This window comes from Cupressus sempervirens, chromosome 9, assembly GCF_028749045.1.
Source record: "Cupressus sempervirens isolate cs-2001-9-10 chromosome 9, ASM2874904v1, whole genome shotgun sequence".
NCBI lineage: Eukaryota > Viridiplantae > Streptophyta > Pinopsida > Cupressales > Cupressaceae > Cupressus > Cupressus sempervirens.
The window spans coordinates 754425116-754497204 of record NC_143126.1 but is presented as its reverse complement, the minus strand read 5'-3'; the positions used below and the strand labels follow the sequence as shown (position 1 = coordinate 754497204).

Genomic DNA, 72089 nt, shown 5'->3' with positions numbered 1-72089 from the left:
ACAACCTAATTGAATTGCATTCAATTGCATAAGCCTTTACTCATACAACATCAAGATAACCAAGTAATCAAAAGGAGACAAAGTTCAAAAAGAACTGATATGGGGATATCTCATAATTTTTATTCATTTTCCTTGAAAATTATATACAATTTACAGTAAACTTACAATGAGCTTCAGAAGAAACACAGATCATTCTATATTCATGTATTCTCAAGATCTGACAGAGAAAATACACCACCAATTTGCTCAAAACAATGGACCAAAAATAGACTAAGTATATCACTTAGAAAAATAGAATTTGGACCCTTACATTGCCTTGAAAACTCACTTATGTAAGCGTGAGTTGCAACAAGCAAAGGAAAAATGTGACTGATAGGTGTCTTTTACAAGAGGAAGATGCATACATCTACCAAAAAATAAAATGATTAACAAGATGTTATGCAAATCATATATTCTCTTGCGGGCTTCTGTCTATCACCTCCTTTTTCTGATTTAGCTCCAACTGTGATTTTGTCGTATATGTAACTACTAAGCTTGCCCCTGACAAAATCTATTCTGATGATTGCAAATTGACTTGAACCCATGGGTTTTACCATTATCATGGTACTAGGAGAAACATCCTTACTTCTCACTCTTCACTGATTAATACAACTCCTTAAGATAATGGGATCAACCCTTATGAAACAACACTCGAGCATGGAAGCAATGTGGCTATCAAATGTAACAAAATGAGTAGTTTCTGCTTAGCCAACCATAGCTGCATCAAAAACTAGCTTTTAACCAAAATTTGTCACCTACTGACACAAAAAGACATGCACTAACAAAAAGTCAGAGGGACTATTCACATGAAACCCATGGATATAAAATCTTCTTCACCTTCTCCAAAAACTCTACACAAGGTCCTACATACTTCTACTGCCATGGCATTGAAGTGTGCCATCTTGAAAATTTCCTTAGAGAAAGGTGTTACTGCTGACAGGGTTTTTATTTTATCAGGTTCACTCTTTGCTCCCCTCATTAACTTAATAACTTGATCACAACCCATAGAAACACCTAGGATTACTAGTCTTCCTCGATCAAAACTCCACATATTCACATGCGAGACAAACAACTTCCTCTCTCTAGACCACCTTTAAAAAAAACTTAAACCATTTCCAAAGGAAGAAACACTAGGAATCCAATTACTCTTGTCAAGTAATCCCTCTGCTATCCATAGTCTAAGAGTTAGTGAATTCTTTGGAGCCATTTTTGCTACACCATGCAAGACTACAACACTTCAAAGACTACAGTAAAATACACTCTTGGAAATCTCTTATCTGTAGTTCTTTTATGTTGTTTGGCACTCATGCCAAAATCTACACAATCCTCTTAGTAAATGATCCTATTCAGAAAAGACTTCAAAATCTTTATTCGCATAAGGTGCAACTGAGAAAATCTTATAAGTTACACTCTCTTTTTTCTTTTCACACACAAAAATTTTCATATCTCATTAATATGCAAAGTGCCACTACCTTCAATATTTAAACCTACGCCATCGATGTTTAAAATCATATGATCATGGGGAATAGAGAAAGACAACTTGGCATTCCACCTAACAAGTTGGCCAGTCAATCCAATAAAAATTGACCACGTATACATCACCGTCCTTGATGGCATTTCTGCCTAGACCCATTTGTGACTGGGGACATGTGTCAACAGCTTGCTACTTCGCCATACATAAAGAATGAGCACCTTGACATAGTGAAGCAGTAATAGCCATCGATTCATTCTCAATCTTGTGGATGATATATTACTTGTACTGCTTAGAAGATAGTGGTGGGCCCTTGTTCGCTATCTAGCTATACGTATTTTTTGAGCAACTCTTTATGGTGAGACAGTGATAGTCATTGATCTGAGATTAAATCAAAGGTGGAGAAACTGCACAAAGTTCCCTGCAAGGTGGTGGGCTTGATACTCACTATGTCACATAGCTTAAACAACTTGCAACTTTCCATAGCAAAATAGCAAGGACTGTTGATTCTATTTTGATTTGACGATCAAGATCCCTTATGTGATTTTTGAATGGGGCATGGATCTGGAGCATTGATGACATAGGAAGCTCTGTATTGCTAGCACCCAAAAAAATCTTTACTTTAGTCTTACTCACCATCCACGTCACTTGAAGTCCCAATGGATGTTCTTTTGTGGCACCTCGCTACTTTGCTAATGGCGAGATGTTAAAATTTTTTGATGGCAAGATAGTGAAACATCAAAAAAACCATCATTCTGGCACCAACTTCTGACTGCTTCTACTGGGTCCCATTTCTTGTTTTGACAGTACTTGCAATGTGTACATGACTGATAAGTCAATCAAAAGATAAATCTCTGATTATTGTATCTTCATTTTGCGGTCTCATTTTGTAAACTTTTCAGCACTCGCTACCTCGCTATACATAAAAAATGCCCATGTTTTCATAGCGAGGTGACAACAATGGTGGATCTACTTAGATCAGATGGTTGGGAAATCTAAGAAGAAAGGTAGCTTGAGGGCACAAAAATAGAATATTCACCTTATTTGAAAATTTCAAATATTTCACACCTAAGAATTTATGAAAGGAATGAAATGTAGGGTTTTCAAAAAAAAATTTCAAAGGCTTAACAGAAGGATGACTTAGCTAGGAACCCTACTCACCATTAATGGAGACAATCTAAATTTTCTATTCTTGGACAAAGGACTTCTATCATGTAAAAATTTAGACCAACATAACCAATTGGATGATAATTGCAAAGAAGATTTTTTTGATATGGACATCTCTGATTGGTACAAAGATGTAATCTATTATTTGCAAACAATGAAATCCCCACCAAAGTTAACTAATAATCAAAAGAGATCCCTTAAGTTGCATGCTATAAGATATGTTATAGTCCAAGGATAGTTATGGTGGATGAGCATGGAAGGAGTACTTTTGAAGTGTGTAGATGAAATTGAGGCTGCAAGGATTTTGAAAGATATGCATGAAGGTGTGTGCGGAGGTCATTACATGGCTAAAACCACAACCCACAAAGTCCTTAGATCTGGGTTTTGGTGGGAAACACTTTTCAAAGATGCTCATGAACTTGTCAAAGATTCAATGGAAAGTTGAATTTTTTTGAGAATTTACCATTAAGACCTGTAGAAGTATAGACACCATTTCAGAAGTGGGGAATTGATTTCATAGGGGAAATCTTGAACAAATCTAGTGGTGGACATTCTTGGATTCTGGTGGCAACTAATTACTTCACTAAATGGGTTGAAGCAATCCCTACCAAGAATGCTACAAGAAAAGTGGTCATCAATTTCATCTTGAACAACATTATAACTAGATTTGGTTTCCCATAGAAGATAATAACTAATAATGCTATGTGTTTCAGATCTGATGAATATAAAGAGTTTTGTAGAAAATATGGCATTGCAAAGTATACATCCTCACCTTATCATCCTCAAGGGAATGGTCAAGAAAAATCTAGCAATAAGAACATACTAAAGATTATCAAGAGGATTTTGGGGTAAAATAAGAAGGCATGGGATTCAAAATTGCCATTAGCCCTGTGGGCTGACAAGGTTATTATGAAAAAGGCCATTGGTTGTGCCCCATTTGACTTGGTTTATGGTATACAGGCTAGACTTTCCTAGAATAATCTAAGGGAAATGTATAAATTCATTCAGCTATATGAAGATGATATCATTGATGAGATGCAACTTAGAATGAATGACATTAAATAGTTAGAAGAGACAAGAAGAGATTCCTCTGTTCAAAATGCTAAGCTCCAATCACAGATGAATCATTTATATGATAAAAAGGCCATTGAGAGAAAATTTGAAATAGGAGATATGGTACTATTGTGGAATGCTAGAATTAAAGATAAGGGAAAGCATGGTAAATTTAACCCAATCTGGCTTGGCCCTTATAACATTTGTGATAAAAATGGAGAAGACTCATATTTTCTGAAGGATCTAACTGGAGATATTCTTGAATTGCCAGTTCATTGACAATTCTTGAAGAGGTACTTATCTTGAAGTTTTTTTTTTTCCACGAATAGTAGTTTTAGAGTTTCTGGTGTTTTTGTACATTCTATATATTTTGTAAATCCCTATAATTAGTCTCTCTGTATAGTTTGGTTTCTTGTTACTGTGTGTGCCTTTTCCTCTCTGAAGAAATTGTCATTTTTGCACCAAGTATGTGGTCTGCCCTCCCAAAGATTCTAAATTCTTGCATACACTTAGGTAGTCTATCATCCCCAAACAGAGCCACTGTTGGTCTAATTTTTCACAATGCAGAAATTATGGGAAAATTTGGTGAAAAATCATTTGAGCCTTAAAACTTGAAAATTAGGGTTTTGTTCCTTATATTTTTCAAACCCTTAGATTGCCCTAGTTTTAAAAACCCTCAAAATATTTTCAAATTTTTTTTTTAAATGGTACATTATTTTAACCAAGGAAGGGCTTGCGCAAGCATGATTTTATTATAATTGTTGGTTTAAACCTTATGTGCCCATGCTTGACTTGCAAATATTTTAAGTCATTAGGAAATACCTCTAATCACATGATGTTTTATAATTGTTGATCTTGTTCATATCAATGGGTATCACATGCCTGCAATTTTGAGATGCAAGGTTTATTAAATAATGTGGGCATGCGACTTGGTGACACATAGCCCTTGCCTTTATAAAATTCTAGTGAACCGTAAAAGGAGTTAGAAGTTGTCAAAATTTTTTTTAGGTTTTTTAGTACCTTTCGTGCACGTTCTATATTTCTTGTGATATCATTGGTTGAGTTACCAACAGATATATGCCTTTATCACCAAGAAGTGTCAACCATTGATTTTGTTTGAATCAAAGGCTAGCACTTTCCCATAAGAAGGAGATGCTCGTTAGATAAATAATGCGACGAAGCAAAAATTAGACAAGTGGCACAGTCTGATAAGATGGGCCCATCATTCTCAAGGATGATGTTGAGGTGTCCTTTGTGGAAAGTGTCAGACAAGTTGGAATGGATGGAGATATTTTATTCATCACTTCAGCCAGTGTGGTATTTGAAACTCATGATTTTATAACCATTGATCTATCAAGGATCAAAGGCCAATGCATGCTTGCAATTTGAAGCTACACGAGAGATAAATAATGTGGGTAAGCAATTTTTAGACGTGTGGCAAGGTGGGGTCGATAAGTTTTAACTGTATGCTATTGTGTGCCACACTATAAGCTAATCATTGACATATACTACTAGGTGTGCCACTGAGGAATTTTTTCTACCAAGTGAAAGTGAAGCCTCATTAGCCATAGATTGTTCAAAGATCTATGATTAGTGCAATCCCACATTATGAAGCTGCAAGTCAGATAAGAAAAGTGGGTATGTGCCTTTGTGACACGTGTCACAGTAGGGCAAAATTATGGAAGAATGCTAAGTCATGCCATGTGGTCTACCACTTGTTCTTAGCTGGAAATACTTATGATGTGGGCGCGAAAAGTGTCAAAAATTAATGCAATAGTCAGATGAGTCAGAACATGGGGATTGAATGTAGTCATTTCATTGGCCCAAGTGGAGGATGCGAGGATAGAATGAAAAGTTTTTTTTGATCGTTGATCCTATCTTGATCAACGAATGACACTTTCCCACATTAAGAACTTGAGTGAAGTTTAAAAAAAGCGAGAATGTACCATGTGGACACGTGTCCATGGTGACGTCTAAAAATTTTAACTTAGAAGTTTTGTAGGGTATAAGTACTACCACCATTGATCTTTTGAAGATCAACGACTGACGCAAGCCCACAATTTGAAGATGCTCAACAAATAAGAAAAGTGGGAATACACTAGCATGACATGTGGAATGAATGATTTCAAGCACTTGCTCGCTCAGAGGAAGATATGGGACCCGCTGGTGTGGAAGTTGTTAGAAGCTTAGTTCTCTAGAAAGGTTTCCTATTGGTCAGTATAGCTGACTAGATTTTCTTCAAACATGAATTGATCTGATCATTGATATCATTTTGATCAATGAGTGGTGCTTCCCCACAATTCTAAGTGCAAGAAGTTTGAACAATGTGATCAAGCAGTATTACGACACGTAGTCTTTTTTTTTAAAGCCAAAAAGCTAGTTGTCTTTTAAATCAAAGCCATCAAATCTGGTGAAAATCTACAAATAGGATTTAAATTTGGTTTCAATTTGGAGGTAAGGCTTACTGAGAGTAAATATGATTCAAATTTCATTCGTGCAATTTCAATGTATGAAAAGAATCCACAATCTCACCATTAATGAATCAACAAAGCACAGAAAGAACATCGGGGCAAACAAAATTTTCAGAGCTAGGGCATGAAAATTCTTAGTTAGCAATCTAGTAAAATTGTAGAAGAAATAAAATAGTGAAGAAGTGTGAGTTCTAGTGGGTAAGTACTCTATGATTCTTTAAGAAATTCAAGTATCTGTTGTTTTAAAATTTCTAGAGTTTTATTCAAAATACCTCCCTAAAAAGAATTCATCAGGCTAACGAATTATTTGAAACGTTCTGTGCAAGATGATTTTCTTAAAAAATTCCCTTTATCAGTACATCAAATAACTAAGGGAAGGGAACTCATTCCAAAACATCCAAGAGTAGTTGTAGCAAAAGGTTTTTACGACAAAGCTAATTGGGTAAGAGATGCCCAAGTTTCCATGCGGTGTCTGGAGTTGTTTGAGAAATGGTTTTCAGAGTGAAAACTAGACACTCCTATGAGAAATGTATGGGAGTTCGATATTGGTAAATAAATGGTCCCCACAATTTTCTTTGATACTAATTTATTGATGGATCTGACAAAGAAATATGATCCAAGTACAGGGTGGGTAAAAAGCCATGCTGGAGTGAATCTATTTAGGGTTTGTCCTGAATTATTTAGTGAGGTTTTCAACCTTAATCCTAACCATGTTGTACATGAAACTATTGACATAGATGACCTTCAAGATGTAATACCCCAAAATTGGCTCATTGCCATGATACCAACTCTGGTCTATTTCTAACCAATCCTAAAGTCATATTCCATTAGGCAAATTCTTATTCGACTACTCGCTACTTGACTTAATTGTTAGATGCAAAAAACCCTAATCTGCATTCATCATGCTTATTATTTAATTCTTATAGTATTTACTCATATTAGTCACATTAAACCTATTGATTAATATTTAATTTAATTACTAAGTATTTATACTTTAATTAAATTAAATTATATCCTAAGGCTAATGTACTATGGAATTAAATTTATTTAATTTAATAAATGTGCCTAAAAAAAGTTATTTAATTAAATGGGAAGTCATTCCTAATTAATTAAATGAAGTTATTTAATTAAATAAGAAAAGTGTCTCTAATTAATTAAATAGAAATATTTAATTAAATAGAAAAGGTAATTATGAGAGCATATCTCATTTTATTAAATTAAATATCTCACCAAAATCTCTCTTCAGTTCAAAAAAGAAAATTTCCAGTTGACTGTTGATCAAATTAGAAGTGACACATATCACTTGCTTTTACACTAAAGTCTATCTAAGTTGACTGACTCTTACTCTCAGATCTGAGTTAGTTAACTCCCTTTGATTTGAGAATCTTCCTTTATGATTGAACTCCATCTTCAATCTTGACTGTTGATTGAAATCAATCTCGACCGTTGATGGATTCTAGGAAAGTCTATTTAAGAGACCTTCATCTCTTCATTTTTGAGGAGGTTGGATGAGAATTTGCATTGAATTGCTACTGGATTGTGCATTCATTTGAGCTCATTACTTTCATAAGATATTCATTTTCTAGTTTAATCTCATTTAGCATAATATGCATACATTTTAGCATAATCTTCTTTTACATGTTCTTAGATTAAACGTGCATACTCCATTCTAGATTAATCTGCATTATCATATAGATTAGTCACATTTTCTTTTAAATCCATCATTTGTAGAGGGTCTGGTTGCTTAACACCTCAAATTTAAGGATATCTAACAAGTAATTCCCTTTAGATAGAAGGCAATAGGTTGCCTTGCCGACTAATTTTTGGATGACCAATTCAATGTTCATTCTGGGATGAATCCAAGAATAAGGACCATTTTGAAGTGTGTGTGTGTTAGCATAGGCCACATTTTGACATATACATTTTTGGCATCCACCGTGGGGTAGGGAAAATCAATTTTTCTGGCCTCTTTCTACATTTTTTAAATCATTTTTTTAATTCTCTGTCTGTATTGTTCCATACATATTCAAGAATTTTTGCACAAGACTATTCATTTTCACGTGAGGATCCAGAATCTTCGCGCAAAGATTCTTTCTGTATCATGCGAGAAAGTTCCTAAGCATGCAAATCTTCACGTAGGCTATATTAGAAATTCGCACAAGTCAAAAAACTTCTTTGCGCGAGATGTCAAGAATTTCGCGCGAGACTCTACTGACTAAGGCTATTTTTTTCATTGATTTTCGTGTTTTTTGGTTTTTTAGCTAACTACTCACTGTTTCTAGTTTTTCTATTTTTTTGATTTCTTGGAATAGCATAACAGTGGTTTGCAGGACAATTGAAAAAGTTTGATAAAGTTGCTAAAAATAGGTAAAACATATACTAAGCACGTTGCGAGGATTACTAGGTAATTCTCTTTGACTGATAACACTTCATTTAGACCTAAAATGAACATCTCTCATGTCAAGCTTGTGTGTGTTTCTTTCCATGTTCTCATTTTACAACACATGCATAAATACTAGGTTGTGATCTCCATTAGTTTTCATCTAGTAGGCTTAGTTACTAGTGATAGATCTAATTAGCTATCTTGGGTTATTGGATTCACTAATCCACCGGCTCCTCGTTTCACCCTGTGGTTGCAAGATCAACACCATGTTAAAGGGGAGGGGTCTACAAGAAAGAAGCATTAAATGCTCCACTAGGCAACCCTTTTATGCTTTCTAAAACTCACTAGTTTCTAGGTTGTGGACTCATGTTGGCTTGTGTGAGGGGTTAAATGTTCCACATCTTTGGACTCACCTCACATTAGTTAAAGTGTTAAGTGTACCACTTTTTGCTCTTTGATTTCTTTTGGATAGATTTGCTTTCGAGAATTAACATCTGTACACACATAGTAATTAGGCCCCATGAACACTATTCATGGATCTTGAGAGAGTGGGTTCCTAGTGAAACTCCTCTCTATGATGGATTCCTTGTAGGTGGGGAGGATACTTTGAGCATCTCACAGATAGATGAATCTTCAACTTGTTGATTGAGGCATCCTTTCTCTGGAGAGGTTGATAGATCATTGGGAGTTGATATCATAGATCTTTAAGAGATACTCTTAGTTTAGTATGTCAGATTAATCTATCTTCTTTGATTGGGATAAAAGTGAAAAGGTGTCAAAACCTTAAATCTAGAAGCTAAGTCCCCTTGTGGTACACTATTGTGAGTCGGTCACCTTTAGAGAGGGTTAACTGTAGCAGACAATCCCTCTATAGGGAAAACTACGTGGCTGGAACCTCAAGCGGTAATAGCCATTTTTGACGTGGTAGTGACAACCACTATATAAATGTCCTTGTGGAAGAAATCTCCATGATTGTGGTCCATTGTGGGTTGTTAGATCTCCCCACCATCTCTTGAAGATTAAGTTCTTGAACTATGTTGAAACCTTAGTGCGTCAAGATTGGAGGTCACCCTTGTGAGTCATAAAAGTTGCAGAGTCAAAATATTACTAAAAGCCTTAGAGAGGCCAACTTTTAGTTTCTAAGGATGTATGCATGATTTCAAAACTTTTTGAAAACATACACAATTAGCTCTCTTAGGAATCAACGCATACTAAGTCACTTGATTGTTCATGTGCAAGGTTGCTTTTGCCCTTGCTCATTGTTTTCAAACATGCTTGATATCACCTGCTTGAGGTTCTACGTGCTTGTTTATTTGCTTACTTACTAAAATGATAAAATTTGCCAAAACAACGAGTTAATTTTGACTATGTACTTGTCATTTAAATCAAACTAAAAAATTGTGAACTGAAAGCACTATCCAAACATCTTGCGACCACCTCACTATCTGTTAAATTGAACTTGTCTCGATAATCTGCCCAATTTATCTAAGAAGTCTAGAAACCTTATCAAAATTAGTTTCTATTGTAAAACTAGTCTACCTTCTCATGTGAAATCATTTGGGTCTCATGCGAAATCATCTAGTCCTCATGTGAAATCATTTTGTTCCCACACAAAATTAAACCTCTATTGTCAGTCTTCATGCGACCCTGTGAACTTCTTTGCACAAAATTAAAACATTGTCATTGACCTTTGTGTGATCCAAGAAACTTCTTCGTGCGGCCTGTAAAAGTTTCTTGCGCAAGTCTTTGTGTCAACATTACCAATTTGTGTCTATTTTAGCTATCTATGGCCTACATGCTATCTTTTTTCTACATCCTTTTATCGATCTTTGTCTGCAAATAGTCCTAAAATAGTGACACTTTGCTTAGCTGAAGACTTGTGTCTTGTACTTTGACTAGTCTCATCTCATAAGTAATTTTTGGTCCTTGTCTTAATGCTTGTCATACTTTGTGTCGCATTGGTCATAATCTCTAGCTGTTTTAGCCTTTAAATTAGACCATTTGTGCCTTAGTGAAGAATATTCTTAATATTATCTTGTCCTTTTTGAGACTCAATCTTAGTGTAGTCCTTGTATAGGTTCTAGCTTCTTGTCCTTGCCTATGACTGTCGCAACCAGAAGCGGCAACATGTTTTATCCCTATAACCTTAGATATGGTTGTACTAGGGGTCGTAATCACAGCAAAGGTCACTTATCTTTTGTTATGCAATCTATATCTAGTTTGGCTAGTGAGGCATCTTCACGATCTCCCTCACCTGCTAGGTCATCTCAAGTTCAGCAAACATTTTTCCTAAATTTGCAACAAATTAGGAATCCTTTGTACCAAGAGGATACTAAGACAAGTAGAGGTCCTACATTTCTAAACATGATGTATGATCCTTTCTCCAGAGAACCTTTTGAAACACAAGATACAGAAATTGAACAAATTCCTATAATGACTAACCATGAACCTGAACATAGTAGTCATAGTCAACATCAAGAACCACCTAGGAATGACAAAGAGAAAGAGAAAGACTATGACATCAATTAGGAACAGGAAGAGGTGGAAATCTTCCCTAAACACATAGAAAAATTTTGAAGAGACAAAAACTTTCAGAAGGTCATGGGAATCCTAATCAACAAAGAGAAAGAAAAATACTTTCTCAAACTTGCCCAAGAGGGAGAAAAGTTACCTTCTCATTTCATTGTAGAAACCATTGTCAAAACTGAAGAAGAAACTGAGACCTCTAAACTCCAAAAACAATTGAAAATTATGCAAGACCAATTGGCTTAAATGATGCATAAGAAAGAGAAACCCGCAAAGACATACACATTGGATGCTCCTTGTTCATTTCAATTTGACAAAAACATAAACATGCCACCTTACCCATGAGGTATAGAGCTACCCAAATATGATAAGTACTTTGGTAGTATTGATCCCCAAGATCACTTGTGGGAATTTGGTGCTTTGTCTATGGAGTTTATAAACAATTAAACCTACCTCATGCATTTATTCCCTAGAAGCCAAGGTGGTCAGGCTTTGGAGTGGTTCTCACATTTACCTCCTAGTATCAAAATGTTTGACAAAATTGCCAATCTCTTTGTTCAACAATATTTTCATAAAATTCAACATCCTATCAATATTCGAGATCTATGCAACCTTAAATAGAAAGTTGGTGAGCCTTTTCTCACATTCCTCCAATGGTGGAGACAACTATACACTAAGTATTCTTGCAAAATTCTAGAAATAGAGAAGCTTGACATTTTCACTAATAACATCCTACCTGATTTTGGATATAGAGTCCAACTTCAAGGTCTACGTACCTTTGAAGACATGATTACACAGGCTATCCATATCGAGGAATTTATGGTTAAGAAAGGTGAACTCACTCTTCAGAGAGACACAAAACAAGGTTCCACTTCCAACAGGGATAAAACCAAACATGTCAACAAGAACCAAGAAATTGTACATAATGGAGTTGTTGACGATGTCACACCCAAACCTGCTAAAGTGGAGTTTAATCTCACAAATTTCCTCAAAGTAGCCAAAAATGTTGAGAAACCTCCCCCTAACAATAATACGTCTAGGAAAAAACTGAGAAACTCATGGACAACACGCCCCAAGTGAGAGTATATGCCTTTGGGAGAACCTTTGGATGTGGTTTACAAAAAATTGCTACAACATAAGCATATTTCACCAATGGATAACCCTCATCCCTATGATCCACAACCATGTCCACCATGGTGGAATGAGACCTCATTTTGTGAGTATCACCAAAACAAGGGAAACAAAACCAACAACTGTATAAACTTGTGTCATAAAGTCAAGGACATGATTGATGCTAGTGATCTTGTGGTAGATGGACATAACAAAAACTTAGACAATAGGGCGTTCAAAGAACCTTTCCTAGCTTATGAAAAAAGAGACTTTGAAACCAGAACCCTACAACAAGGTCAACTATACATATTCCAATGATGACAATGTCATTCATATGGTTGAACCTATAGATTTTGAATACTATGACATTATTACCATAAAGGGCAAGCAAGATAATGACAAACCCAAGACACCATTTGTCTTGAGGGACCCTACTTCCAATGAGATAGATAATATGCCTTTGCAACACTATGTTGATGCTATTACTCGCTCTTGTGCCAAGTTGGTGCTCAAAGGCCCTGTGCCTCCTACTTCAAATCCTGAACAACACAAAGACAAAGCCCTTATTGGTCCATCAATAAAGGTACAAAACCACAACAAACTTGACCGCAACCAGTTATAGGGTTCTCGATCAGTTGAAATGAACTAATGCTCAGATTTCCATCTTTGAGCTGCTTAAAATCTTGCTTGCTCATAGGAAAATTTTGGACAAAGCCCTCACTAAGGCAAATGTTCCTCAAGATCTTGATCTTGAGTGATTTTAGTCCATGGTAGGTCACCTGACCTCACCTTATCTTATGACCTTCTCTGAGGAGGATGATAACTTGCTAAATCACCCACACAATTAGCCTCTACACATTGAGGTTATGATCCACCAAACACATGTTCGTCGGGTACCCATTGATAATGACACTGGCCTAAATATTGTCTTTGCTACTCTGCTTAGAAAATTGAATTATTCTAAGGACTCCGTTGATCCTCGAAAAAAGATCACTATCAAAGTGTATGATGAAGTGGAATGAAAGTCTATAGGTCTTGTGGTTTTACCAATTCACATTGGTCCTTTCAAAAGGGATGTCACCTGTGAGGTGCTTGACATTCCCTTGGCCTACAACATTTTTTTGGGATGGCCATGGATACATCAGATGCGCGATGTGCCATCCACATACCATCAATGCATCAAGTTCCCATTTCATGGTTCTGAAGTTACTATTCCTACCACTACTAGCTACACTTGCAATATGCTCAAAGCTGCTAAAACTTTCATCCCTACTAACCGTAAGTCTACTGATTATCATGACAATAAACTAAAAAAAATTGAGTAGTCTTTCAAACTAAAATAAGTTGGTATGGGAGAGTACCACATTGAACTAGTATTGTCATTGACATCTCTCCCAAAGTCTCCTCAACATTATGGGAGACCCTTAGAAGAAAAGAAGCCATTTGTGCTAACACTCCAGACCAAGTATAATGGCACATTTGTTAAGGCTAAAATTTTCTTAGAAGATAAAAGTGAAAATAGAGCCATTTTTGCATGGCTTTACAGAGAAGAGGCTCCAGTGGACCTAATAGAACAAGCTCAAGAAATCACTCCTAAGAAATATGGACCTGGTCTTAGGCTTATGAAGCATTTTGGTTACAAGGGAATTGGCCCTATTAGGTGCAATAATAATGGCCTAATTAATCCTATCAAAGAAAAAGCTCGAAGCAATAGTGATACAACTGGCCTAGGGTTTAAGAAGGTCCCTTTCCATTTGGGATCAAATCAATTCATCCCCAAACTTGAGAGTTCATCTGAAAATGAGTCACAAGCTGAGTCAGATACTCAAGAGGAAGAATCTGATGATGAGGATTCCTACCCTCATCCTATTCCTTATGATCTCGCTAAATTCTTTATTGAGCTAGATGACTTTGTGCCACATGTTAGCACTATGGATGATACTACTGATTCTTCTGAGGAAAATACTAAGCAACTCAAATATCATTCAAAAAAGGGAGAATCTAGTCAGTCATGCTATATTGAGTATTCGTGTCAGAATCTAGAGGCTAAAGGAGAGTATGTCCCTATCACTGTTGGGGAGTTCTATAGTCTCTCACCATGTAGCACCAATTCTCATGAATATGAATATGACTCTCTTTCAGAAGCAACTATTGATAAAGACATTGACCAAGTGCATGTCTATTGAAACTAAATCAAAGTGGGTGAAACATCTAGGGTTAGGTCACGGGGGTCTGATCCAACTAGTGTCCTAGAGTCATCAATTAATAAAAATTTTACTTCAAGCCATTTGAACATACTTGTGGATGAAGTTTTCGTAGGTCTCAAATTTCTGGTCCACACACTTAATGACTATACTGTGAATGTAATTGAACCAGCCACTACTCTCACTCACATGTCTTGAGCTTATAGACTGGAACCCCAATGCATCTAACAAAGTCCCCATGTTCCAGAATGACTATGCTCTCACCTATTACCTAAACTCTATCGAACCTATAACATCTTCCACCAATGAGCAGAGCATCAACATGACTAAGGCTGACATCAAATATCTCAGTCACACAATTAAAAGAAAAAAATACAAGAGGTCCGATGGTGAAAACCACATTGTGGCAGTGTCAGATCCCAAAAAAGTAAAAACAAAAGACATATCCAAGGGTGAAAACCTCTCTGAGGCACCCACAGATGAGATATTTGATGTCCTTCCCAGTCACTATGTAGACACCTAAATTTGTCCAAAACCCATTTCCTAGTCAATTAAATAGATATTTATTATCTATTTAATTACCCTATATTTAATTAAATAAATTTGCATTTATTTAATTATACTCGCCTTACCTTGATTTAAATAAACTAAGGTTTATTTAAATCCTAACCTATTCCCCTTGCATGCTAATCCCTTTCACTTTAATTAAGTATGTCATTTACTTAATTAATTCCCTCCTAATCCCACTAGGAATTAACTATCGCATTTAATCCTATTTGAGCACATGGCTCCTACATTTAACCCTCACCTAACCTCACTAGCCTACCTAACCCATCTTACTTAACCTACCCACTTCCTAATCATGCTTTCTTTTCCTAATCATCCTAGCTAAATCACCTCTTAATCCTAAGTGTGTTCTCACACATGTGTGAGGAGTCCTCACACATGTGTGAGAGATGTTCACACTTTCCTTATCCCTCATGTCTTGAATGTCTCTTGCACACTTGTCCTCTTGCATGAGAGTCAAGGTGTCTCACACATGTGTGAGAAGCCATCCTTCTCACACCTCTTGCACACTTGTCCTCTTGCATGAGAATCAAGTTGTCTCACACATGTGTGAGAAGCCATGCTTCTCACACCTCATTGATCATGTCACCATCAAAGGTTGCTCACACATGTGTGAGCATATTGCCCCCTTTGAATGGTCAAAACCCTAATCCATGTGGTCTATTTTTCCTCCACCTCATTGACACCTCATCAATCCTGAGGGATCTTAGCCCTCCATCTTGCATTCGATCTTAGCCATCCGTTGCATCCATTTTCCTATAAATGGAGAGCCCTCTCCTCATTTTCAAGAAGCACTATCTACCTTATTGTTATGCTACTAGACTTGTGAGCAACCACATCCCACAACAATGTGAAAACATCAATCACTTGATGGTTTCTTGAGGTTTGCATAGTGCTATTTTGTTTTTCATTCACATGTCTTCTTTCATATTTTGAGGTTTTGCATAATAATGTAGGAATGTGCATTAGTTTTTTAATGTGTCTTCCTTATTTACATTTTTATGCAACACATTTTGGCACACCCGATGGGACCCACTTCACGGGTTTAAACTAATGATCTAATGTGTTTTTGAGTGTTTTGTGAGTTTTCAAGCTTGTAGGTCAAAAGCATGCATTTGGAGATCAAGTTTCATGAGGAGCCTCTAATCAAGTCAAGGAGCCCATCATTGCATTTGGAGGACCTAAGGGAAGTTTTTTGACATAAAACACTTTATATTTTGTCTATTGCTCTATTTTCAAGTTTTAGGGTACATATGCATTGAATATCCTCTTTGTTATTAGGAAAATTTAGAAGAAAAAAAAACTCCCCTTTTGTTAATATATAAATTGTTTGAAAAAAAAATGGATAGATTTTTTGTTTCATTTCATTTCATTTTTCATATAAGTAGAAAACATTAAAAAATCCAAAAAAAAAAAAAAAAAAAAAGAGTAAAGTTAGTTTAATCAAAAATCTAAAAAATAAAAAATCTAAAAAAAAAAAAAGAGGAAAAAGGAAGGTTTAGTTTAACTCTAAAATCTAAAAATCAAAAACAAAAAAAAAATTAAAAATTTTAAAAATCTAAATCCAAAAAAAAATTTTAAAAATAAAAAAAATTAAAGAAAACATTTTTTTTTAACAACTATTATATTTCACAGGGCGGCCACTGTTGCGGCTCCCCTCGCTTCCCCCTGCACTTACCGCTGCGGCCGAACCACCCATGCTCCCTCTTCTCCCCAACGGCACCCCTCTGGTTGAAACCTGCTGCCGCTCATCTCCCCCCGACCTCAGCCCACGGCCTCCCTTCCGCCTGCAGCCCTTTCTCCTCCTACCTCCTGTCGCCCTCACTGCCCGTGGCATCGCTACAACCACCAGCGCACCTTCTGTTGCGACCCCTACACTCCCTCAGTGACCCCCTTGCACTCACAACCGCACCTCCTCTATGCCAGCCACCCATAACACATCCGCTTTCGCTCCCCGAAAACCCTGTCGTAGCTCCAACACCAGCTGTTGTTTTTGAAACTGCTCCCCCATCACCATCAATTCTCCACTGCGCCCTTCGCTATGACCCCCGATCCTGCACAAACGCCACCCCTGTAACCCCGCTTCAACCTCCTTCAGCCTCTCCATCGCTCCGTAGTCCAACCCTTGTTCTCCTTGCCTTCTACTGCTCCTCCCTTCGTGCAATCGCCGTAGCCACCAACCCTCCTCCCGTGGCCCTGCGTCCGCTAAATGAAAAGCAAAAATTAAAAATTAAAAAAAAAAACATTTTGACATTTTGTTTAATAATCAGATAAAATAAGTTTTTAATATTTTATTTTCTTTTAGAAAAACAAATTTATCTTTTTTTAATGAATCATATAGATCTCTTTTTTTCCGAAACATTCAATAACAAAAAAAAATTTCTTGACTTTCTCCTAACCGTCAAATTTAACCTCTCAAGTTGCTGACATCAGCACTACATCAGCAGTCCATATGCCCTTTTAGACCATAAAGAGCAGCTTTCACATGTTTGCTCATAACTTGAGCATACGAACTTCATTTTTGCAAAATAAAATATCTTCGGAAAGCTGATTCCAAGCCCGTTGCGTTGATATTGGTTTCATTAGATTTTGATGCTATTTAGATCTCTGTTTTTCTATCAAAGTCCAAACTTTGTGCTAACCTTCTCATTGCAGGGTTGTTTCACATTTCCTCTACATTTTTGATGCACTAACTTATGTTTTTGCAAGTATATCTTATTACTAGTCATATTTCTTGCAGATTTTGCGTTAATTTTATTTTGGGAATGAACTTGTATGCCTAAACACTTGTCTTTGAATGCATGGTTAAATGCTAAAACAATCAAATTCAATCTTGAATTCCTTAACGGAATGGACATGTATGCCTAGGTTAGCAAACATTTGGAATTGGTGCTTAAAATGAACTCACATAATCTTTAATGTCTTAAGGGAAATTGATTTCATTTTCAACAATTTTTCTTATGTACATGCTCGATTTACTTTCTTCTTGACGAATCCACGCTTTTCATTTTTGTTGACCATGATTTCAAATTGGAAAGAACATTATATGCTTTAAACATGTGTGTCTTCAAGTAGATTACATAACCTAAAGTTTCATTGGCAACGAACACGTGTCTTTTTGAACCCCAAGGCCACTCACATATTCTCTCCCCTCGTGCCTTCGGGTGATCTTGGGTGTATAAGAAATAAGTGGTCTTGTTTTTCTTTTTTAGGAGGCCTGCTTGGGGATTTCATCACCCCTTGGGACGACCTCAACTCTAGCATTCTGGCAAAGTATAAAAATTGGGAGGTGAATTGAAAGACACCTCTCTTGGAAGCATAATATTGTCACTCTTGGCTAAGCCCCAAAGAAATTTATACCTTTGGGAAGTGAAGGAGGAGATTTGGGTTACCATCTCCCCCCGGCTATGTGGCAGTATTTTCTGTCATCTACAAATTTGGGCCTCACGTACCTTGCATATATCGAGGATGCCCTCTAGTTGATCCTTGTACATCCTAGTAAAAACCTTATAGGTTTGTTGGTGTGTTCTACTTGCTTGAATGTTCAAAAACCTCCCCATTTGAAGGGGACAAACGCCATCTAAACTTTCCTTGTACATATTTTCTTGTTTGCTTTTGCATCTTAAAACTTTAAAAATCCAAAAAAATCATAAAACATAAAAAAAACCCAAAAAAATCATAAAACTTCAAAAATCCAAAAAAATAAAAAATCTCACAAAAACAACAAAAACAAGTCTTGGTTTAGGTCCTCTTAGTCAAGTTGTCCACATCACTTCCACGTCACATCTTCTTTCCATCCAATTCATCACACTCATACATCTCTTGTCATCATCATTCACAACATTCCTTGACAGCTTCATCATCTCCATTTTTCTAAATCATTTGCTCATCATTCAATCTCATTCATAATCTTCATCCTAGTCATGCTTCATCATCATCCAGCTTCAATTTCCTCCACCAATCTCATAAAGCATTCTTAATTCAATCCTTCACATCATCCTTCTTCTAATCCAATCCCTTGTCAAATTCATTCCTTTCTAATCAATTCTTAATTCAATTCATTTACACATTCCTCCATAATCAATTTTTCTAATTTCATTCAAGTCTTCTTCTACTTCAACTTTGCATCACATCTTTATACTTTGGACATAGGAGCACTGTCATCAACATTGGACTTTAATTCAAATCTCACATTCACTTGTTCACAATCTAATAGGGTTTTTATCAAATCAAATCAAACCCTCATCAAATCCAATCAAATTCAAATAAAATAAAATCAAAATCAAATCCAACAAATATCAAGTCAAATCCAATTCAAATCAAATCAACGCAAAGTCCAAACTTGCTCCTAGTCCCAAGTTCATATTCCCATCCTTCATCAAATCTTTCATCCCTCTTGCTCTAACATCTATGGATCCAAATTTTCTTAATCAAATGGTTGACAATCTTCAAAGACAATATGGAGTTATACCTCCTGCTCAACCTGCATATCAAATCCATCCTCCACCTTTCATATCCAACTCACATCCATCTCATGTTCATTATTCTTCTACCTTTGACAAGGGAAATCCACCTCAATATCCTTCATCCACATATGCTTCCATTCCTAGCTCACACACTTCCTCCAACACAAATTCCCTTGCCATGGAAATGGAACAATTAAAGAATTATCTCCTAGCCAGTCAACAAAAAGAGTCAAACTTCCATGCCATGTGTCCTCTTCCCCCATGTTTCAAAGATCCTAGTCCTCATTTCCCATCCAACCCCAACCCTCCATGCAATCCCCCACCCATAGTTCAACCTTCACATGATCCTTATCCTCCACACACATCATCCCCACCTCGTAAGGGGTTGTTCACATCACTCTCTGCTAAGTGCAAAATACAAAATGAAGTGAGCCAATCACCCAAAGTCATATCCCTAGTGCCATCTCATGACCTTCCTCCAAAGCATGTCACTATATATTCCTCTTCTCTAGATTTGAGCATTTCTCCATCCCAAGATCCTATTATCCCTCGTTATCCCCCTTGTGATCCTACTCCTCCACATGATCCTATCATACCTATCCAATCCACTCATGTATCCCATCTACCTAGACTCGCATCTTGTGTTGAAAATGATAAGCATGCCCTTGAACCAATAATATCTCAAGATGTTGGTACACCTTCCACAATTCCTCCATACAAACCCAAATGTGCCCATCCTCCATCTTCCAAGTCCATTCTAGGTCCTTATCTTCCATCCATTCTAGGTCCCTATGTTCCATCATCCAACCATTCATCCCTTCCATCCATTTTGGGTCCTTACGTACATCCATCCACCATATCCATTTTTTTCCCTTCATCCCCTCATGGCCCTAGTCAAGATCAACAAAGGCACACATCCTTGACTTCCTTCCAATGTTCACCATCCATACGCTCTCCATCTGACTTACCTTCATGCACCCCTACCATGGCTAATGGAAGCACATTGGATGCCACAGAAAATATGAATAATGCCAAAAATCCACAAAAGCACAAGGATCAACATATCCCCTCTAAACGACATGTTCAAGAAAAGAAAAATCTGATCCAAAGAAAAATCAAAAGGCCACAAAGGCTGAAAATCAAAAATGCAAAAATTTTGTGGATACCAAAGCTACTTAATGTAGCAATGAATCTCAAAGAAAGATTAAAAATGACATCCAATTTGGCTAATCCAAAGGCTTCCACATCCATTTTGGGTCCTTATATACCCAAATCCACCATCCCAAATCCATTGTCTCCTTCCTCCATTTTGGGTGCCTATATCCCAAAATCCAAATTTTCTCCTAACTATCCCCCAAAATTTCTTCCTTTCCATCACCCTTCAAGGTGTGTGCCGATGATGATCTTTCCACTTCCTTCATCCACTCATTCATAATTCTTCCAACCTAGCACCTGTCACCCATGTCTTTCTCCCACCCCCTCCACCCTCTTAATCCAACCCTTTTGATAAGTCATTTTCCTCCATTCACTATCCTACCAACATCTATGAGAAAATAGTAAAAATTCCTTGAAAATTAAAAAGAACAATATCAATGGATACCATCCATGTAAATAGATGCTTGAGTCCTCCCTTCATTTTCCTATTATGTATCCATTGCCTTCCACTTCCACTTATCCTTCCATCTATTCACTTTTCCTCTTCCACTTGCACTCTACACTGGGGGCAAGCTCCATCCATACCATTCTTCCATAATTCCATCTACCATTCATCCATTTCCATCTCTGATCTTGACTTTCACTTTCCTTCCATCCATCTATGCACTTTCCATGTCCCTTTCTCGTTATCCATACATTTTCCTACATGCTTCCATAATACTTCCATATTTTGATCTTGACATGTTATCCATATCTTGCATTCCATAGTCCTTCTCATGTTCATCCATTTTCCATCCATACTCCTACATACTTCCATCCTTTTTTCATATGTACTTGATCTTGGTCATCCCTTCCATCCCATCCCCTTCATATTGCACACTTCATCCATACCCTTCATATCATTACCCCTTTTCAATACCCTCCCTCCCATATCCCTTATTCATTCCATTTTCATACCCATGCTCGTGATCACTATTAGAGGCACAATAAAAAAATGTTCATACATGCTTTGGAAGAGCGCATGCCTCCTCTTCCTCCACACTCTAGACTTCATTCTATCCTCCCATTTTCATGCCTCCTTTCCCACCATATCTCCTTCCATTTTCATGCCTCCTTTCCCACCATATCTCCTTCCATTTTCATGCCTCCTTTCACACCATATTTCCCTCTATTTTCATATCCTTGGTATGGGGCATTTGGACTCCTTCGAAACATGATCCTTGGCTCCACATTTTTCGATACCATATCATTTGGCCCCTCATATCCTTTCACTATTCCTTGCATCCACCACCTCACGTGGCTTTTCCTCCATTTACCATACCTTGAACCTCCCTTGTCGTTGGTTCCATTCTATTCATTCTCTCACACATTCATCTAATCAATTCATTTCTATCCATTCTATTCATTCATATCACATTCAATCTAATTCTTCCAATCGCTTCATTCAAATTCATTATTCCTCCAATTCAATTAACTTTCCCTTCTTCCAATTCTTCCACATCAAATCAATATCAATTCTCTTCTCATCATTCTTCATCCTATCAACATCATTCTTCCAATTTCATCCATGTTCATTCTTCTATCCGCCATAAAAGCAAAAAATCAAAAAAATCGCAATCAACTATGCAATCAATACTAATCCAATCAATCTAATCTTGCAATCTTGTACCATCAATCCTTAATCGATTCATCAATTTGACCCAATCAGCTGATAATTCATTTATCATATTCAAACATCATTATCATGGGATGAATCCTTCCCAGACTTTGGATGTGCATTATGCTTAGCATTAGCTTTGCCATCCTTAATCAATCACTATCAATCAATCCATTAATGGGTTTTCAGCTTGACTAGGGGCAAAATGGTGGTTTTCTTTTGGTCTTTCATGCATGATTGCTTGACTACTTGTATGCATTAGCATTTTTTGCATGTATCATGGTCTTTGCATCGTATTGTCCTAGGAATCATGGTCTTCCATATCATGGTTTCCTAAGACATATGGTTGTATTAGACCCTTTTTATCACGTACTAGACACATTGTCATCTTGGTTCCTCATACCTTGGTGCATAGTGTTAATTACAATATCAAACTTAGGTTGTTCACAAAATTTCAGCATAGCTTTCTCACTCTTTTCATTTTCCCCTCCATTCCATTTCGAGAGAACATTCGTGTTCTCCTAACCCGCATGTCCTCTCGAGGGGGCATACCTTTCCACCCTCGTCATCCTTCCTCATCTTTCCATGACTGGGGCATCATGCTACTAGTCTTATCCTCCTAGCCACAATATTTTATTCTTCTTTGATATAACATTACTAATGCTATATCAAAGAGGGGCAAAATGTAGACACCTAAATTTGTCCAAAACCCATTTCCTAGTCAATTAAATAGATATTTATTATCTATTTAATTACCCTATGTTTAATTAAATAAATTTTCATTTATTTAATTATACTCACCTTACCTTGATTTAAATAAACTAGGGTTTATTTAAATCCTAACCTATTCCCCTTGCATGCTAACCCCTTTCACTTTAATTATGTCATTTACTTAATCAATTCCCTCCTAATCCCACTAGGAATTAAATATCTCATTTAATCCTATTTGAGCACATGGCTCCTACATTTAATCCTCACCTAACCTCACTAGCCTACCTAACCCATATCATGCTTTCTTTTCCTAATCATCCTAACTAAATCACCTCTTAATCCTAAGTGTGTTCTCACACGTGTGAGGAATCCTCACACATGTGTGAGAGATGTTCACACTTTCCTTATTCCTCATGTCTTGCTTGTCTCTTGTACACTTGTCCTCTTGCATGAGAGTCAAGGTGTCTCACACATGTGTGAGAAGCCATCCTTCTCAAACCTCTTGCACACTTGTCCTCTTGCATGAGAATCAAGTTGTCTCACACATGTGTGAGAAGCCATGCTTCTCACACCTCATTGATCATGTCACCATTAGAGGTTTCTCACACATGTGTGAGCATATTGCCCCCTTTGAATGGTCAAAACCCTAATCCATGTGGAGTCTACTTGTCCTCCACCTAATTGACACCTCATCATTCCTGAGGGATCTTAGCCCTCCATCTTGCATTCGATCTTAATCGTCTGTTGCATCTATTTTCCTATAAATGGAGAGCCCTCTCCTCATTTTCAAGAAGCACTATCTACTTTATTGTTATGCTGGTGGACTTGTGAGCAACCACATCCCACAACAATGTTAAATCATCAATCACTTGATGGTTTCTTGAGGTTTGCATAGTGCTATTTTGTTGTTCATTCACATGTCTTCTTTCATATTTTGAGGTTTTGCATGATAATGTAGGAATGTGCATTAGTTGCTTAATGTGTTTTTCTTAGTTACATTTTTATGCAACACACACTATCAGGAGAGATCATTAGTGTTAATAGAGTCGATGTAGCCAATTAACCTAGGCACAAAAGAACATCCTCATATGATACATCTGGCACAGTCACTGTCACCTGAAGAGAAGGAACAATTCATTTCCTTTTTCAAGGAAAAGAAAATAAATTTTGCTTGGACATACTCTGACATACTAGGATTGGATCTTGATCTTATGATGCATCATTTGTCCATAGCACCAGACATTGAACCAGTTAAATAAGCTTCAAAAAATGCACCCTCACGTTGCATTTCTCATCAAAGTAGAATTGGAGAAACTTCTAAAGGTTGGTTTCATCCGTGCAATTGATTATGCTGAATGGATATCCAATAAATTTCCAGTTTCCAAGCACGATAAATCTATCAGGGTTTGTATAGACTTCTGTGATCTTAATTTGGCATGTCCTAAAGACAACTTTCCACTCCCCAATATTGATATGATCATGGACATGACAGCTGGCTATGAGATGTACTCACTTATGGATGGTTTTTTTGGATACAATTAGATAGAAATTGTGCCAGAAGACTAGGAGAAAATGGCTTTCACATGTGCATGGGGAACCTTTTGTTGGAATGTGATGCCATTTGGTTTGAAGAATGCTGGTGCTACATATCAACAGGCTATTACTACAATTTTCCATGACATGATGCATAGAACCATGGAGGACTATGTTGATGATACCTTGGTCAAAAGCGCTAAACACAATACTCATTTGCAAGATTTGAGACCCATCCTAGATTGTATGGAAAAATTTAGTCTTCAACTCAATCCTAAGAAATGTGCATTTGGTGTCACATCAGGGAAGTTGTTGGGATGCATTGTTTCTACAAAAGGAATTAAAGTATATTTGAAGAAAGTACAAGCAATAATGGACATGCCACCACCTCGAAACATTAGTCAGATGAGAGGACTACAGGGAAGGCTTCAATCTATTTGCAGGTTTATTTCACAATTGGTGAATAGATCACAACCCTTCACAAAGACCTTACATAAGGGTGTGAAATTCAATTGGAGCTAGGATTGTGAGCAAATTTTAACATAGATCAAATAATATCTTGTCAATCCACCAATCCTGATGCCTCCTATGCATGTGAAGCCTTTGCTTTTATACATTTCAGCCACTAAAACATCTCTTGAAATCCTGTTGGCTTAGGAAGACAATGATAACAAAGAAAGAGCTATTTATTACTTGAGCCGAACATTGGTCTCTTATGAGAAGAACTACAACATTATTGAAAAAGCTTTCTTGGCAGTTGTTTTTGCTTCCCAGAAGTTGAGACACTACATTCTTGCCCACACTACATGGCTTGTGGCTAAAATAGATCCATTAAAGCACTTGCTCAGTAAGGCATCTCTCATAGGAAGATTGGCTAAATAGGTCATGATACTTAGTGAGTTTGACATCCAATATGTTGAACACAAGGCTATAAAGGGATAGGCAATTACAGACTAGCTAGCCAAGGGACCATACAAAGTCTTCTACCAATGAACATTGATTTCCTAGATGAGTCAATTCTAACACTCACACACTATACATGGGTTATGTTCTTTGATGGGTCCTTTACACAACAAGGATCAGGTGCAAGATTACTCTTTATTACACCACAAAGATACTCATTTCCCAAAGTGTACAAGATTATGTTTCCTTGTACAAATAACATTGCTGAATATGAGGCTTTAATCAATGGTATGAAAATTGTAGCTGAATGGAGAGTGGATCAGTTAGACATCTTTGGTGACTCTTAGCTTGTTATCAACCAAGTAAATGATGTGTATCAAACAAAGGATGAGAAACTAATTCCTTACAAGTGCATGGTTGATGACTTGAAGAAGTAATTTGCACACACCACCTTCCAGCAAGTTCCACGAGCAGATAATAAAGTGGTTGATGCCATGGCCACTCTGGCCTCCCTGCTACAAATGCCAAAAAATGATCTCTGACATGAGTTCTTTGTGGAAGCATTACACTACCCAGCCTATGACACCCCTGATTCCAGGATAATCTGTTCTATTATAGGACAAGAATCATCCTGCTACCATCACATTTATTCCTACCTTTGTAATCAAACCATTTTGGAAGGTCTGACCTGGAATGAGAAACATTACGTAATCTGTAACACTTCACATTATGTCATTATTGCTGACGATCTATATAGGAGAGGTCTCAACAGAACACTCCTTAGGTGTTTAGAACTTGACAAGTCCAAATGCGCACTAATTGACATTCATGAAGGCATTTGCGGATCTCATTCTAATGGCCTTACAATAGCTCACAAACTCCTTCGTTCTAGTTACTACTGGCCTAAAATGGAGCAAGAAGCCATCAAGTATGCTAGATCCTACAAGTAGTGATAGTTATATGGGAATCTCATCCATGCTCCAACCAAGAGCTGATTCTCTCTACTACAACATGGCCATTTCAACAATGGGCCTTCGACTTGGTGGGGTAGATTCACCCAATCTCTTCTAATGGATATAAGTTCATCATCACATCTACAGAATATTTCATGAAATGGGTAGAGACAGTCCCTCTCACAGTTGCTAATGGAAAAACTGTAGCACTTTTCATCACAAACTACATCATTTGTAGATATGGTGTACCATCCTCAATCATTACTAAAAATGGAGGATAGTTCAAGAATAAAGACCTCAAGGAACTGTGCAAGAAATTCAAGATCATGCAACATTAGTCTTCCATTTATTACCCCTAGGGTAATGGCCAAGCAAAGGCATCTAATAATGCAATCCTCAAAATTCTTCATCACATAGTCAGCAAATCAGGGAGAGACTAGCATCTTCAGATCAATCCAGCTCTGTGGGCATATAGGACAAGCATCAGAACTCCAATAGGGTTTGTGCCCTTTGCATTAGTTTATGGAGTGAATGTTGTGCTACCAATTGAGGTCAAGATTCCTACTCTGCAAATCTCCATGAAGGGCCTGATTACAGATGATGATTACAGAATATCTCAGCTACAAGAGCTAGTACTGCTGGATGAACATTGACAAGTGGCGTGTGATCAACTGTGAGCATATCAACAATGAATGGCAAGGAGCTACAATTGGAAGGTCAGGCCATGTGACTTCCAGCTGGGTGACCTCATCTTGAGAGAGAACCCTAAGAATCAATAATAGTGAGTGCAAAAGGGAAAGTTTGAACCAAACTAGCTAGGTCCTTACATCATTACTGTAGTATATGGATCTGGCACCTATCAACTTTCCACAACTGAAGGAGAAGTGCTTAAAGAGCCTATCAACACTCTCAACCTAAAGTGGTTTTATAGTTGATTTAATCTTAGCAAGCTCTCTGTACATATCTATATGTCCGTAAAAAATCAAAAAAATCAGAAAAAAGTCCAAAAAAAAATTGTTACCCTAGTTGAAAACCTAGCAATAGGCACCTTCGTAACACAAAAAAAAAAAAAAAAGAAGTGTCATTGGTGAAAACCTAGAAATAGGCATCATGGTAGCAAAAATAGAGAATCTTGCCGAGAAGGTGAAAACCTGGTAAACAAGCACCTCTTATTCCCAATGCTCCATTCTACAACACACCTTCAGGTTTTTTGTACAGTCACTTTCATGCTTTCGCTTTCTTGCTTTTCCTACTTTCTGCTCATGTATCCATGGATTGAGTCTTCTCACAGCTCGAGGGCATTCCCCCTTAGTGTCACTCCTTTTGAGATTCTCCTCATAGAATCTCCTTTGCAACAGTCAGCATTGGTCCTCACTGCATCTACCTACTGTCGCTAGTGTCACTCCTTTTGAGATTCTCCTCATAGAATCTCCTTTATGACAGTCACCAATGGTCCTCACTATGTCTGCCTACTATCGCTAGTGTCACTATTTTTGATATTCTCCTCATAGAATCTCCTTTGCGATAGTCACCAGTGGTTCTCACTACGTCTGCCTACTATCGCTAGTGACACTCTTTTCAAGATTCTCCTCATAGAATCTCTTTTGCAATAGTCACTAGTTGTTTTAGCTGTGTCTACCTACTATTGCTAAGGTCATGTCTGCAGATTCCTTTATGGAACATCTCTCTTGCGTTAGTCACTAGTCATCCTGGTTATGTCTGTCTACTATCACTCAGTCTTTCTTAGGTTCTTCATCGTGAAGATTCCTCTTTGACCTCAGTCACCAGTTGTTCTGACTATGTCTGCCTACTATTGTCACCTTACTAAAGAGATTTATTTCAAACATGATCTGGACACTGACACTTGACATTAATCCCAAAACATTGAACTCAAAAATGATATATTTGTTTGGATATTTTGAGCATTTTCTTTGTTTGCTTTATTTTTCTTATCATATCCCCTCAAGAAACTTGATGATGTCATCTTCAACTAGAGAAGTAATGACTGAGGCATGATCTTTTCTTTTCTTTCTATTTGTAGTTTAGTTCCAATAAGTTGATTTATTCCTATAAGAGGGGTGTCCACTATAAGAGCCTCCATCTCATATTGGATGTTCATGTGTACCTCAACTCCTTTTATATGAATATGCCAATAACGTTGGTTTTCTCCTTGTTTTTTGGAGTGAACTCTTCATGCTACAGTAAATACTGATACTCGTCCTACTAAGTGAACATATGAGTCACTGCGAGTATATCTAGCACACCTCTGTCTCAAGTTATGAACACAAAGGTCATTGTTGACATAATAAATACTAAATGCTTAGCATAAGATGGATCTCCCGTGTGTTTGGTGTGTCTGTTATTCAAGCAACATTTAGGTCATCCTAGCATTTATGCTTTGATGCTTATGTTAACTTGCTATATTAAAAGGGACAAATGTTCTAGTCATTCTGGCTTCTTGTGCCTCAAATTATTACATTTAATCCTGACAAACCAATAACGTATGTTATATTCATATTTCCATGATTGCAATGTCAGTGAGAATTGTATGACCTATGAGCTTTTTTCTATATCTAGTGATGATTAAATATCAAGGCTTGGTAATCAGACATAGGGTTGCATTTAACATAGTCTTGCATTACATACTTCATTTGCATAAGCACACAATTCGATGGTCATTATGTTCCTACCCTTTGTAATGAAGGATTGGGGGGCATCTCCACATGTATCCGATTCCTCCATGATTGCACAAGCATTTGGTTCGTCAATTCACACTCCTCAATGGAATCTCTATCACTGTCAAGCAAAAATATGGAACACTACGTGAGATGTTAGTCCATACATATACATTCTATCCAAGTACAACATACATCTCATGTACATCAAAGTAAAGAAAAACAGATAATGACATGTACATAGGAATACTCGGCTCAAGATCTCATGTATATATATATATATATATATATCAAAAGAATGGGTCAGTACAAAAATGGGCACTACTCGAGCGTAATCGATCAAAAAAAGATATATTTGGTGCTGGCACACCAATCAATACATAGCCAGGGATCAAAATTAGAGATCAAGCACAGAGCATCTAACTCTATCCTGCACCCTCACCTCTTGGAGGAGCAGGAGTAGAAGGTGATGGAGGCGGCAGTGGCATATCTGGTCAGGAAAGAGGTTATGCGCCCCCAGACTATCGCACATATTGAGAAAAGTGTTGCACCTAGAGTGTCTCATCTACACCGCACTAGTATATGCAGCATAGTAATATGTTGCCTGAGCTGACTAAAACTAGATCTCATCTTGTGCCAGCTCCAATCGTCTCTTTATAGTCTCGGTGCACTTTCTCCAAAGATCTGTATCCCATTATCACTCCACCAACTGTGCATCCTAGACTGCGACTGCAATTTGTAAATCTCCCAAATGTCAAGAGGCCACGCGAATCCACTCTCGATACCACCATACTACGTCCTACACCCCAACTACAAGCTAATTTGGTATGTCCTCATCAAGCATCTCAGGTGCCTGCTGCTATGGTGGTGCCTGCAGTTGTGGTGGTACCTGCTGCTGTGGATGTGCCTCCTGCTGAGGGGCCTCCTCCTCTGTCCTCTGCATGCGGTGCCGACTCTGTCCAGTCCCACTATCCTCGACACTTGGGTCTGATCCCATCTGACATAGGGGAATTTGTATCTACTGAACTTAGTGCTGGACTCGTGACTACTGCTATGGCTAAACTGGTGGTTGTGGCTATGCCTGCTGCTACAGGGGCACCTATCTCTCTACCTACCCTACCATCCTCACTAGATCTGTAAAACATGGGAATAGATGGCTGATAAAAAATGCCTGATATTCAAGCATCATCCCAGTATCTACTACCTCTAGTAGGTAGTCCCATTGAACTGCAACTAAGCTATGAATGTCTATCATGGATCACCCTAGATCCATCCATGCTTGCCATCCTCACTTAATGTCCTTTTGCAACCTGGCATAGGTGCAGTACTCAGCAAAAATGTCTTGTGGTTGGCCATACTGCTGCCACACTCATGAGATCATGAATCTCTCAATAATAGATGTCGTCCTGCATGCCAAAGGTCAAGAACTGAACATCCATGGTAACTCTCTAGGAGCATCATCTGATTCCTCCGTCTCTCACTAGGGTCGCCATACAATAGACACCAGGTCATCAAGATGTATCCTCCACTGCTCTGTCTTACCCAGGTGGGCATGGGTAATGTGCCCTCGATATCTACATATATAGGGCTCCATGGGCTCTCTAGCATCCTTAAAAATTGGTCTACATATAGGAAGATGCTCCTAAGCCCAGATCTGCAAAACATATACTTTGACTACCGTGATCTTCTTCTCATGGAAGATGACCTCGTTCATCTCATGGAAAAGGTGAGCCAGCATGCACTGACCCCACCCAAAGATCTCAGGTGCCTCTAGCATCTTGTGGAGCATGACTCCCCACTCACACTCCAAATCATGTTATCCTTTGTCAGGACATAAGAAACAACTCAAAAATATAGCCAACATAGCTGCTAGCCTATGTGTCAGTCCATAAGTGTGCATAAGCTCATCCCAGCTGATGGCCCTGCCCCTCAGTAGCTCTCACCCAAATACAATAGACAATTCCTCTATCCCTACTCAGGGCACTGTATCATAGACAACTCGAGCGTCATGGAAAGGAATCCACAAAATCCTCCATATATCCTTTGGTGTGATGGTCATCTCACCCATCGACAAGTGGAAGGCATTCATCTCTGAATGGAAACACTCAACCAATGCAGTGAGAAGGCCATGATTCACCATCACAGCTAGAATTTGGCATAATGAAAACAAACCTAATTGGGCAATGTGTGGCCGATCAGCATCATCGAAACTTCACAATAGCTCCCCATATGGTGGAAAATGAGAATTGAATGCGACATCACCAAAAACCTCCTACATGCACGATAACAAACAACAAAAGAAAAAATGATTATCAAGTCAAAATGATCCATCAAAACAAATTAAAATGCAATTTTGAGTGCAAAAATAAAACTTTTAAACATAACTATCATGGGATTTCGTTCAAAATTCGTGAAATCTCGCACGAAGTTCTCCCAATTTTGAGCGAAAACATTTTTTCTTCATGCGAAGAATCATGTCGTCATGTGAAAAAAGCGCTATTCATTCGAGAAAATAGTTTTGCATGCAAAAAGAGATTTTTTCATGCGAGAAACGAACCACCTCGCACAAAGAATCTCATTCTTTGCACCAAACCTAATGCTTCCTGCGCAAAGATCCTCCCGCCGTGCGCAAAGAAACAGTGCACCCTATTTCTTCGCATGAAGAAAGAATATCTTTGCGTGAAAACCAATAGGTCTCACATGAAGAGAGATTGGACCCCCTAAAAATATGCTAAAATGTGCAATAAATGACATCAAAATGCGTGAAAGTGAAATTACGAAGGAAGGGAATCGATGACTCATCGGTGGTCCATAGTCTGCTGGGCGGCTGTGACATCTAGAGTGCTCAAATAGATGATGTCTCATGCTAACAGCCATGTCTCTCTTAGAGGTCAAATCAATAGAAGACAAAAAGCACAAATGAATTGAAAATGACCCCTCGAGTTTTTATATAGCTGTTGACCAAATTTTTCAAAGTGCTTAGATTTGCGTGAAAATCACACCCCTGGCTAATTTGACCATTCTAAATTCATTTTTGGGATCAAATTCAAAATTTGACACACCTAAGAGCCTCAAAAATGCATTTTAAAATTTTGGGGACCGACACAATCGAACGCTTATGTAGCCCAAATCTTTTTGATACTTTGTGATTCTTGGAATCCTTTCAACTTTACATTCTCAATATTTTCAAAATCCATTTTGAAAATAGTCAACTCAAGTCAACTATACCTAAACTTGGTCAACTTTTGGTCAAACTTAGTCTTTGCGACCTTGCAATCACTTCGGATCAACTTCCAAATTTCTTCAAATCATTTCTGATCTCTTCATATTTCCTCAGATCATTCTAATCCCTTTATATTTCTTTGGATCATTATGATCTCTTTATATTTCCCTAGATCATTCTGATCTCTTCAATTTCTTCTGATCATTCTGATCTCTTCATCTTTTATTTAGATCATTCTAATCTCTTCTACATTCTATTGAATCTCAAATTTGATATACTGCTTTACATCATTTTTTGGTGTGTCATCTTTCAATTTTTCTCCCGAGGGGGCAGGATGATTACATCATTGAATACCTATTGCTTGGGGCATCTAGTTCCCATCTGTTGGAAATAATCAAGACTAGCAAGGTTACTTAGAGGTGAGGGGTGAATCAGTAACTCTTAAAATTTTAAATCAGTTCTACATAATAACATATTCGTCATTCATCCATCTAATCTAGTGTATGCATGAAAAGATAAACACATGAACACACTGATTTGGTGACCCAAAAACTTTCCAATTAGAAAGTAAAACTGGGGTGGGGATGATACCCACAAAACTTCAATACTACAGTATAAAGTTGGCCTATTAAGGCTTACAATGATCACTTCTGATGATCTGCCCTGTTAGGAGCAAGTAGGATTGCTAGATCCACCTTGTTAGAGGATTTGCAAACATACAATGAAGTATGCCCTCTATTAGGAGATTTACAATAGACTGTTAAGTCTACCCTTTTAAAATATTTACAAACTGATTCACCTATTAGGATGAAGTAATAGATCTAGTTACAACTGATTGCTGATAAGATCCTTTAGGCTCTGATCACCTGATGTGATAGATATAACTTTTCTGCATCTATATTGACCTTGCTTTATTCCTTTGTTCTGCTATTGATTTTCTTTCCTTCTTCACAAAATATTGCAATATAACACCAACAATGACATATAACATTGCTTCTCTTCAAATTATATATACCATTCCAATATTTACACTAGCAAGGTTGACCAAATACAAGTGAACAAATCATTACTGAGTTGGCCAGATAGTAGAAAACTTGGGTTCCTCAAACTGACTTGGTGACCTTTTGATACTCAGCATCCACTACAATACACTGCATCATCATGCACTCAGTAAGAGTAGAGGCACGGTCCATACTAATCACTCTAAGTATCTTGGAACTTGGTAACCATTGGTGACTCAGTGAATATTGTGTCACTCTATGAAAATTGAATCTATTGATAACCTTCTTCACTTGGTAAACATTGATTCCTTCATTTACCTTGTTTACTCAGTAAAAACTAAGTCCTTCATTTACCTTGATCACTTGATAAACACTAAGTCCTTTGTTTACCTTGATCACTCGGTAAACACTATGAAACTCAGTGACCACTAACTGCTTGGAGAACACTATTATGTTCAGTAACCACTATGAATTTGGCAAACACTGCTAAACTGCCCATATGCTTGGTTTCAAAAGGAATGCTCGATATAAACTTGTAGACTGAGTGATGAGCTTGGTAAGCATCCAGAATCAAATAAGTGTTTGCACTAATGACAAATATACCTTAATTCCAACAATCTCCCCTTTTGGCATTAGTGAGAAAAACACTTATGAGTCAAAACTTATATACAACATCTGACATACTGACGTTTGATTCTACTGAATATACATGGCTTCCTTACATATAACTCCCCCATACAATATACACAAAGTATTTACATGAGTTATATGACTTTTATTCACAGTATCTCTTTGTCCCTTTTGTACATTTATCTCACCAATATTTCAATATATCTTCCTGAGTATTTCTTTCTCCCCCTTTTTGACAATAATGCCAAAGAATAAAATAATGTATTTACATAGAGACACCAAAATGTGAGATAAATTTAGAATGTACCTTGAGAATGAGTTGCAGAGTCTTATCCCAATTCTCTTGCAAGATTTTGCATGTGGATAGAGCTACTTGAACTTCTACAAAAAATTTAATTACATGATCTGCCACAAAGAAATTGTTGTCATGGATCAATGTTTTGGAGTATGCAATATGTTTCTGCATTGTGTCCATGATAGGAAGAATCATGTTCTGGATATCTAGCAGTGTAGACCGAACCCTTCCTTCTTCTCTAAGCAACTCTGCCTACTTCTCTGACAAAAATTTGATCCTAAGGTGATGAGATGAGCTTGAATTGGGGTCAAGCTTCAAGTTTTGTGCACTTGCCTTTAGATCCTCATCTATCTTATTCAGTTTCTCTCTTATCTCTTTAGTATACTCGGTAACATCACAAAGCTTAGCAAAAAGAGATGTTACATTATTAAAAGAATTTTCAATGTTGGCCAAAACTATGGTTAATTCAACCTATTTTATTGCTATATGTTGAGCAATGTGCTCAAGCACTTTATTATCAAACTTCTTTTCTACCTTCTCCATAAACTTTTCTTGACCAGAGGTTTCCTCATTGAATTTATTTACAGCCTCTTCTAACTGAATCAAAATGTGTTGAGTAGAATCGACTTCAACACCTATAGCTTCTATAATTATATTTTGGGAATTCTCAATTATTCTATATTCCTTATCCCTTTCAGACCTTTGTTGCTTCTACATAGCCTTCATCTTGATTAGTTGGCTAGCATACCTCATTTCTTCAATGGTAGCATTTTCATAGTCAATCTTTTGAATTACTATCTCTGTGTCTAAGTTAGTATCTTCAAGAATTTCTTTTCCAGTGATCATAAGTCTTAATGGTTGCTTTTGTTTGACTTATGTGATGACTGGTTTGACCTTAAGAATAGACACAATAGTAGAGATGGAAGGACTAGCAGTGAAAACTGGGATGCTTGAGGATTGAGTGCCAATAGGAGTATATACCAGATCAAAAATTGGAGTACTTGCCAAAAATGGTGATACACTTGGTAATGTAGTATCTGAACTAACTGGGTCTGAAGTAGATGCAAATAATGCTGACAAAATTGTAGAACAAATTGGAATTGACAAAATTGTGGAACTTACTGCTATATCGACTGATGATGATGGAGCTGAGGAGGCTAGCTTGGTAGCTGAAGAAGAGGGATGCAGCTCGGTAGTTGAAGTGGTAGACACTTTCATTGATGATACCTAGAGCTGAGATGTGGCAGGTACAGATGATAAATCTGATGTAGATGTTATCAAACGTACTGAAGCTGACTCCAACCTTGATGATGTCATAGTTTTAGGTGGAAAGTGAGGAAGGGATGCAATAACTACTGCTGCAATTTTCATCAGATCATCTTCCTCCTTATCTTCCTCTTCAGCTTCTTCCTCCTTGTCTTCTTCCTCTTTATCTTCCATCAGTGCATGGAGCTCTCCTTGTGAAATTGTGATGGATGGAGTGCTATCAAACTCATCATCGTTGTTGCTGTCATCATCTTTGATTTCCAATGGGTCTTCACTGGGCTTATGTAGATGATAGATTTTTTTCCACATGTTTGTAGCATCATTTACAACATGCTCAATATCTTTGATCAAAATCAAATAGGTGTGGAATCTGATCATTATTTTACCTTCATGGCTTTTCATTTCAATTTTTACTTTTGCTCCAGTGAGACTTGGTTGAAGGTTCTTCAGGGATTGCTCATAAATATCTTTTACCATTTGGGTGGCTGACTCCCATCTCGGTTGCAATCTCACCAGTAGTTCTTTTGAGATTTGAGGGCCAATCTAGTCTAGGGAGTATTTCCATTTACCCATCTTATTGAGTACTAGTTCCTCAATCTACATTTTCTTAGCATCTGTTCTAGTTTCAAATTTCAATGCCTTGAAATTTGTGATGCTAGCTCCTTCTTCTAATAGTTTGAGCCTTTGCTCGAATTTGGGTGCAGGCTTGACTAGTATAGGTTCCTGCTTACCTTTTCTGGTTCTTTTGGTAAATACTGCAATAGGATTCTTCTTAGGTTTGGTAATGATTACTCTACCTTTCTTCTTTGTCTATTCTTCTATAGATTCTACTTCTCCTTCTTCTTCTCCTCCTTCTTCTTCTTCACCTTCTTCATCTTCACCTTTTCCCTCGGTAAGCATAAGAGGGCTAGTATCAGTTTTTAACTTAGCAATTTTCCTCTTACCTTTGTTAATTTCCTGAGGCAACTTGATTTCAATTTCAATTCTTTCTTTTTCCTCATCATAGGTACCAAATGTTGGAACATTGGGAATAGCTGGCTCATTCACGATTGCTTCATCAATATTCAGTTCATAAGGCAATGGTTTTACCCATACCACACGGGGTTGACTACCTATATATACACTTTTTCACAATCAACCATGAAACATACATCTTCCTTATAGTCTTCAACAAGCTTAGGGGGAATTCTATACCTGTTGTTCATTCTCTCTTTGAAATCTTCAAAATAATTATCCATTACTTTATCAAAATTTATACCCATTTCTGCAATAAACTCATTGATTTGATACAAAACTGGAATATCTTTTCTCCATACAATTGTACCTTTAGAAGGGAAAAACTTTTGTACATAGAAAAATAAACAAACTGACAAAGAACCAAATTTGCAAGGATTGTTCTTTGAAGTCCTTATGCTATCCATATTTTTGTTTAGTTGCTTCAACAGCACATCTACTAGGTCAAATTTCATAATCTTCTTTACAACCTTATAGGCTAAGTCCACAGCCTCATAGGGCACACTATTCAATCTACTAGAAGTATACATCTTATATGAAATTAAATGAATTCCAAATCTTAGCTCTACATCAGATACATTGTTAAGTTTCAATCCTCTGCCATCCCATTCAGCTAGGGTTAACTTCTGAAGTTCATCCTAACTTAGGGTTTTAGTGGTTTTGGATTTTCTCAACATAGGTAAACCCATGATCTTATGAATCATCTTTTTCATTATCAGGATGGGTTTCTCTAACCACAACTGACCATTATGCACATGGCTTAAAATGTATTTTATCCATTTCATTTGAAAGTTCCTTGGCAAGTGCAGGATATGGGTCAAACCTTTGGTTTCCAGATGTTTGAACTCGGGTTTGAGGGTTCCATCCACACATAACTAAGCTAGGGCATTATCCATATCTAGTGTCCATATCTCTTGAATAGTGCATTTGAAATGAGTATGAATGTCATTTATAAGTAGTACCTTGGGTGGAATCCACGATTGAGCTCCATGTGGGTCGAGCAATTTAGCTATGGCAGGAACAAGCTTGAAGCTAGGTGCTTTCCATTCCACTCCCTTCACAAGCATTTTAGAGCCTCTCTTTTCCTTGCTACTGCTAGTACTCATGGATGCCATTGATGTTTGATGAGTGAATGATTTCATAAAACAAATTTTTTTCTCAAAAATCACTTCAAATCACTTGAACTCACTTGCGTGCTCTTGGAAATCTCTTCACTCTATATATTCTAAATTTGGGGTGAAAAATGAGATCAAATTTTGCCTTTTTTTTTAATGAAAAATTTGTCATTATTGCTCGAGTACGAAGGTAGATGAGATGACCTAGGGTTTGTCAAATAGTCACTGACTTACTCGGTAAACCTTGCAACTTGGTGAATAAACAAAACTTTAGTTACTCTTGACCTACCTTGGTAAGGTCTTCAACCAACCTTGCTCGGTAGATGCAACATAGTGAATGATAACCTTTCTTTGAACTTTGTATCTGAAATACTGATTTGACCATTTGCACTTTTTCACTCTAGAACTGCTTAAGATATGGCTATAAGATATAGTTCTTGATTCCTCTTAAATCTAATTGGAAATGGTGGAGTCACCCATTTCTTGAGTGACATGACCATCATTTGAGCTATCTTGCTCAGTAGATTTAGGAATCCACTGTTGTCTCATCTGATTCTAAATGTTATCAGCTTTAGCTTTCTTTTCATCTTCAATTCTTCCATTATTCATGCAATTCTTGGCTATATGACCAAGTTTAGTACAAGTGTAACATCTTATGGTTGTGTCCTTCTTTCTTAGGTGATGTCTTGCATAGTTTATCCCAATGTGTCCATATTCTCCACAATAGTGACACCTGCACCAAGTATTGTAGTCCCAACCAAATATTGCTTTGATAATCTGTTTGGATGGATTGAATGCTTTGGATCTACATACAGATGCCTTGTGACCTTGTTTCTTGCATTTGTGACATTTGCCTTCAAACTTTAGTTTCTCTTTGCATTCATTTGCTTTGTGACCATGCTGATTGCAATTGTAGAATATCCATTGAATTTTTCCTTTCCATTACTCCAACATTTTTTTGATGTATGACCTATCTTGCCACAGTGATTGCAAGTGGGTCTTTGATTCCTTTGAGCACCTTTCTTGAAGGTTTCACCTTCTTCTTTGTATCCAAGACCATCTTTACCTTTTTTTTCTATGAAAGTTTTGCTCACTTTGCTGATTTAATTGAGTCATGTCTATTTGAGATTTCATCATTCTTTCATTGACTTTCCTTTTAGTGATCAACTCATTTTCCAAACTTTCATTGATTTTTCTTTTAGATCTTAGATCACTTTGTAAGCTTGCATTGATTTTTCTTTCAGTGATTAAATCATTCCTCAAACTTTCATTCTCAGATCTTAGATTCATAATTTCTTCATTTGCATTAGATAGTCCTACAAGATCTTCATACTGAAGGGATTGATTATTTCTTACCTCTAAGTCTTCATTTTCCTTGTTTCTCTATTCCAAAACTTCACATAGCCTGATGGATTGGATTTTTTGTTCTCTTTTGAGCTTTCTTACTTCTTCCTGTAGAGAACCATTCTTTTCTAGGAGTTCCTTGATTGCTTCATTAGCTTCATTTAAACTGCTTGATGGTAAAAGGTCTTCAATCTTTTCTTCAATATACTGATGATCTTTCATTTTTCTTGCAAGTTCCTTTCTTCTTTTTAGAGATTGAGAAAGATTCTCCTTTGCTTCTTTAAGTTGAGCCATGGCTATTTCTAGATCTAGCTTTTCATTCTCAATAGATTTGTCAAGTCTGAATATCTCCATTGTCCTTGATCTTTTCTCAAGCTGTCAAACTTTATCCTAAGAACCAGAAAGCTCTGATACCAATTTTTGGAAATAATCAAGACTAGCAAGGTTACTGAGAGAAGAGGGGTGAATCGATAACTCTTAAAAGTTTAAATTAGTTTTGCATAATAACATATTCATCATTCATCCATCTAATCTACTATATGTATGAAAAGATAAACACATGAACACACTGATTTGGTGACCCAAAAACCTTCCAATTAGAAAGTAAAATTGGGGTGGGGATGATACCCACAAAACTTCAATATTGCAGTATAAAGTTCTCCTATCAAGGCTTACAATGATCACTTCTAATGATCTACCTTATTAGGAGGAAGTAGGATTGCTAGATCCACCTTGTTAGAGGATGTACAAATGTACAATGAAGTATGCACTCTATTAGGAGATTTACAAAAGACTGTTAAGTCTACCATTTTAAAAGATTTACAAACTAATTCACCTGTTAGGATGAAGTAGTGGATCTGGTTACAACTGATTATTGATAAGATCCTTTAGGCTCTAATCACCTGATGTGATAGATATAACTTTTCTGTATCTATGTTGACCTTGCTGTATTCCTCTATTCTATTGTTGATTTTCTTTCCTTCTTCACAAAATATGGCAATATAACACCAACAATGACATACAAAATTGCTTCTCTTCAAATGATATATACCATTCCAATATTTACAATGGTAAGGTCAGCCAAACAAAAGTGAACAAATCATTAGTAAGTCAGCCAGATAGTAGAAAACTCGAGTTCCTCAAACTGACTTGGTGACCTTCTGATACTCAGCATCCACTACAATACACTGCATCATCATGCACTCAGTAAGAGTAGAGGCATGGTCCATAATAATCACTCTAAGTATCTTGGAACTTGGTAACCATTGGTGACTTGATGAATATTGTGTCACTCGGTGAAAACTGAATCCATTGATAACCTTCTTCACTTGGTAAACATTGATTCCTTCATTTACCTTGTTTACTTGGTAAACACTAAGTCCTTTGTTTACCTTGATCACTCGATAAACACTAAGTCCTTTGCTTACCTTGATCACTCGATAAACACTATGAAGCTCGGTGACCACTAACTGCTTGGAGAACACTGTTCTACTCGGTAACCACTATGAACTTGGCAAACACTGCTGAACTACACATATGCTTAGTTTCCAAAGGAATGCTTGGTATAAACTTGTAGACTGAGTGATGAGCTCGATAAGCATCTAGAATCAAATAAGTGTTTGTATTAATGACAAATATACCTTAATTCCAACACCATCTTATGTCCTTATCACTTGGGGCATCTCATCACTCGGGGCATCTTGTTCCCTTCTATCTGGCATCTTTGCTATCTATCTTATCTTTTCATCAATTGATCAACCTTATAATAGTTCTTATCATAGTTTGATGGACATGTATTGGGACAGTCTAAACCCCCACTCCTAAGGATCAAGCCTCATTCTAGGGATGATTCTACGACTCATGATTGGACCTTGTTATCTTTTATCAATCTTAGGTATCTAGGTGTTCTATCTGGATCCTTGAATGTTAAGCTCTGTTTAGGAGATAGTCTTCTAAATGCTTTCAATCTTAGGTATCTAGGTTTTCTATCTAGATCCTTGAAGATTAAACTCTGTTCTGGAGATAATCTTCTAAATGCTATCAATTTTAGGTATCTAGATGTTCTATCTAGTGTATATGCTACTTTAGTATGTTAAAAACACTAAATTAAAACAATCAAAAAGTATTTACATACTAATTTAACATAACTTCATGAGAGACAAAGTGAAGTCCTCAAATGAGAATATGAGCCATGGATAGGCTCTCTCAATGAGGATGATCACTTGATGTAGAGGTGTGTCTAATAGCTAAGATGGCTTGATTATTTATGTATGCTCAAATGCTCAAATGGGCTTTAATGGAGGATTTTTGATAGATTTTGGTGAATAGATTTGATGTAAAAAAATGGCTTCTCAAAATGGAATTATGGCTTTACTTTCTAGATTGTGTTAAAATGGCTTGGGAGAGGATTCCTTAAATAGGAAAAGGGCTTGAGGGATCAAGGGCTAGGATGCAAGGATGGGAGAAAGCTTATGGAAGGTTTAGATTGAATGAGAGGAGAGCACATGGATTGTGCTTTCTTACAACCAATAAGGGAGCGACACATGTCATAGGGTCTTTGGCTAGAGAAAGAGGGGTTGAGGGGTCAACAAAGGAGGCTCAAAGCTCATAAAGATCCTCATAATGGCTTGGAAGAGCAATGAATGGGCTTGTAAGAGTCATTTATGGCTTTGTGGGCTTCATAAAGTTTTATGGTTGGGACATTTGTGAGAGAGTTGAGATATTTTGACTTGGGTTGGATTAAGAAAGTATTAAGCTCGACTTAGGAATGTGCAAATGATTAAGGCTTGGATTAGGCTTGGGTTAAGATTAGATTAGGCTTGATAAAGATGGGCAAGTGGATGGCATTTAATGAGGGTGGGTGAAGGAGGAGATATTTGTTGGCTTTTGTTTGGGTTAGCAAGTCTTAACCCATGTTTAGGGAATGTGACAAGGTTGGGGGGGGGGGGGGATTAGGATTACAGTCAAAGGTAAGGATTGACATCTTCTAGAAGAATCTAGGCTTTGGATGAGGATGAAGACTTTCTAGAAGAGTCTAGAACTTCCTAGGATGAGGATAAATAAGGTTTTTAGGAAATAAATAAGGTTTTATTTATTTAAAGGGTTTGGGTTGAGGAGATATTTATTAAAATATTTTTAATAAACATGAGAATTAATATTTAATCTTAATTAAATATTTTGAGATGGGATTAGGGGTAGGAAATGATGGCATTAGCCTTTAATCAAAATTAAAGAAGAATTAGAAGATTTTGGAAGAGGTTAGTGGTCTTAAGGAAATTGGCCAAGTTTTGGGCAAAAAATAAATTATTTATTTATTTTGAAATTTTTGGTCAATTTATTGATTAAATAATTAATAAATAAGGAAATAATGTTTAAATAAGATTTAAACATTTTTTGGAGGGATTCCTTAATTAAATATTTTTAATTGAGATAAAGGGATTTAATGGCATATAAATAAATTAAATAATTAATTAATAAATGATGATGTCATCAGGGACTTTTTCAGAAAATAAAAGTACTTTATTTTCTAAAGGATTTTGGTGTCTACATCTGGATCCTTAAAGATTACACTCTATTCCGGAGATAGTCTTTTAAATGCTACCAATCTTAGGTATCTAGGTGCTCTACTTAGATTCCTTGGGATTAAGCTCTATTCTAGAGATAGTCCTTAAAAGCTTATCAATTGGTCTCTGTGTCATCAACTTCGGAACCAATCTCATCTTTGCATCATGCTTTCTAATTTTCTTTGAATTGAACGTGTTGCTCGCACATTCATTCAAAGAGGGGCAAAATGTAATACCCCAAAATTGGCTCATTGCCATGATACCAATTCTGGTCTATTTCTGACCAATCCTAAATTCCTATTCCATTAGGCAAATTCTTATTCGGCTACTTGCTACTTGACTTAATTGTCAGATGTAGGAAAACCTAATCTACATTCATCACGCTTATTATTTAATTCTTATAGTATTTACTCATATTAGTCACATTAAATGTATTGATTAATATTTAATTTAATTACTAAGTATTTATACTTTAATTAAATTAAATTATATCCTAAGGCTAATGTACTATGGAATTAAATTTATTTAATTTAATAGATGTGCCTCAAAAAAGTTATTTAATTAAATGGGAAGTCATTCCTAATTAATTAAATGAAGTTATTTAATTAAATAAGAAAAGTGTCTCTAATTAATTAAATAGAATTATTTAATTAAATAGAACAGGTAATTATGAGAGCATATCTCATTTTATTAAATTAAATATCTCAATAAAATCTCTCTTCAGTTCAAAAAAGGAAATTCCCAGTTGACTGTTGATCAAATTAGAAGTGACCCAAATCACTTGCTTTTACACTAAAGTCTATCTGAGTTGACTGGCTCTTACTCTTAGATCTGAGTTAGTTAACTCCCTTTGATTTGAGAATCTTCCTTTATGACTAAACTTCATCTTCAATCCTGACCGTTGATTGAAATCAATCTTGACCGTTGATGGATTCTAGAAAAGTCTATTTATGAGACCTTCATCTCTTCATTTTTGAGGAGGTTGGATGAGAATTTGCATCGAATTGTTGTTGGATTGTGCATTCATTTGAGCTCATTACTTTCATAAGATATTCATTTTCTAGTTTAATCTCATTTAGCATAATATGCATACATTTTATCATAATCTTCTTTTACATGTTCTTAGATTAAACGTGCATACTCCATTCTAGATTAATCTACATTCTCATATAGATTAGTCGCATTTTCTTTTAAATCCTTCATTCATAGGGGGTCTGGTTTCTTAACACCTCAAATCTGAGGATATCTAACAAGCAATTCCCTTCAGATAGAAGGCAATAGGTTGCCTTGCTGGCTGATTTTTGGATGAACAATCTAATATTCATTCTGGGATGAATCCACAAATAAGGACTGTGTTGAAGTGTGTGTGAACACATAGGCCACATTTTCACATATACACAAGAAAGCTATGATGCACAAAGAATTTACCTAAGAACAGGGCCATTGCAGGAGCATGCTGCTAAAATTGGCACCTTGCCTGTGATTATAGCCAGAACCCCAGAGCCATTGCTAAAAAGGCATTTCAGCCTTAGAGCTCAAGCATTATATTTTTCTCTTTGCAAGATTTTTGGGATGTATAAAGCTGACCAAATCCCAGGCTCTATTGTCCTTGTCATGGCTCAAACTCTTCAATTTGGGATGAGCGCTATTCTAGATTTTGCTACTTTTCTTGCAAAAGAAGTTCACAATGGTCTAGTAGGGATAGCATGGGAAAAGTGGACAAACGATTCTGTTGGTATTCATTCCTAATGCATGTATGCTTGCACAAGGGACTCACCTTTTTCTCCAAGGGTATGGAGTTGGAGACAACTAGGGATGGAGAGAGGAATCCTATGTAGATGTGGAGTGTAGATATGACTTCAAAAGCTATAGATGCTAGTTATGTGAGATTTGATAGATACTTTGCATCAAAACTTAGGTTGCTTCTAAAAGGAGATAGTCCCAGAATTCTATAAGCATTGCTAGAATTGGTCAGACCCAAGGACCATGCACAGGGACTATTGGTTAGTCATAATTGGGGGGATATAATCCCTTACAATGGCTCAATAGTAATAAGAGTATATGACTTTTTGGGAAAGCCTCATGTTCTACCTTTCCATGTCCATTTGAAGATAGGGATAGTTGAGCTCTTATGGCAAATAGGTACTCTAGATGAGAGGGAATTGTCTAAAAAGGGTACCTTTTTTCCAATTGTTACTATGGTACATGATTTTGTCTTTGTCAAGAAAGGGTGGAAGCACCTTAATGTGTTTCTAGATAAATATAATATGGTAGAATCTCATGCCAGATTTATTGATCCTGAGGGATTCTATGACCTCTTAAGAGAGAGGGTGAAAGCTTCTCACATGGTACAAAAAGTTTACTATCTAGAGGATATAATAAAAAATATGTTTACTTTGCAAGAACAAGAATTGAGGAAAGAAAAATGGGTAGTATTCACTAAGACCCTAGAATTAATTAATTCTTTTGACCCCCAGTATGACCCATTGAAAGATAAGAAATATTGTGGAGCTAAAATGCAAGCATTAATGAATAATTTAGCCATAATAATCCAAACCATGAATGAGAAGAAATCCATTTATGTTGAGGCACATCCAAACAAGGCTATAGAGGTACAAAGAAGGATAAGTAGTAGAAATGTGGTGGCTCTTGGCTAGTATAGCTTGCAAAGAAGGGTGGGTTATGTAATGGTTCAAAGTGTGCAACAGGCACCCCTTCATCAGAGGCCAAGACCAAGAAGTCCATCTACAACCAGCTCTCCAAAATGGTAGAAATTAGAATAGGGATCTTCTTCTTCTCAAGTAAAACAATACTCCCCAAGCTAGTCCCTAATCTGGATCAATGATGAAGCATCTTTAAGGGAGAAGCTTAGACAAATGGGTGGAGAAGGGGATGTGATTGTTACTTCTACAAACTTGGAGAGTGGAGAACCACAAGAACCTCCCATCCCTTCGTTGTATTTAACTATTGTTAATTTCTAGGGTAAGGAAATTGATCCAATAGTTGCTTAGGCCTTTGAAAGATTTATTAATGATGAAAGTTTTGTAAAATCTAGGGCTTTTGCTCAGTTTTTGTGGAGATTAAATATGGGAAATTTTGAGAAAGCCTATGAGAAGATCAAGGCTGAGCAACCAAATAAACTTGATCCAGTTATTAAGGAAGAGGTGAAATCAAATTTTTTGAATGATTTTGCTAAATTTACTCCTAAAGTTGGGAGACAAATAATTAGACAGTCAGGAGTCCTCCTTCTATCAGAATGGGATATAGCAAATGCCATTGTTTTTTATTCAGTGAGGAAATAGAAGGATGTTCAATTGAGGATTGCTGAAGAAATGCTATAGGCTCATAGAGGAGTCAAATTTAGTGATGACCACCAAGACTTTGTTATATGGTCCATGGAAAAAAGGAAAAATACCAAAATGCATGAAATTCCCACTACAGAAATTAGGATGGCATTAAAGATGCTAAAATTTGGTGGCATGGTGTCTGGCCAGGAGGAAGAAAAATTTTCCCAACTCAATGCTAGATTTGAAGAGGTGTTGAAAGCATGTGAGGAGAGGGGTATGCAAATATAGTCATTAGAAAATAAAGTAGCTCAAATGGAGAAGATTCCTGGGAAAAGAAAATTAGGAGAGACTAGTAAACCCAGGATTGCATACCCCCAAGGCCACTTATTGAGACTTTTAAATCAACACCAATTATTGAGATACCTGATACTCCTGAAAGGCCTTAGTTCTATACTACAGATGATTTTGAAGAGGAGAAGAATAAATTATATGCAATGCATGTAGAACTTAATAATCAATATGAGGAAAATTTGAGGCAAGGTATCATGTATTTAATAGATAAGATAGAATGACCCACATTTTTTGATCAATTAGCAAGGATCATAGCAATCAAGGATGAATTGAAGCAAAATGAAGTTATATTCAGACCCATTGTACAGAAGTGGATAGAGAGAAGTTCAGATATCACTGCTATGTGTATATCTATTATTCATCTAACAAATCATCAAATAGAAGGAATTTTCAATTTACTAAATAAGTTGCAAGGTTTTGATGATAAGCAATATTCTCTCTATAGAAGATTAACCAATTGTTTTTCCAAGCATTTTGCAGAAAAAATTGATTTATTCCCTTGTGCTCTAAAGTCAGTTGATAAAATAAAGGAAAAGGAAGAATGGAAGAGGGAGTTAGATGAAGCCTTCTGTGAGAGAATAAATAAGGTTATAAATGAAATGGTCCATTTGTTGTGGGAAATAACAAATGAGGAGATAGTAAAAGTATAGTTATTCTATAATATCATCAGAAAAGATTTTGTTGATTTAGAGGCAAATGCAAATTCTTTAGTAACTATACAAAGAGAAATTCTAAATTTTGATTGGCTGGAGGACACTATTTACAATAAATGGAAGGAAGAATTCATGTCTACAGAACAATCAGAAGGAGATGATGAGGTGGAAGATGATGACAAAGAAGAGGATACAAAAGTAGAAGCCACCTCTATTACTGATGATAAAGATAAAGAGGGCCCTCAGGTAGTGGGATGTGACTCATCACTATCACATTTGATGGCCACCTATCCCAAGGAACCAGAACACTAAAGAAATCTGATCAAAGTATTCTTGCCTTTCCAAAGGAAATAACACAAGTGGACCCACAAAGGAAAGTTTGATGTATCAGTTTTTCTATTATTCACAATTTTTTCCTTTTGTTACAGATGTATGTAAAAATCTTTTAAAGGACACTTGTCAGTCACACCCTTTGCTTGTTGCAACTCATGTCTATATAAATGAGTTTTCAAGGCAATGTGAGGGTCTAAATTTTGTACAATTTTAAGTCTTTGAGAGAATACAGTTAGTCCAATAGTGTGTAGTTGTTCTGAGTTTATTCTCTAGTTGTACTTTCTAAAGATATATTGAAATGATAGAACCAACAAGTTATTCTAGGTTGTCCTTTGAATTCTATTAGTCATTGTATTATTCATCTGAAAGGATAATACAAAGGGGTATTTACACTATATTTGTGTCATCAATTTCTGTCTCCTATTTATGGGTTTTTTTACTTTGAATTCATTTTAAATAAGGTTTAATTTGGCTGAATGCAATCTGGATGGGTTTTTGATGATATCATTGTTGCTTTTAATTCAAGGAGTTATAGAATGCTTCAATGAATTAGTAGGGTTTATGATTTTATAGAAAGGATATTTCATAAGAATGGAAATGGGTGATTATAATTGATTAATTCATTTACAAGTTAATTGAATTAGATCTCCCACCAATAGTCAATTTTATGCCTAATGGATAAGGTACTGGTCATATAAGTTAGAGGTGAACAAGGATACTGCTGCTACATATCATAGCAATTATAAAATCAAAATCATTTTTCTTTCAATTTTGTTCAAACTTATAAATGATGGTCAATACTCATTTATATCTATTCTCTAAATCTTAGGTAGCTACTATTATCAAGAATATTTATAAATTCAAGGAGAATGATGACTAGATCTACTGATAAGGAATGCATACAAGTTTGAGAACATTAAAAGAAGTGAAGTAAATTTCTCATGTGTTAGTGGGTAAGAGATGAGAATTAGAATGAAACTAAAAGAATCTCTACACAACAATTTGCACTAAAATCATCCCTAGGTATACTCGCCTTGGTTTAGTAGAGTCAAAAGAATAGAAAACCATCCTTTGGTTTTATTGAAGTTAGGTCCAAATGGTTTACTTATATAAGTGATAATAGGAATTGGTTGATCATTAGGTTATGTGAGTGTTATCATTCTAGTATTGAACATTTTGTTGTTCAGTAGATTTTAAACACCAACAAATGAATTGACATACAATTAGATTTAATTACACTCAATTGAATAAGTCTTGCCCATACAACATCAACATAGATCAGTGCCTCATCTATTGAGTCTTAGAGTCCATTCAATTCTTAGACCTAATTGATTGCATTACAATTAATACTATCAATAATTCTCATTAAAACTCATTCTTACAAGCATCCTTCCCATTACCATGGAAATCCTATCAATCTCACTAAAGCATTTGCTTAATTCATTGAATTAAAAGCAATAGTGAATTGACATATAATTAGATTTAATTGCATTTAGTTGAATAAGCCTTGCTCATACAACATCAACATAACCAAGGAATGAAATGGAGACAAGATTCAACTAGAAAAAATATGGGTGTAGTTCAATTTTATATTAATTTCCTTTGAAAATTGTATACAAGTGAACAAGACTTAGAATGACACAAGATAAAACATCTAAATCCTTCCAAATTAATGTATTCTTATAAACTTGTAGAGAAAACATGTCACAAAGTGCACCTCAAGAAAACTAGATTGAACAAGTCTTTGTAAAGATTAAAATATGCAATAATTTAGACCCTTTCTCTAGCCCTAGAATCTCACTTATATAATATGAGATGCAACAAGCTTTAGGCATAGAGAACTAACAACTATCCTTTTGAAAAAAGACATATACATTTGTTGTTGTCACAAAAAACAAAAATTTATGTAATAGAAAAACTTTACATCAAAGTATTATTCATGGTGGGCCCATTTTCTATTACATCTTTAAATGCTTTCAGTTCCATGATTGGCTCTTATGCTATTCTAGTTCCTTAGAATATGTAGCTATCAAACTTACTAATGATGTTTTTTGGCTCTAATGTTTACAAGTTTACCTCAACTCAGGGATCACTACTTGCCTCGTCATTAACTATTAGGGTAATAGTTACTTCTGAATCCTTAGATGCTACATCATCTTCTTCTATTGCCACCTATTCTAAAGACAAAATTTCTTCCTTCCATTTGTTGAAAATAGTATCATCAAGCCAATCAAAATATAGGATTTCCCACTTGTTTTTTATTACAAAATTCCCAATCTTATAAATTTCAATAAAATCTTTTCTAATAGTATTATAGAACAATTTTACTTTGACAAGTTCTTCATTAGTCATTGCCCTTATTACATGCCCCTTTTCATTTATGACACTATTCAATCTATGGCATAAAAATTCATCTAATTCCTTTCCCCACTCTTCTTTTTCTTTTATTTTTTCAACCTTTATAAGTGCACTGCGAAAAAGATCAAACTTCTCTTCTATATATTTAGAAAAACAATTTCTTATCCTTTTTTGAATAGAAACCCACTTTTCACTAAATTCTTTCAGATTATTAATTATATCAAAAATTTTTTCTATCCGATAACAAGATAACTTGATGGGAGATACACATAGAAGTGACACCATTATCTCTCTTGCTCCATTTCTAAATAATGGGTTTTAGTATATCTTCATCTCTCTTTATTTCATCCCACATCTCTAGGATTCCTACAAATTGGTCATAAAATGCTAGCCAATCAATATTGTCTACTAAATACAAAAAAATTTCCTGAGCTTTTCTTCATATTGATTGTTCAACTCAACATAAATTTCCCATAACTTATTATTTTCCTCTTGAAATTCCTCCATAGTATAGAACTCATGTCTCTTTGGGGTATCTAGTAACTCAAAAATGGGGGTGGATTTAAATGGATCAACTAGGGGGCAAGGATATGATATTCTTGGCCTGCTAAACTCTCCCACTTTCCTTTTTCCAAGCTATTTGTCCATCTGGATACTTGATTTTCCAACAATTGTATCCTCTTTCCTCATATGCCTTAAGTATTTCTTCAAACTTGGCATTAAGCTCTAAGAATATGTCCTTTTCTTTCCTAGCTACCACACCTCTAAAAGCTACCATTTCTTGAGCCATTTTGGTGACTTCTCCACTATTAACCTCATTTTCTCTATACACTATGAGTGTACCAGTATGCTTAGCACTTGAAATCTCTTGAATCCTAGTCTTATTTCTTTTTTCAATAGACCATATGACTAGGGCTTGGTGATCATTACTAAATTTCACCCCTCTGTATGCTTGTGAAATTTCTTCCTTGGTTTTATATTGCACATCTTTCTCTTTTCTAATGGAGTCAAAAATTAGAGAATTAGCTATGTCCCATTTAGGAAAAACCAAAACTCCTAGTTCTCTAACCAATTGACTCCCAACCTCAAGTGTTAGCTAGGCAAAGTCCTCCAAAATTTTGGCTTTTACATCTTCATCAAATTCTAAGTCCAATTTTTTTGGTATATCTCCAACCACAATATATCTAGCCCTCCTCTATAGTGTATACTAGCCTAGAGTAACCACCATTTTTCTATTTATCCTTCTCTCCAACTCTACAGACTTATCAGGATATGCTTTGACCAAGATGCTTTTATTCTCATTCAAACTTTACATTATCACAACAAAATTATTCATTAGTGTCTTTATTTTTTCCCACCATTACTTTTTATATGCCAAGGGGGTTATAATTGGCCTCAAAAGCATTGATAAATTCTAAAACTTAACTAAAAACTACCACTTTTATTTTTTGACTTCTTGTTCCTGTAATGAAAAATATTTCTAATAACATCCTCTAGGAAATATATAACTTGTTCAATAACCTTAGCTTTGGTTCTCTCTCTAAGGAGGTCATAAAATCCTTTTAGATCAATGTACATAGCATGAGATTGGCCATATGATATCTATCCAAAAACAAACTTAAATTTCTCCTACCTTTCCTAAAAAAAAAAAAGTCATGTATGATAGTCACAATAGAGAAGAAAGTGCCTTTACCTTTGCCCAATATATCCCTTTCCTCAACTGACCCAATATGCCATAGAAACTCTGCAATTCCTATCTCCAAAGATGCATGGAAAGGTAATACATGGGGTTTTCCCAAAAATCCATAAAATCTTATTATAGTAGAAATAGGGTATGGAATTATATTTCCCCAATTATGACTTACCAATAGCCCCTTGGCATGGTCCTTGGGTCTAATTAGCTCTAATAAAGGTTGTAAGATTCTTGGACTATACCCTTTCAAGAGAAATCTAAGCCTTGAAGCAAAGTACCTATCAAATCTAACATAGCTAGCATCTGTGACTTCCCAAGTCATGTCAAAGCTTCATAACTCAACTAGGAGCTTATTCTCCATCTCTTTCTAGTTCTAACTTCATTTCCTTGGAGAAAAAGGTAACTCCTTTATAAAGACATATGTACATCAACAAAGAATACTAGCAAAAAGGCCTATTCACCTGACCTTGAGCTATTCCCACTAAACCATTGTGAATTTCCTCAGCTAGGATAGTAGCAAAATCAAGAATTGTGCTCATTCCAAATTGCAAAGTTTGAGCCATAATGAGAAAAATAGAGCCTGGGATATATTCCTCCTCATCCATCCCAAATATTTTGCAAAGAGTAAAATATAGGGCCTATCTCCTAGGATTAAAGTATTTCTTCATCAGAGCTTCTGGGATATTAGGTGTAACCAAAGGTAATGACCTAATTTTTACAACATGTTGTAGTGGCCCTATCCTCAAGTAAACCCTCTATGCATTATATCTTTCCTGAAATTCATCCATATCAATTTTCCCATCGATTTCCTAATTGGGGATAAGCTTGAATACCTCTCTAATCAAGGTAGGTGAAACCCTAAAGAGGTTATCTCCAGCACGATTCTTTACAATTCTAGTAATGTGGTCATATTTCTTGGCCATATCAGATGATAGGTCACTATCAAAAAATACATCAGGAATAACCAATTTCCCAATGTCAAACTCCCAAACATTATTCAATGGGATATCCAAGTTGTGTTTTGCAAACCATTTCTTAAACAATTCTAAACCCCCAACTAAAACTTGTGAATCTTGTACCCAATTAGCCCTATCATAGAAACCCTCACCTAAAACCAACCTAGGGTTTTTGGGGATGGGTTCTCTCCCTTTTGTTAATTCATTCATAGACAAAGGCAATTGTTCTAGGAAATCATCATGGATAGACCTCTTAAGACAATCAATCAAATTGGGGAATTCCTTTTGTGGAGGCATTTTAAAAATTCAATTTTACACAATTATAATTCCTTTGATTTTCAGAAGTCACAAACCACTTACCTATTGAGTTATGCTTCTTTTTCTCTATAAATTGCCCTGTAGATTGTTGAAAACCTTGCAAAATTTTGCACCCTAGCTTTGGAAACCCTTGCGCTCTGAGAAATTTAAGATTGTGTGGTCTAGTAATGGTGAATTTGAAAATTATACTGTAGCATTAAGGTCACATGAAGGATCCCTAAATAGCATTTATGTTTCTAACTATTAATTTTTGTGTTGTGCCTCAGATTTGAAATTCACTTGTTGATCTCACAACATCAAACAACTTTACTTGCAAAAGAAAAACTTTTTTAACATTTTGAGATCCTCACCACATGTCAAGTAGATTCTTCCCCACTTTTCTTAAAGTTCATGCATCTTCATATTGCGATGAAGTGCCAATCGTTGATCTTACCAAGATTGACGATCATAGGAAATAGTAATATCTTATTAATAAAACCTTTTGAAAAGTAGCCCCATTAGTACACTCATCTCCAACCTAGCTAGTAGTAATTTATGCTTCTAATTAATTCACTCTATCTCAATACCTTTTCTATCTTGGCATGAGTTATTAGCTTTTTGTTACAATAGGTCCCACCTTGCCACATGGTGGAATGGCACTTCTTAGTGTTGCTTAAAGTTCATGCAGCTTTACATTGTAGCTAAGTGTCAATCATTCATTTGATAAAGATCAATGGTGCTATGAAATGATGCCTTTATAACATCTAGTTAGCTAGACTAACCTATGGACTAATTCTTTTTTTGCCAATGTTTTTGACAACTACCATAGTACAAACTTTGTTGCTATATTTTAAAGAAGTGGATCCATGACATCACCATGTGTCACACATCCTCTTAGCACTTCCTCACAATGTGAAATTGTCATGCACTTTCTTGTAGTGGCAAAGTGATAGCTTTTGATTATGGAAAGATCAATGATCTACAACCTACAACTTTTGAACTATGTGAAATACTAGACATGGCATCATCAGGGATAGGTTTCAGCAAGGCGCTTGCCCGCTTAGTTTAAAAACCATGCAAATTTACATTGTGGGTAAGCATCATCTGTTGATCTTACCAAGATCAACAGTGGGACACATTCACATCCTTTAGTGTTGAGTCAATCATAGTAGCCAATGACTGCATTACACTTGTCACAATCATATATGACAACTTTTAGTAGTAGTAACACCTTTTAGAGATTGCATTGATGAGATCAGAATGTACTAGATGTCAACAAGGTGCTTTCCATATTTTTTTAAATGCTGCTCACATTCATCTTGTAGTAAAGTGCCATCTATTGATCTCACCAAGATCAACAATGTAAAAAATGCACTTTTCTGAGCTGTATGTAATATTTCTCATGACATTAGCTTGGACAAGTGTCACCATGATGCTTCCCCTCTTTGATTAATGCTCAAGAAACTTCATCAAGAAATAAAGCACCAACCATTGATCATGAAAATATCAACAGTGCATCAATTTTGAAAGCAAAACAACCCCACTAAAATGAGCCAACTAATAAGATTACAAGAAATTGGGATGTGCATTGACAGGTACTGACAACTCTAAAAAGGGTATGATGAAGTACTAAGAAATTTAAACAAACTTAAAATTTTAATGGAGATATTAAGACCTAACCTCAACAAGTGCTATGTGGCAAAATGATTCTTCCTTTCTTTGCTTAAAGTTCATGCAACTTTACATTGTGGGCAAGTGCTCACTGTTGATTTTGGCAAGATCGATGGTCGACTAGAATAAACCATTAGAGTTTAGATGCTTCATAAAATACTTAAGAGATATAACCATGGTCAAGGAAAGAATTAAAAGGTTGAATGATGTGAAATAATAAAGTAATCTTTGTGAAATTGAGAACTTTGGATAACCATGTTCTGTGTAATTTTGAAAAAGGAAATTATATTCAATTACCTTTCTTAAAAACTAAGGCATACAATGAGGGTTTAAAAGGCCTTTAGGAAATTTGCACTAGGAATTTCAACTAAAAAACATCAATTTTGGATTATAAGCCTAGGGTTTTTCACTATGAAGAACAAAATAACATAAAGGGGGAAAAATCAGGCCAACAATGGCTCTATCTAGGGACAATGAGTAAGCAAAAATTCATATGAGGGCTCAAAATCCCTGGGAGAAGTAGACCACAAACTTGACCATCCTTCTAACTTGACAACTTTGAGAGAGCAACAACACAAGGAAAAGAATATACAAGGACTACACAAAAGACAAAAAGGATATACAAATGTACAAAAACCCTAAAACTATTATTCATGGAAGAAAACAAGTATTTTAGTAAAAATACCTCTTCAAAAATTGTCCATGAACTGGCAGCTCAAGAATGTTACCTAATAAATATTTTAGAATATAAGAGTCCTCTCCCCATGTATTTTTAATTAGATAGGGACCTAACCATATAGGATCGAACTTTCCATGTTTTCCCTTATCTTCAATTCTGACATTCCACATGATGACTAAATCTTGAAGTTTGAATTTCATTCTCACTATCCTTTTATCATAAAGTGTTTTGACCTATAATTGCAACTTCTAATTTCTAAGGGATGCTTCTTTATTGGTCTCAGTCAATCCTACTAACTCATCCAATCTCTCTTGCGTGTCATTAATGATGTTTTCATCATACATTTGAATGTAATTATATAATCCAACTAAATTATTCTAATGCATTCTTGCCTAGATCTCATATACAATGTTAAAAGGTGCTACTCCTATAGCCTTTTTCACAGTCACCCTATCAACCCAAATTGCTAACTATAATTTAGAATCCTAGGCTTTCTTGTTATCATCCAATGTTCTTTTTATTACTTTCAACAAGCTTTTATTTTTGGATTTAGCTTGTCCATTTCCTTGTGGATGATAAGGAGAAGATGTTGATCTTACAATTCCATACTTGTCACAAAATTTTATAAACTCCTCATATTTCAAGCACATTGCATTATCTGTCATAATCCTCTTAGGAAAAAAAAACCTTGAAATGATATTATTTAGAAAAGAGTTGTTCATAATTGTAAGAATTTGGTATAGCTCTAATAAAATGTAATAATTTTCCTAAGGGAAAAATTCACCCAAGAACTAAGAACTCAAACACAAATACAATTGTAGACCAAAAAATGGATATGATCAATTAATCAGAGTATGTCCTAATACATTGCTCTCCTTAGTATATGATGTTCAAACACGCTAGGAGTGCCTATATATAAAAGCCTCTCAAGAAGCACCTAGAATGTCTCTAGAAAGAACTATGAGATAAGATAAGCATCATGACAACTACACACATGCCTTATCCATCATTCTAGATGAGTGGATAAGAATGAGAAGGTTGTAGACACCATATGCTTAATTAGTGTGCTAACTCCTATGTTGTAGACACCATGTGCATAAAAGAGATGTGGAATCCTATGTTGTCAACATGGCAACTCACAAGAGTACACATACTCCTAGGTGGCTAATAAATAAATAATAAAAAATATGCATTAACCTAAGTAAACTTAAGTAAGTGTAAATAGTAAATACTTATTTACACCAACACCCCCCCTTAAGTGCAACTTAGCGGAATGCCCTTAAGCCTACAAAAACTAGGATGAAATGCATGATGGGTCCTGGCTACTAGGCCATGTTAGGTACCCATGCACATAATGAAGATGCAATCTCTCGTAAAGTGGAGAAAGAGGGAAAACCTCATGGGAAAAACCCTCCCCCAAAAAGAGAGATGAATAGGGGTGCATGGATGGATGGAGTAATCAAGACCCCCCCATTATGATATACATCAAGTATATACAAGAAGAAATGGAGAAGGACAAAACCCCCTAAAAGGAAAAAATCCCCCCCGAAAAGGAGAAGGAGACAAGTAGTTCCCCTCCCCCTAAAAGTAGTGTACTAACTAGTGAGAAATTCTCCAATGTAGAAGTTGATCCATGACCATTGAATGATGTTCCTCCCATTTTGAAGAAAGAAATGTAAGGGTACAAAGGAGATGCATCTCCTATATGGGCAAGGAATCTCTATGATGAAAGGTGACTCTAAAACTTGTTGAAGTGTCCCTATGTCAATATCAATGATGGCTTCCTCCAAAACTACTGAGAAGATGTGTGGATTTAACAAGGACTGATGTAGAACCTGTTTCAAGGAACTAACTATCTTCTCAAATGAAAAAGAGACCTCCTATAGATGTTGTACATAAGTATCCACAATCACATCAGCCTAGAAAGACTGATCATGTAGAGAATGGACATGAGGGTCAGAGTGGGCCCTCAAAAAAATTGTAGAAGGATTTTCCTCAACAAAGAGAAGTGGTAGATCATAAAATAAGTCTTCTAAATTTGTTGTGTGTGACTCCACAAACAAACTTGAAACATCAGTCAAGAAGTCATCACCTAGAAGACCATGTGTACCTTGTTGTATTGAAGTACATGAATCTATCACTACGGAAATGAATGAAGAATTTTTCTCAAAAAGAAGACGAATATCTTCAATAGTGTCTCCCACATCTTCAATGTGAGACTCCATGAATAGGCCTGCAAGGGTAGGAAGGAAGTCTTCGCATGAAGGTAAAGTAGGAAGACATAAAGGGTCCTGTTGCACTAAATCTGAAGCATCTGTGGTTAAAACAAGATCAATAAGAGTAACAAGAGTTGGAGGTGTGATCTCATCTGAAGAGCAGTCAGTTGCAACTAGAGGTAGAAGATCTTCTAGGAATGGAGGAATGGTTGGATCTCCATAGTGCTCCCAAAGATACATCCAAGTAACATATGGATTAGATGACTTAATATCATACATTTTCTCTAGAATTTCATCAACCATAAAGAAAAAGAGAGCACGCCAAATGATGAGACTCTAGTTAGGATTATACTCAAGATCTAGCACATAGGGTAGTGCATTATGCTGACTAAAATATCTAACAACAAGTTGACTCCATTCATGATAGTTGTCTAGGGTCAAGATGATTAAATTTTCCTCTTCCATGATGGACTAATGAATGTAACCCCCAAAATGCAAGAATAATGAATCAAAGAACCCCCTTTATTGAATGATTTAGGCACTTGATAGCCAATTGCAAATTTAGGGCCTATTTTTGAAAGTAGTATTTTTGTCTACATAACCTATAATATCACTAGTACATTTGAGGTCATTTTTCCACCAAAAATTTTGACCATTTATTAAATTGGTTGGTATGGAAAGGGAAAATATGGCTTTTTTTAAATCTATGCTTGTGTTGGTCAAAATTTTGACCAACACGAGCTTAATATGTAAAAAGGGCAAATGCTGCCCATTTCATTGATTCTATTCAGCTTCAACGTGCGCGGGAGTTGAGGAACTAGAGCTATTTGACTAGAGATTTGCTCTGATGGGTGCATTGATCTTGAATTTATTTCACCTTTTTTCTATTATCATTTAGTTCTAGAGAAAATAGCATCAGGGTAGGGTTTACATTTGTTGGGAAAGAGCTACATTGCACGATGTGAGCTATGGGCTAACTGGGGCTCGATTTGTTAAAATAGTATTGATATTTATTTTTTGGTAGTCGATGCATTTATACAGAGTTAAATTCATTATGATGTAATAATTTAGAATTCCTGAATCATTGGATATTGTAGGTAGATTGGCGTTTTGTCCAAAAAAAATTAATTTAGTATTATGTTATAAGATATCTCATGTGTTGGTACTTGATGTTGAGACTTACATGTAGGCAAGTGTCTCGCAGAAGAGTTATCACATTCATATGACAAAACAATGAACCATATTGCAGCTCTTACATGTACCAGATATGGTGTTAGTAGAATGAACATGCTCAAAGCTTGCTTCTCTCGAGAAGTACTGCTTATGAAGAGAAACTCTTTTGTCTACATATTTAAAGCAGGACAGGTGAGTCACTTGGATCCCAAATTTGGGGAGCTCAAGCATTCCTTTTATTTATCTTATTAGAGAAAGAAGAGTGAATCCTAAAAAATATATAATGCAGATTGCAGTTATTGGGGCAATCACAATGATGCTATTTTTACGCACAAAAATGCACCAGCAGAACATTACAGATGGAAATCTATATATGGGAGCTATGTTCTTCAGTCTAGTCCATATGATGTTTAATGGATTTCCAAAAATATCAATTACAGTTGGTCACCTTCCATTTTTCTACAAGCAAAGAGACCTCCTATTCTATCCAACTTGGGCTTATGCATTACCAGCATGGATAGTGAAGATCCCACTATCTTTTCTAGAAGCATTGATTTGGGTTTCAGTTACATACTATGTTATTGGCTTTGCACTAGAAGCTGAGAGGTAACTCTAAAACGCTGTATCTTTTCTCATATGCAATCTTGGATGCATAAAAGTCATTTTGATCCACTCACAAGAGGTTTAATAGTTCTTTGTGAATAATACTATTTCATAGATGTGAGAGAAATAATAAGAAATATAATGATTTTAATCTTAACTATTATACATCACTTGCTATATTTATAATACTGTATTGAAGTGATTCTTTTCAACACCAACATTCCATCTATGGTCAAGAGATGGACAAAATAATTAGTTCTTCAAATTACTTTACCTAAACAATACTAAGCTTGGGCCTCCTTAATTTAAACAAAGCACTTAGTAATGATCTTCATGATAATTTCAAGAACACAAAAATTGGTCTGTTGTTGTAGCAGATAATTTGGAAGCTCACAATGTATTATTTGTAGCTCAATTCTACCTCTTATTTACCAAGTTCAATGATCCTTACTTATTTGTTAGAAGTTGAGTTTAGAAAATGTTACACATTGAAAAAAATAGATTCATGTTGTGTAGCTCATGCTTATGATGCTCTGTACTCTGCTAGCTAGTCAAATTTGTATCCCCCACAACAGCCGGTTTTGGATTTTGTAAATATTTTATTTTAATTTCCTTTTAGTTATGCAATTAGAAACATGTCAAATGAGCAAAGAGATTTTTTTTAAACTTTGAATTCTATATAGAAATGCGCACAAAAATGGCTTGGTTTGTTAGGTAGAGGTGAAATCAATCTTGACACTTAATAGTTTCTTCCTACAAATCACCATCTGCTAAATCTTATCAATACATATTTGGGCCTTGAACTCTGAAGTGTCCTAGTTTTTCTCATTCCAATGTTTCTTCCATGCAGAAGAAAACCAACATTTCAATGCAAGCTCATTTTATTCAGTTGTCTACGATCATTTTGATGTTATTTGAGAAAACAATTTTACTTTTTCCCCCAAAAATTAACTTGTTGAAACCCGTCAGCTAAAAGATCTTTGTTCCACAAACTGGGAAGGTAGATAAGTGTTGATTTCTATTAATTACAAAACCCTCAACAAACCACTACAAGAACTATTCACTCCATCAAATTGATTGTCTCCTTGAACAACAATAGACAAAAGATTCCACAAAGATTGTTTGTGTTGTTATGTCATTGAATTTGCGCACAGCATGCCGATGTATGATAAACATCTTACAAAGCTAACCATGTTGATGATATATTAGTTATAGTGCTAGCTCAAAAGATCATATTACATGTTCAAGAAGCCATCCTTAAATTTCTTTACGACATAAAAATGGGTGTGGGGAGTATTAGTGGGTATTGGAAGGGAGTGACAAAACAAGAGTTTGGGACAATATTTTCTGAAACTAGGAGGATTCTTTAGTATGTCATGAATGCATGTTCTATGATTTAGTTTCTCTAAGTGAAGCTCGCATTCAAGAAGCTAGCCACCAAAGGTAGAAGACCTCTACGATCACTACTCAACATCTTTACTTACTAAGATATTATATGATAGAAGAATTAGTCATGTTGTTTGTATACAAATAAACCAGTGGTCATCAACCTATTAACCTTCTTGGACTATGCCCTTTAAGATGAGATGTTGATAAATCTTCACTAATTTTTTCCATGAATTGATATTGCTTAAATAGGCATATTCCTTTGTCTATGGGGAACATTTAAAGCAGACAAACTTTAAAAATCATTAATCCCACATATTTTGGCTGATTAGGAATATAAGAACCTTCAATCATGTAAGGGAATGGACTCACATCATGTAAGTCTCAACATCATGTATATCCTGATTCTCATAACCCTGCTCCACAAGAAAACCCCCCCGGCACTACTTTAATCAAATGCATCAGGCGTGCACAATCGAGACAAAAGAACAAAGGAGATTCTCATTTGGCTATAGATCATCTTATTCTAGGATTATTGGAGGATTCACAGATTGTGGACAACTTTGAAGAAGCAGGCGTGAGTGCTTTAGGTGTTAAATCTAAAATTGAGAAGCTGAGGGTAGAAGGAAAGAAGTCGGAGACTACCTTTGGTCATACAAACTTCCAGGCTCTAAAGATCTATGGGCGCGACCTAGTGGAACTAGTTGGGAAGCCTGACCTAGTTATTAGTAGAGATGAAGAGGCCAAGAGAATCATCAAAATTCTGTGTTGGAGGATGAAGAACAATCCAGTGCTAATTGGAGAGGCTAGTGTTGGAAAGACTGTTGTGGTGGAGGGACTGTCTCAAAGGATTTTTAGAGGAGATGTGCCAAGGCAAGTTGTTTTTTGCTAAACAGGTTCTTATTTTTAGCAATTCTGAAGTAAAGAAAAAGCTTAATAAGAGAGGAACATTTGACGTTTATGTCGATCTTTTTATTTTTATTTTATATACCCTAGGGCTTCCTGTAGGATAGATAGTAGTAAGCATACATTAGTACTTGCAAAAGGATTTCATAATCTATTTTATGTTAGTTATATTATTGTTCAAACTTTAGATTCAAATTTTCCTTTGGTGGCAATATATACGTTACACTGTTTTACATGGCACACCTCTTTCTAAATTAGCAATTGATAGTTCAAATGATGCAACACTATGCCCCCTTATATATTACTACAAGCTGAAATTAATAACACTGAAGCAATTTGTACAAGCTTTTCTAAGCTCTAGATATCTGGTCAGCATGATTCCTTGTGCATTCTGGTTAAAGATTGGCACGTGTCCTTGTAAACTAGTTTTGCCTTTGTAAGCTAACATATAATAAAATGTTGATGCTTGGGAATATTTAAGTAGTATTAGGATAGGGACTGGCATTAAATTGCATTTTTTGCAGTTGGTTTGGGACTTCATGAATTTGCACTTTGACATTCATAAAATTTCTTTGGAATGTTGCAGTAATTTGCTGGAATTTAGATTGATAGAATTGGATATGGGAGCCCTAGTTGCTGGAACAACGTACAGGGGTGACTTTTAAGAAAGACTAAAATCTGTTTTGAAGGAGGTGGATGAATCCCAAGGAAGAGTCATTCTTTTTATTGATGAAATACATTTGGTTCTCGGTGCTAGTGAGTGTTTTTTTTTTATTGTTTTCTTTCTCCATTTGATTAAATCTAAATATATATATCATTATAATTCGTTGTCTTCAATTTGACAAAGGAGGTTTGTCCCAGGACATGCTGAGGGTTCAATGGATGCTACTAATTTATTGAAACCAATGCTTTCCCGCGGCCATCTGAGGTGTGTGGGAGCAACTACACTGGACGAGTATCGAAAATACGTAGAGAAAGATGCTGCATTCGAGCGTCGATTTCAGAAAGTTGGCCCTTGATTAATTTTATTGGTGCATTTTATTTTTAGGTCTATATCACTATAGGATCATAGATCACCTTGTGAGTAGATTATCTCAACAAGTGTCTTTGGCAGGTGTATGTGGCTGAACCAAGTGTGGTCGACACAATCAGTATTTTGCGTTGTCTGAAAGAAAAATACGAGGGTCACCATGGTGTGAGGATCATAGACAGAGCGTTAGTGGTTGCTGCCGAGTTATCGAGTCATTATATAAGTGGTAGGTTCTTCAAATAGATATTCATATGATTTAAGTGGTGATAGAAAAAGATGACATTGTGTGGCAGCTCTTTAGATATGAGATTTTATCATAAATGGACAGAATTTTGATTTTAATCAAGTGATTGTGTATAATTAATTACTTGATTTTAAAGTATAAGAAGTTTGTTGAAGCTTGAGACAATAATTTTCATTGAGTAGAATGTAGACATTTTGTGGGCTTTGTGAAATTGATTAATTATTGTTTTCTTGTTTGGACTATGAACAGATCGGAATCTTCTTGACAAAGCAATTGATATGATTGATGAGGCATGTGCAAATGTGAGAGTGCAATTAGATAGTCAACCTGAAGAAATTGATGCACTTGAAAGGAAAAAAATTCAATTAGAAATTGAGCTCCACGCTCTTGAAAAGGAGAAAGACAGAGCAAGCAAGGCTTGGCTTGTGGAGGTTAGTATGGAGATCTACCTTTCTTTTAAAAAGATTGTTTTGCTATATTGCATGAGCATTGTATACACACATAGAAAGAGAAGATTACTGTGGTATGCAAGGGATTTCTATAGGATAACGTACTATTCTTATTTTTCAAATTCCACAGGTTCAAAATGAGCTTAATGAGGTTAGAATGTTGGGATTTAATAAATGGTTCTAAGAAGGTATTAATGGCCGTGGATGAACTACCCATCAAATAGCATTGTCATTGTCATATTGTGGTGAGCATTCATATCTGTAAACAAATTGGGCACCAAAATTAGTAGGAATGATCATGAGGGAGTTCCATTGTTTAACATTCAACCTCACAAGAGATGGTCTCTTGTGAATCATTTCATGTGAAAAGATGCATCATATAGATTGATTTCATTCAATAAATGTGCAGTTGATTCCCAAAAAAGTGACATCTATATCTTTCAAAAGTTATGCTACTAAATGTTGGGCTCGATCTGGCATAATGAGCTACTTTACATTCCTCCTATGACCTTATTCTAAATCTCTCTAGGATAGATGTTTATTATTAAATCCATTCTCTACTTTGCATGTTATATAGCAGCTTGAGGTGTCCCTTATTGCTTGCATTGTGGTAATAGCCAGTGTTTGTTTGTAGAAAAAGGGTGAAGTTGAATTCCTTTTTCTAAAGAGATGAGCTACTTACTACAAACTCTCATGAGGAAACAGGAAGTTGACAAGCACATTAGGGATACATTGGACAAAGTTCTAGTTCTTCATTTTGGAAGGGCCACAGATATTGTCTGCATGCAGCTTGATGAAATTGTAATGTTTCCTCTCTAATGCCACCAAATACAATCAGGCCATCAACCCCTACCCACTACTCAAAGAAGAATGACTAAAACATAGTGGAACTATGCTTCTGGCTTCACAGTCACCGTGAAAGATCTGTAACTTTCATAATAGTTCTCTAATCTCCAAGAAACATTTGTAACCACCACCTGCTGCAATTAGCAATTTGGAAATCCCTGTGATGCTATAACTGTCTATTTTTCCATTTTCAAAATTGAATTCTATTTTTTGTTTTTGGGATAAGGAGCTTATTTTAGTCACATATGATCTCAAGGGGCATTAACCATTATATAGGTTAACCATTTGCAAATTTTATAGACTCTTGTTCAACTACTACACTTTATTAACAAGAACAAATTTCCACAATCAGTCATAGTAGACAGATGCATATTATGGATTCAAATTTGTTTTATCTCCTATAGCTCTTCTCATCCTGATGATGGAACACTAAGTGTGATTCAAAATGTTGATGAAAAAATGTGGCACACAATTGAATCCAGAATATGCATCTCTCTGGTACACTTTACTTTCAGTTGTATTTTATTTTTAAGAGTGCTTACAAGTTCCATCGTTGCCTTATTCTTTATTTATGAATTGTTTTTTTCATCATCAAATGTTTTGGTGTCTTGAAATTCATTTTCTATGTCATTAGCCCGTGTGAAATGACTAACAAGATTGCTCATTTCAATTTCCAATACTGAAGGTTCTTACTCTTCTGAGTTACTAGAGTTGAAGAATAAGTAATTTTTTTTCATCAGGGTGAATTTTGCTTGTTTGCTCTTGTTATGAGAAGCATATTTTGACTATTTTATGCCCCATACCTCCCATTTCATGTCTATCTATTTCTTTTATTAGAAAATATCTAGAATCATAGAATGACTTGTCTGTCTTGGGTTTAACTGTAGCACTAATTATATTTTTATTAAAACAATAATTTTTTCTTTCAAATGATTTCATCCCTTTGAATTGAAGAAAATAATAGCCTAGTTCCAAACACTACATGGTTTTCTTAGCCTTTGATGAGTATTTGCTGATGCACAATGAATTATGGAAAATAGATGTCTGACACCAACCACAATTTCATTCTAAAAAGTGAAAATTATTGGGCCTGTATAATAAAGTTTCTTGTCTGTTCATTTACTCTTTTATCTTTTATTAATAACTTACTCATTAAAAATTATGCAGATCTTTCACCTCCACATTTTAGTGCTCTTGTGATATGTGTCTTGCAAAAGTGCCTTCGAGTTGTCGAGTCAAGTTCCAAAAGTCAGAAGCTTGCCCACCGGACAATGATTTCATTCTATGTGGCCAGTGTGATGAACTTTCTTTTACAGGCTCAGGTGTGTATCTGTTCTTCCTCATATAGTTCATTCTGAGTTTGAAGTCAGATCCTTATGTTGACAAGTGGATATTTCCTCTCACAGGCTAATTCAAGGTCATTATCTTTCACAATTGTGACTACTTTGCTTCCAAAAATCAATCAAGTATATCAATCTGATCATGGTTCAAAAGATTTTCTTTGTGAATGGAGTCTATTGAGAAGTTTGCTTCATTTTTCCCAAGGAAAATTATCCAAAGAGCAAGTGAGATCTAGTTTGGAATCAATAGATACTCACTTTTTGGGAAAAGGCAATCCTACTGTTCAACAATCTCTTTCCCAAGTGCTGTCACTTGTAGAGAATACCGATTGTAAGAGGAAATCTGGTGCAGCAACTGCATTTGCATCCTCCATAGTATCTACAATGCTAGAGGAAATAGTGGAAAACTTTCCTTCCCTTGTTACATCATTTTCCATGCATTTCAAAAAATAGTAGGAATAAACTATTATAGCAATAAATTTAACCAACAACTGAGTTTTAACATTCTTCTAACAATAGTTGACCGTTGGAATCTGAAAAGAATGAACAAATATCCATTCAACTTCTGTCAATAAAAATTAATAGAGCTTCTATTGAAACCTTACATGACCATGAGACTCTTCAACTGCTAATTGTTGGAATTTGAATAGTAAATAAGTTGAATGACAAGAAGTCACTTCATTTGAATATGCTTTTGTAAGATAAATATATTAAAATGATATTATTGATATGACTTTGGTTAATAAGTTTCATCTGCAAAGATTTGGTTTACTTCCAAACTTTTCATAGAGTTTGGAATCAAGATTAGAAGTTTTGAATAATGTATAAGTTAAATGGGAAGAATTGGATTTGCAAGCTTCCAAAGGAGAATTTCATGCCAAATTGATGTGATGTGGCTGTGAATCTTGTCAACTAATTGACCTTTTTACAAGCAGCTAAACTAATGAATAGTTCATTTATGCAGATACACTCTTGTCCTACCAGAATCACACCATTTTGTCATGTAAAGAATATAATCGTCTCTTGGTTTATTATTGTGTGGGAAAAAGTAAATTCTTACCAAATAATATAGTGCTAATTGTAACTAAAAGGTATATTAATAAGAATGAGTTTGTTTTAGCATATGCTTGCTTTTTACATTCAAGTTGGAATTTTGACTTCAAGTTTTTTCTGTCCACCAAAAAAGCTCTCCGTGCTTATATCCTCTCAGAATTCCAAGAATGACTTCTGGAATGACTTTCCTTAGTATCACATTGATATGAGCATGACACAGTTTAAAGTTTGGGTAAAATGGGTGCTTCTCTTATTCTTGTTTTCATGACAAATATTTGACCATGGAGCATTTATAAATATATAAAAAATGGAGCAGTGACTTCAATTGTGTTGTATTTAAATATCTCCCTTTTTTCATGTTAAGAATCTAGTTGTCTCTACGTCAATCATGGTACATTTATTGAATATAGTCCCTCTTTGGCTTTTTAAAATCTTGCCACTTCTGTTGTAGTGTGTTGGGGAGGACATTGAAGACTTGGAATACACACCAAAGTCGACTTGGCTTGGCAAGCTGACCTGGCATGCGTACTTGAACAATAGACTTGGTGAGTTGATTGAAAGAGCCAACTCATTGAGGTGACTGGGTGGGAGTGACTTGGTGAGCTGACCTGGAGAGTTGGCCTAGGGGATGGGCTTGGTGAGAAAACTTAAAGAGTCGACTTGGTGAGTGCACTTGAATTGTCAGCTTGGCGAGCAGACTTGTGGACTTGGTGGGACATGTGGGTGAGCCGACTTGGTGAGGCGACTTGGTGAAATGAATTGGTGGGCTAGCTTGGCGAGCTGACCTTAAAGAGTCAACTTTGTGAGTGTACTCAAACAATTGACTTGGTGACATGACTTGGTGGGTTTGGCGAGCCGACCTGGCATGCGTACTTGAACAATAGACTTGTTGAGCTGACTTAAAGAGTCAACTCATTGAGGTGACTCGGTGGGGGTGACTTGGTGGGCTAACCTAGAGAGTTGACCTAAGGGGTGGACTTGGTGAGCGAAATTAAAGAGTTGACTTGGTGAGCGTACTTGAATTGTCAGCTTGGTGAGCTGACTATGGGAGTCGACCTAGCAAGCTGATATGGCAAGTCGACTTAAAGTGGCAACTTGGTGGTGCAAGTTGGTGAGCTGACTTATCAAGGCCACTTGGTGAGGCGACTTCATGAAGCGACTTGGTGAGCTGACCTACTAAGTGTACTTAAAGACTAACCTTGATGAGGTGCTTTGATTGGGTGACTTGATGAGAAAACTTAAAGTGTCAACTTGGTGTGCCGACCAAGTGAGTTTACATGGTGAGCGAGCTTAGAGAAGCAACTCTATGGGGAAACTTCGTAAGCACACTGAGTGAGCCCACTTGCTAGGGAAAGGTGGTAAAACCACTGGGTGAGTTGACTTCATGAGTTGACTTAATGAGTCAACTTGTTGAGGTGATTGGGTGGGGGTGACTTGGTGAGCTGACCTGGAGAGTTGGCCTAGGGGGAAAACTTGGTGAGCAAACTTAGAGAGTTGACTTGGTGAGCGTACTTCAATTGTTAGCTTGGTGAGATAACTTGGGGAGTTGGCCTGGCGATCTAACATGGTAAGTGGGCTTAAAGTGGCAACTTGGTGGGGCAAGTTGGTGAGCCGACTTAGCGAAGCCACTTAGAGACATGACATGGTGAGCTGACTTGGTGAGCAAGCTCGATGAGTGAACCTAAAGAATGACCTTGATGAGGCACTTTGGTGGGGTGACTTGATGACTAAACTCAAAGAGTCAACTTGGTGAGCATACTTGCACTAGTGCATTTGGGTTCATTTTTTGACCTTCATTGATCAAATTTTTGACCCAATTTTTGACCAAATTTGACCAACCCATTGGTCACAATTTATCTGGTTGAAATTTTGACCAACTCACTAGTACATGATTTGTCTCAATCATATAACTAATTATATATTTTTCATATTAGTTACTGTTAGTGTGTTTTAGGCATTCTATAAAATAGTTCACATGTCTTGCATATGATATGACATTTTGAATGCATCCTGCACTCTCTCTCATCCAGCTAATGATGGATTACATAGAGTGATCTAAAACCATGATGCTAAAAAACACACAATCAAATCCAAAATGAACTTGCACTACAAATGGATTATGGAAATTTGATATTGGTAAAATTGCATGCATGTCTACCAGGACAATCACAACTTAAACATATATTTGTCCTAGTAGACATGCATGCAAAATTAACAATATCAGATTTCCACAATCCATTTGTAATGCAATTTTGTTTTGGATTTGATTTTGTGTGTTTTTTAGCATCATGGTTTCAGATCACTCTCCGTAATCCATCATCAGTCGGATGAGAGAGTGCAGGATGCATGCAAAATGTCATATCATATGCAAGGCATGTGATTGTTTTATAGAATGCCTGAAAAAAATTTTACACCTACCTGTTGGTAGAAATTTCTACCTTCATTGGTCAAAATTTCTACCTTCATTGGTCAAAATTTTTGACCTTCATTGGTATAAATTTCTACCTTCATTGGTCAAAATTTTTTACCTTCATTGGTCAAAATTTCTACCTTTATTGGTCAAAATTTTTGACCTTCATTGGTTGAAATTTCTACCTTTATTGGTCAAATTTTTCCTTCATTGGTCAAAATTTCTACCTCTATTGGTCAAAATTTGATACCTTCATTGGTCAAAATTTTGACCAATTCTTGGTAGAACTTGCACCATGGCTATGGAGGTTTTTCAACCAACGTATTGGTCAAAATTTTGACCAACCAGAAGGTTGGTCAAAATTTTGACCAGAAAAAATTTCGACCAATGGGTTGGTCGAAGTTGGTCGAAGTTTGGTCAAAAATTGGGTCAAATTTTTGACCAATAATGGTCAAAAAATGGTCTCAAATGTACTAGTGTATGATTATAGATCTAGGAATTAGACAAAAAAATATGCATTTTCAAAAAAAATGGAACCTAATTATGTGTGCAAATGAGCCTGTACTAAGCATTTTAAGTTGAAATTTGCAAGTTGCAAAAAAAATTAGGAACAAAAATCTGAAACCACCTACACCAATGTGTAGATCATGAAATTCTACCCTAAAACAAAAAAAAAATTCTCGCAAAAAGGAGTCCGTACAAGGTAGATATCACTATTTGAAAATTGTTGGTGTTGTTATTTTTTCTGACTCACCACCACACCTCCAAAAGTCAAATTGCTCTAGATTTTGCCTTAGATGTCCGATTTAGATGAAACAAAATCCAATTTGGAGGTTTTTGGACCTTTTGAATGTGATGCAAATATTTGATTTGCACCAACAAACATCAATCTTCACCTACAAAAAATCTCTCCTATGGCTTGATGGCCAAAAAAATTCTGGAAAATAATGTAAATCTTAAAAAAATAGCAGAGATGTAGATGAAAAAAATGAAAATCTGAAAATTCAATGTATAGATCTGAAATGATCATACCAATGCTATAAATTGGTCCTTTGGGTGCTAGTTTGCAAAAAAATTTGCCTCACAATCGACTTTGGCCTAAGGTAGGTAACTTCATAGCCAATTTTCACCAAATTAGTGTTCCAGACACAACGGTGAGGTTAGATATTGCTCTAGACACTCCTAATAATAACAATACTTTGGATTCAGGCTGAGCTGCTGAAGCAAAAATGGTCTCAAATGGCTATGTGATGAGAAAATCTCCAAGCTCTGATAACATATAAGAATTTGGTATAACTCTAATACAATGTAAGAATTTGGTATAGCTATGATACCATGTAAGAATTTTCTTAAGGGAAAAATTCACCCAAGAACTAAGAACTCAAATACAAGCATAACTATAGACCAAAAAATGGATATGATCAATTAATCAGAGTATGTCCTAATACATTTCTCTTTTTAGTATATGATGTTCAAACACACTAGGAGTGCTTGTATATAAAGGCCTCTCACGAAGCACCTAGAATGTCTCTAGATAGAACTAGGAGATAAGATAAGCATCATGACAACTAACCACATGCCTTATCCATCATTCTAGATGAGTGGATAAGAATGAGAAGGTTGTAGACACCATGTGCTTAATTAGTGTGCTAACTCCTGTGTTGTAGACACCATGTGTATAAAAGATGTGCAAACTCTTGTATTGTCAACATGACAACTCACAAGAGTACACATACTCCTAGGTGGCTAATAAATAAATAATAAAAAATATGCATTAACTTAAGTAAGCGTAAATAGTAAATACTTATTTACACCAACAATAACCTTGCTAGTTGCATTTCTTTTTGGAATTTCCTCCATCCATTTTGTGAAGTAATCAAGAGCAGCTAATATCCATGAATAACCAATGCTTGATTTGGGAGAAATTTCACCTATAAAATTCATTACCCATTGCTAGAATGGTGCTTGAACTTCCACTAGCTTCAATGGAGTATTACCTGAAAATTTTAATTTACCTACAAACCTTTGACAAACATCACACTTTCTAATCATTATCATAGCATCTTTGAAAAGTGAAGGCCACCAAGATCCAACTCTCATCACTTTGTGCACAATGGTCTTGACCATATAATGTCCTCCACAGACTCCAAAATGCATTTCAATTAATACTTCTTTTGATTTTTCTTGATCAACACATTTTAGTAGCACCCCTTCAAAGTTTCTTCATCATAAGTTGTTTTGGACAATAATATATCTAATGGCTTGCAACTTGGTGCTATTTTTTTCATTTTTAGTCAAACAAGAAGAGGCTTCCATATATTGTAGATAACGAATGACATCAGTATACCATTCACAATGGTCCATGTCACACAAGCCTAACCTTAAGTCATCTATTACTACATTTATCTGGTTAGCTTCTAAGTTGGACTAAGCCATAAGCTTGGCTAGTCCTTAACCTCTTACCAATTTTGTGATCTAAATTTCAATGTTAAATTCTTGGATATTGTTGATCCATCTGCATCTTCTACCTGATACCTCCTACTGAGAAAATATGTCTTTAACAACTACACTAGGTACAAATACAATAATAGTGGCACCTACCAAATAACACCTAAAAGTTTTAACAAATTTCACTAAGGCGTGTGCTTTTTTCTTATTTATTTCATATTTTAGTTCAGCAGGTTGTAATGATTTACTAAAGAATGCAATGGGCTATTCATATCCTTCCTCATTCTTCTGTAATAAGATCATTGCTATAGTATGGAAGGATGCAAAAGAGAATATGTGTATTGGCATAGTATAATTTGGGGTTCTAAGGACTGGAGCATTTTTTATGGTAATTTTAATATCTTGAAAGGCCTGTGAAGGTTTGTCATCCTAATTAATAGTAGCTCCTTTCTTAAGCATTTTTGAAATGGGCCTAGTAATCTTAGCAAAATTTGTAACAAATCTCCTGAGAAAGTTTAATTTCCCAAAGAAAGATTGTATTCTCTTTACATTTTTTGGCTTAGGCACCTTGTCAATGGCTACCACTCTTTCTAGATCTATTTTTACTCCATCCTTTGATATTATATGTCCTAGTAATCTACCTTGTATCACCCCAAATGATGGAGACACAACCCAAGCACAGAATGGAAAAAATAGGAAAGGGAAAATTTTATTAACTGTGAAAATATGCTCGTACACTTAGTGCAGAGAAACAGACTCCAAAACATGCCCTAAGGGCTTACAATAGTGTAAATCTAGAGATAAATTCTTCTCCCAGTACCTTCTCTCAAACTCCACTCCGAACTACCTTTTACAATGCCAAAAATGTTCTTAAATAGACCCCAAAGGGTTAAGGATTAGGAATACATTCTAGAAAGTGCTAGGAGGCATCCACCGACCAAATAGAAGGCTCTAGAAGTTGCATTAGAAGTCAGCACAAAATTAGAAGAATCCAGAAACGATAACCAAACTTCTAGGAGGCATAACTTTTGAACCGTAGCTTCGATTGACGAACCGTTTACATTTTTGAAAAGCTCTCGAAGAACTCTATAGCCCTATGGAAAATATTTTCTTATCCCCCATTTTTTGGCCCTATTTGAGGTCATTTAATGCCCCTAACTGACTTTGAAGCATTCTTAGGATGTCTCCAGAAATTGAAAAACTGTGATAACT

The 72089-nt window shown here is 36.0% G+C and overlaps 1 pseudogene; it reads left to right on the top strand.

Moving 5' to 3' along the window:
* The first annotated feature begins 29905 nt into the window (after positions 1 to 29905).
* Positions 29906 to 62964, top strand: LOC149540875 (chaperone protein ClpB1-like; annotated as a pseudogene).
* The last annotated feature ends 9125 nt before the right edge of the window (positions 62965 to 72089 follow it).